This window comes from Varanus komodoensis, unplaced genomic scaffold (assembly GCF_004798865.1).
Source record: "Varanus komodoensis strain SLA01 unplaced genomic scaffold, ASM479886v1 scaffold113, whole genome shotgun sequence".
Taxonomy (NCBI): Eukaryota; Metazoa; Chordata; class Lepidosauria; order Squamata; family Varanidae; genus Varanus; species Varanus komodoensis.
Genome location: NW_025335325.1, coordinates 197,377 through 268,264, shown reverse-complemented (window position 1 = coordinate 268,264; position 70,888 = coordinate 197,377). Strand labels below are relative to the sequence as shown.

At 47.3% G+C, this 70,888-nt stretch overlaps 2 protein-coding genes across 9 annotated transcripts; both read right to left on the bottom strand.

Moving 5' to 3' along the window:
* Positions 1-9,690: 9,690 nt before the first annotated feature.
* Positions 9,691-17,110, bottom strand: LOC123018701 (extracellular calcium-sensing receptor-like). The gene is made up of 4 exons (XM_044421017.1): positions 17,052-17,110; positions 16,222-16,431; positions 15,637-15,763; positions 9,691-9,997 (listed from the first exon to the last, which is right to left on the bottom strand). The coding sequence occupies exons 1-4, from the start codon at positions 17,106-17,108 to the stop codon at positions 9,834-9,836; spliced, it is 558 nt and encodes a 185-aa protein (XP_044276952.1). The 5' UTR covers positions 17,109-17,110; the 3' UTR covers positions 9,691-9,833.
* Positions 17,111-37,248: 20,138 nt separating this feature from the next.
* On the bottom strand, positions 37,249-66,122 carry LMNB2 (lamin B2). 8 transcript variants are annotated; one of them, XR_006413801.1, is made up of 15 exons: positions 65,814-66,122; positions 61,138-61,274; positions 55,529-55,685; positions 51,284-51,409; positions 49,311-49,481; positions 47,212-47,337; positions 46,227-46,447; positions 43,683-43,959; positions 43,440-43,547; positions 42,963-43,082; positions 41,847-41,948; positions 39,140-41,241; positions 38,803-39,023; positions 38,456-38,540; positions 37,249-38,366 (listed from the first exon to the last, which is right to left on the bottom strand). XR_006413801.1 is itself a non-coding variant. In XM_044421011.1 (12 exons), exons 1-12 carry the CDS (start codon positions 66,063-66,065, stop codon positions 41,200-41,202), a joined length of 1,839 nt encoding a protein of 612 aa, XP_044276946.1. In that variant the 5' UTR covers positions 66,066-66,122; the 3' UTR covers positions 37,249-41,199. The 8 variants fall into 8 exon arrangements, 1 of the variants encoding a protein (XP_044276946.1); XR_006413800.1 differs by having other exon boundaries at positions 38,803-39,213; positions 40,123-41,241; XR_006413802.1 differs by having other exon boundaries at positions 38,803-39,213; positions 40,883-41,241.
* Positions 66,123-70,888: the final 4,766 nt, after the last annotated feature.

The window sequence follows — 70,888 nt, the reverse complement described above, 5'->3', positions numbered from 1 at the left end:
GGGACCGAGTTAGACTGGCCAGAGATTTTCCAGTTCTTCTTCCCAAATTCTACTACTTCTTCCTTAACTGATGTTATTCTTCCAAATATCCTGGTGGGAATTGAAGTGATCCTTTTGTCTATTACAAGCTACTATAAGAAGTGCAAAGGCCTTTTATTTACCTGTTCTAAGCTGTCCTCCTCCAGAACCTGAAACAAATAAGCCGTCCATTGCAGAGGAGAGAGTAAGCATGTGCAAAAACAAATGCGAGGAAGGACTGTTCCCATCAAGCCCTTGGAGAAAGGTCTAAGCCACATCCTCATGTTGCTAATCAAGTACCAGGGGCTGCCGTGGGAGTGATGGAAGGAGCCGGAAGCTGCTGAGTTACAGTGTAAGAAACCGCTGAACCCACAGAAGATAAAATTGGGGCACATACTGGAAACATCTCTGCAGACAGGGCTGATTTCATTGGGAATTCAAACCAGGCTCTATTTCTTCCCAGATTGTACCATGTCAGTGATGCCTTTGTAATCATGCTTAAGGAATTCCCTGGAAATGATATTTGAAAAGTGTCAGATTGTTTTTGTGAATGAAAGATTGTCCCCTTATCCTGTTATCATCAGAAGATGCTCATGGGACCACACTGCACGTGAGAGAACACATGATTTTTGTTAAAGATTAGCCATATTTGTGGGGTGCCACATTAACTCTTGTGGTGAAAAATATTGATTTATTCAGATGCCAACTACTGGACAAAATTTCACCAGATTATGAAATGTTTACATTTTTCTTATGAGATGGTCTCTGTTATTGAGACTGGGCCGGAGCAGAATAATGTAGCATTTGGGGGAAAAGATGCATCCCAGGAGACCAGCCCCAGAGGCCAAGATGGAGAAGACCTCCACGGCCACTGCGTACTTCCCCTTGGTGCTCAGGTAGGTGGGCACAAAGGAGACCCACACGCTGCAGAAGACCAGCATGCTGAAGGTGATGAACTTGGCTTCGTTGAAGCTGTCAGGCAGCTTCCTGGCCAGGAAAGCCACACAGAAGCTGAGAAGGGCCAGGAAGCCCATGTAAGCCAGGACAGCATAAAACATGGTGATGGAGCCTTCGTTGCATTCCAAAATGATCTCTCCAGAGAAAGAATTAAAGTCCAGATTTAGGAAAGGGGGAAAGGTCAGCAACCAGACAGCACAGATCACAACTTGGATGAGGGAACATGCCAGCACAATGGAGGTTGTCAATGATCTCCCCAAAAGCCGGCTTGCCGCGTTTCCCGGCCTGGTGGCCATAAAGACCAAGACCACCATGATGGTTTTTGCCAACACACACGAAACTGCCACAGAGAAGGTGATGCCGAAAGCAGCTTGTTGCAGAAGACAGGTGAGCTTTGTGGGCCGACCGATGAAGAGAAATGAACAGAGGAAGCAGAACAGGAGCAAGATCAGAAGTGTGTAGGTAAGTTCTTGGTTGTTTGCTTTGACAATGGGAGTGCTGTGATATTTCAGGAATGTTGCCAACACAGCAAATGTGCTGAGAGAAAGGAAAACAACCAGAGAAACTAAAAGGATTCCAAGAGTCTCTTCATGGGAAAGGAAGTGGATCTTCTTGGGGATGCACCAGTCGTGCTTCTTGTTTGGGTGATGATCTTGTGGGCATGGAGCACAGTGAGCTGCATCTGAAAGGAGCAATAACTGTGGAAATCTCTTTTTCTACCTGAATCTGCACCTTTTAATTAAGCTCTTGAAAACAGTCTCTTTTCATCAAGACCATTCCTTCGAAAACAGTCTCTTTTCATCAAGACCATTCCTTCTACAAATGAAAAAAGGGTGGCATTTTTCCCTGAAGTTGGTCACAACTAAAGTAAGCATAGGAAGCACAATTTCTCTTCATATTGTGCACTCATCTCAGATATATGTTTTCACCAAACTCCTTTAGGTCTCATGTAAACCCAGTTAGAAATGAGAACAGGATACTGTTAAAATCTGTTCCCTGCTCAGTTCCCTGGATTTGCACACAAACTATAATAAGTATATGAAGTACAATTTCTCTTCAGATTGTGCATTCATCTCAGAGAAATGTTTGTATTGAGGCTGGAAAGCAGGTTGCAGAAACCACAACCAGAGGGGCAATCTGGTTCTAGCTGCAGTAAATCCTGCAAGAGGGACCCTCCTGCTGCCCTAGGAAGAGTTTTGGCCAAACACCTTTAGGTCTCACGTACCCCCAGCCAAGGAGGAAACAAGAGCTTCAGAAGCATGAGGAAATGCAAGGTTGGAAAAGAATCTGTACATGATGGCATTCCTAGGCTACTGGGCCTCTTGCTGCACAGAACATATTTTCTGGAAATGTTGAACAGTGTAAAGCAGAGGGGCAGAGAAGTCTTCAATGAAGGGGGGATTAAACCTTCCAAAACAATGAAATCTCATTTCCTTGTGCTTTTCTTGGGCCCATACTGTCCTTACTTCATTATCTTCTGGGTTTGCGAATGGTTCTCAATGTGTGAGGTACCTGTGGAGGTGGAAAACATCCCTTCTGAGCAATGTTCACAGGTGTAGCAGCAGACCTGGTTTCCCTCTGGAACTCTTCTCCAGTGCCCTGGAGCACACCTCTCCACACACCTGGCATGGGGCACGGTCTAAAAGGGAAAGAAGGAACTGCTTCAACAGATTCAGAAGAGAGAAATGCACTGCAGAGCTACTGAACAGACATTCCTCAACATGAGTTTTGCTTTTCTTGGCAGATGGGGTCATCATTCCAGAGGAAATGAAAATTTTCGGGATGCATGCAGCTTCCTCAGCTACACTGGGACAGAGGTTCTTATTTAATCCCTTCCAAGGAAGAACCACATGCTGTATAGGTTCTGGATCAGACCCAGGTGCATCATGCCTGCTCCTGGCTATTACTGGCATTAATCCTGTAGGAAATCAGGCATGGGAAATTGTATTGGAGCTCCCTGAGAGTCCAGAGACAGAAGATAGGATTTTTGCTGAGCAGCAGTTGCCCAAGTGAACAATGACACCTCACTTCCCCGCATTGAATAGGATGTTGTTCTCAAATAAAGCCCTGCGTCTCTTCTCCAAGAGTGGGATGGTTGCCTGCTAATGCATCTGGCTCACTTCAAGCCCACCTTTGTGGCCCACATGATCGCTGCAGAGTGGATGGAGAAGTCTTGGCCTGGTGGAGCTCCGATATCAACCCATCCAACCTTCACAGGGTAGAGAGATCCATTTGGAGACCAGACCAAGTTCAGGAGATCATATCTTCTGCCTTGTTCAGTGAAAGAGACTTTTTCTCCAGCAGTGTTGTTAAACTGGATATTCCTCAGAGGATCCAGAATCTGAAAATGCAGGAATAGTCAAACAGAGGAGAGTAAATGGACATATCTTCCGAAGGATTCTGACTCCCATCAAGTTAAGGGACCTCCTCTTCCTTCCTATTCTATTGTCTTCTTTAATTGTTAGATGTAGTACCTTTTGGTGGTATCTGCTCTGGGAAGCCTGTGTACAAGCCTGGACATGTTTGCATGGTGTTTCCTTTCCTCCCTGGATCTTGACAAGGGAGCTGGGAAATGTTTGCCTCTGGCAGCCAGAAGTCCAGCTTGGGGATTCTCCTCCTGTGGGCAAGAAGGAAGACTTTGAGTAGGGCAGGCCAACTCTCCCTTGTTGTGTATCTTTATGAAATGAGAGCTTCATCTCTGGGATAGGGCCTACTTCTGTCTTGCTTCTCGAGAGACAATCACAAAAGCATCCCTATTGAGAAGCCCCACCAGTCACTGTAAAGCATTGGTTACTTTTGGATGCTGAATCAGAGAAATTGCATCCATGGAGAGAAACATGTGCGGAATGTCTCTTGTGGTTTCCCTGAGCTGGACTAGTAAGTTTCCTTGTAGACTCACCTTTCCTTCCCAGATCCATTGACTGAGAAACCCCCAGGGCTCCTTGATTAAGTTCACGAATTCAGACATTACCTGCCATGTCTGGATGTTCAGAAGAGTCTTTTCTTCCCCTCTCAGTGAATATTTCAGTCCAGGGGAGGACAGTGCATGTAGCGTGTGTGCAACAGAATAGACAGCATTGTAGATGCTGTAGCTGTGCCGGAACATGGACAAACTGAACAGGAGCTTGCTTGGAAACTTGTGCATTTCCCTCCCTGTGCACATTGAACGTGACTCTGAAGCGGATTGTCCTGATCTCCGAAACTGACACCGGAATGTTGCTTCCCACCAGTCTTGAAGAAAAACATCTCCTTGAGGGTGGAATGGATCCAAGGAAAGGAGAAATGCCTTGAATCCTGGAACATCCCTTGTCTGGACTCCCAAGTGCAGAGCTCCATGAAAGGGCTTTGAAATCATTCCTAAGCCAGAGCGTGTGCTTGCTTCAGTTTCTGAATAAGGGGTCAGGATCCAAACCTTCTGAAATGAGACCTTTGTTTTTATTTCATGAACAGCTAACTGGAACATTAATTGTTCTACTGCAGCATTGTCACCAAAGAACACCATGACTTCTGCTTTGAACCACACTTGAGGGATGTTTCCAGTCTGCAGTGCATGCATTTGTGCATTAAGAGCTGTTGAGAAGCTTTCCGTGAAGGCCACACAGAGCTCCTTCTGCTGCAACAGTTGGGTCACAGACTGGAGGAAATGCTCACCATGGTCATTGTTCTGAACAAGCAGCCCAATCCAGTTCCAGAGGAAATGCTGCAGCAGCCAGATTAGGCCCTCATACCGAGGAATTTCTTGTGGATTAATCTGGAGGAAAGATGGAAATAGCTCTTTTTCACTCTGAATACCACAGAGCAAGACATCTGAGAGCTGAAGAAGGGAAATCCTGATTGTGCTTCAGAACAATATTTGGATGGCCTTTGAAACAGGGATGCTTCTTTTGTGGATGAAGTTTTCATTCTCTAATAGCCATCACTTGAAATGCACGGAGTGTTATCCCAGGAAAAGCATCCCTCTGTCAGCTGGGATGTGTAAATATAAATAAAACTATCAGCCTCCCCCGCTCCACCCACATGCACCATGGTTCTCTACACCCAGAGACACAAGCAAATGCCCACCACTCCTGCAGACGTGTCTACAAATATCATGAGCCCTGGCAGAAGGACTACCAGTGGCAGGAAAGAAAGCTATTCACGTTGCAAGAATGTATTTTGCTATATGCATCTCGTTGTATGCAGGGGCAGAGCTTGGGGCATTAGACCGGGTCTCCAATGGCAGTAATGGGAGGAAACGGTGCCATTCTGTGTCCAAATAAAACAGGCCTGGAAAAGAAATGTTACCGAGGGTGTAGAAGGATTAGAACATGCCTCACTTCAACACTTTTCTGTTTGGCTCTAAAAGCATTGTGGAATCGAGGCAAGAAGTTGGGGTGAGCCTTGCAAGAGAAGCCCTTGGTCCACTGAGGACCTTTTCACAGTGAGGTCAACTAATTGCCCACATGAAGGCTTTAAAGGCCCAGTGCATGCCAATTGGAGATGCTGTGTGGGATTTTGATCTGCAACCGTCCCGTGAGACAGCTCATTCATTGATTAAAGGGGGAACTACAAGGGTTTTGTTGCACCTTAGCTGCTTCTGTCTCAATAAGGTGTCCCAAGAATGACTGATGCTTCTCTCAACCATTTTTCTCAGTAAGACAGAGCCATCCATTGCTAGCTGGCATGTATCACCCAAGAATCTCCCAAGATTCAGTTCTGGCCTCCACTAAGGAAGACTAGCCAGTGCTGCTAGTCTGCTCCTGTGATCCAGAACGGAAGAAAATCACCCTCTGCAGGGACAAGTCTGTTCTCAGAGATGGCCCTTCTCCCTGCAGGTCACTCGCTCCTATCTCCAGATGAACATTTACCTCTGGGATCTTGTAGGCACCTATCAAGGCTGCAGTGTCTGGTGAAGTTGTGGAGTCAACATCCTGGATGATGGAGATGAGGCGCCCCTGCTTGTCACATCTATAATTGGGAATCGTTTTCCCCCGTGTGGAAAGCAGGGCAAGGCTGTTGCGATGCACTACTCTGACCAGGTCCCTGTGCTCATACATGCGTAAGCCAAGCGTCAAGTTGGGAAGGAGGGCTGGATCCCTGTTGAGCTCAGTGATGGCGAACACAAACGCCAGAATGTGCTGGTAGTTCCTGCTGAGTGACCTGTCGTCATGAGAACAATGTCAGGACACAGGTGAAGACAAGAATGACCGAGCCATCCTGGTGGGAGCTATATTAGGAAAAAGACGAGGAGAAGCACAGAACAGGCACCATTTTTGCTTCAAGCAATGTGTCGGGTTCCCTTCCTGAGGGTGCTTTACCCGGGAGAACTCTGAATGGACACACTTTATTGAACTTAATTCATTGATTTGTCAGAGCAAACCACAGGGAAGGATGTAGGAGCCTCCCAGATCAGAGCAGAGGCGTTCCCTAGAGCATAGCAACAGGCTTCAACCTTGTTCAGACACCGGGATTTTGGGGAACCCACACTGAAGAGGGAAACACAAGAGCCTCCCTTCCTCTCCCAATCAATGTACAAACTTTTAGTAGACTGTAACCTTTACTTAGAGATCAGCCTGGATAGCCCCCCATAGTCTACCCTCCAGTAATTCACCTGAACCTTTTCCAAATACATTTCAATCCATGAGTCATCACCGCATTCCAAACTCTCTGGAAAGCACAGCCAGCTTCTGCTGAAATAAGCTGAGCAACGATCCAGAGCTTGTGAAGGGAAGGACCACGGGATAGACTGGGGGCCTTCCTTCCCATGCAGGGGTGTCAAGATCAATCCTGGCATCTCCAGCTAGGGCTTGAAGACGCCCCCTCAAATCCCCAGACTGCAGCTCCCTCTCTGTGCAGGCACAGTGAATTCGAGTGCACTGAAGCAACGAGAGGATGGGAAACTGCTTCTGACCAAGCCTGCAATGTCTAGAATTTTTTAAGTTTACCTGTATGACCAAGGAACTCCCTCAAATGAAGAATCTCCCAGGCTTTGCCCTTGGCAAGGATAGGAAATGGGGGGGGGGGCAGGCAAGAGAGAGCGAGAGATCCCACTACATTCCCATGGATGCGCTGCTATATACTGACCTATTTATTTATTTGTACCTTGTCATTTATGAGATGTCCCAGGATGGCTTACAACAATTAATAAATCACAACTAAGTACAATACCAAGCATGACACTGTTAAACCATAATATAATAATTAAATATATTTAATGAAATCTTAAAATAAGGGGCGCATAAAAATAAAATAAAATTAAAAAAAAAAAACCTTGAGAGAATTGCCTACCTAACCCAGCATGGTAATGCTGTTCAGAACAGCTCTTGTTGCAGAGCCATGAGGATTAGCACCATTTTGCCAAAAGTGCAAGGCTGAACCGCACACACTGGCATACAAGGAAGGTGACTCATTGACACCTGAACAGGAGAGGCTGAACTAGATGGACTGAGCTTCTCTCTGCAATGAAGAAGGTCCATTTCCATGTCAGAGGAATTGCCCCATCTGGTACCCTGGAGAATATTTTAGGCTAGATGACAAAAATTATGCAGGAACATTGAGTTTTAGTGTGAGTGGGGAAAGGATCTGTTTTTATGGAAGAAGAGCAGGAAGAGTATCTGCGGACAGAGCTTCTCTTTGCTTCCCCTTTCGGCCAGGTCTTCCTTGACAATGAAGCGACTCTCTTATTCTTGAACTTGCTCTTTATTTCAGAATATTTGATGTGCATTTCATAAGTGTTACTCCATACAATATGTATACTGATGCCTGACTACTAAATTTTATCTCAGCCCCATTAATTCTCAGAGCCCCTCTTTGCGCAGCAGTGATGCCTGCCCAGAGACTCCTGCGTGCAAAAGGCTCCCATCAGCAGTCTGCAATTGCCCAGCACATGCTGCTGTGGGGATCTGCAGATTTGCCCAGGATCCATCTGGGAATGCTGGGTATTGTGGGTCCAATGACATCTTTGGGTTCAAAGATGGGAGGGAGCAGGACCCACACCAGGGATTTCTTTATTCTGGGTGTGGCCTTCAGGCTGGAATCAAATGCATTCTGTGCTACCTTGACAGATCCAGTAGTCAGAAAGGGGTGAGAGCCACTCTTGGAGCTCAAGTGATCTGCAAGCAGATGAAGCAAATCTGAAAAGGGGGAGATCTCAGAGCAGAGCCCCACCTTCCCGTCCCTGCCTCGGAAGGAGCCTGCTTGGGGCAGGGCTGGCAGGACAGCCTTTTCTCTCACAGGGATTGTCAACAGGAGAACAAACCGTTGGGTCCCTCTCGCTCGGCTGCTTGCCCAGCACCCCTCAGGATGAGACACGTGAAGAAACCCCAACTCTGGCTTCCATTTAGGCCAAGGGCCCTCCTGGCAAGGCTCTGAGAATCTCATACTCAACATGCCCTCTTGAATACTGCTCCCTGATGCCCCTCCCAGAAGTGAACCCTTTGGTGTGGAAGCAAACACGCACACATGCAGCCCAGATCGCTTTGAGGGAGACCTACAATGCATTAGCACGCCATCTCATTCGAGGCGATGCATGAAACTCTTCTTTTTGTGTATAGGAATATCTGCCGAACAGTAAATTTCCACCAACAATCAGCTCTCCCGCTCTGTAACAGTCTGGTTGCTTTATAAATGGCTGGGTCACCGAACAGCTTCTCCTCAGCATCCTCTGAGTGGCCGGAGGCAGGCGCCAAAGCAGCAACAAGAGTAGGAAAGTCAGCGCTGGAAGAGGGAGGCTCTCCTTCCTCGGTTAGCCAGAAGCAGGGAAGAGCGGGCCTTGCAGCCTTGCCGGGAGCCGTGAATCTCTGGAGGAGATGTGCAGGTAGCCAGACCTCAGATGCAGCTGCAGCCCACACCAGAGAGCTTGGGGCACATTCATATTCAGCGTGCTTTCTCGGGGATTTCTTTGTTATTGACATACTGGGTGGAAACCCTTGTGGAATTCTGCAAGAACTTTCCCTAATTCTAGTACTAAGGAGGGCCCGAGAGGCCTGGAGGCAGAACAAGGGGTTTGCATCACTCTTACCTTCTGGGTGAACCTGGATAAGAAGTAATTTCAGGAAAGCTGAGGTCCTATGTATAGACCTGTCAAAACAAGAGGAAGATCAGCTGCATAAGGACACAGGCTCAGTAACAGAAATCCACGTTTGCATGTTTGGGCATTTTTATCCCCAGAGACTTAAGCAAAAAAGGCTGAATTATGGTGCTTTTTATTTCAAACATTACCAATGAAACTACCACAGAAATACTTTATTAAGTTGCAAAAATGGTTGGGAAAAGTCAAGAGTCACCAAAGCATGGTATATCACCAAGCTGCTATGGGTGGCTAGGAGAACCAGCCCAGGATTTTAGTTGTGCCAACTGTGTAAAGTCTTCAGCATAACTTGGATGGAAATAGGCCATCCCTGAGAATTTTTGCAATTATTTCTTTTTGTTCAAAATGGGTAGAAAGAGAGCTGCATCACTAATTTTTTTAATTAATTGTATAGATTTGGAATAAAGGACACAAATTTTAAACTCCCAAAATTTCACCCCTTAATCCTCTCTTGACCCATCCTGTTTTTCCATCTTGATAGCTCAGTTGTCTTCTCAGGACAATGCTTGGCATAAACTGCCAGGCTCCTTTCCAAAAGGTTTGTGTTTAACAGGATGACAACTTCCTAAAAGGACTTCCTTTGCCAAAAACTTCTTTCTCCTTGTACAAGAGTCAGGGCAAATTGCCCTTTGGAATTTCCTGATCTCACAGTTATATCACTTAAAGAGTTTTTAAAATGTATATTATGATGACTTTGCCAACTGGGAAACTTCAGAAGTATGCCCAGCAACATGGCATTTCTACTGAAAATATTCCTACATAAAATAGCAATTCTTTCCCTTGTTTACAGTCATCCCTGGGGAGGATCCCCCAATGTTGGAAGTATCTGTAGAGGTGGAGAACATCCCTGCTGCGCAACGCTCACATCCGTAGCAGCAGACAGGCTTCCCCTCTGGAACTCTTCACCAGTGCCCTGGGGAGAACACTCCACGCACCTCCCAGGTGGGATATTCCCTAGGAGTAAAAGAGACATCCAGTTTAGGGGGAACAGACTTGACAGAACTCTGAATCATTCCCCAGACATTCCTTATCTTGATCCTTGCATTCCTGTGGGGACTGAAGCAAAGTGGTGCTCTCAAAACACTCTAAGGTTGAGCAGGATGTTTGGGAGATGCATGCATCTGTGCATCTCAATGCATCTTGCCCAGCCTTGCCTGCTCCAACTGAGAGGTCCTCTCCAGGGCATCAGGCTTGTAGCTTCTTTTTTGACTTACCTGGAGACTGAAGGGACCCAGTCTGGGAGTTTTGGTGTGCAAGGGTGTCCTTGACTTGGTCTTGACCAATAGAGAGGAGCTGGTAGATTAAGTACAGATTAGGGGAGCTCTGGATGCGAGCAATCACTCCATCCTTTGCTTTGAGATCAGGGGACTGCGGACGTGCAGCAGGTCGAGCACTAGAAGCTGGGACTTCAAGAGGGCCAACTTTGGCCAACTGAAGGCCAGACTGGGGAAAGTCTCCTGGGATGGGTTGCTGGAAGGCAAGCGAGTTGCGGAGGGGTGGCTGGCACTCAAAAGGGAGGTTTTGGAGGCGCAAGCCTTGACGATACCTCTAGTCAGTAAGGTGGGGAGGCGGAGGAGAGCGCCGCCATGGATGAGAAAGGAGGTGGTTAGAGGGATTAGACGCAAGAGGAACCTCCGTAGGAAATGGGGACTGGGGCAGGTAGACAAAAGGGTATACCGGGAGAAGGAGGCCCGTTGCAGAAGGATTCTTCGCAAGGCTAAGGCTGATTACGAGCTGAGACTTGCCAAGAATATCAAGAGCAACAAAAAGGGCTTCTTGCAGCATGTAAATAGGAAGAGGAAGGGGAGACAAGTGTGGGACCACTAAATAAGGAGGAAGGAGATCCAGTGACTGATGCGAGGGAACAGGCACAGAGGCTAAATGACTATTTTGCCTCTGTGTTCTCCCCAAAGCAGGACGGGGAAATCCACATAGGAGATTAGATGAAGCTGGGGACTTAGGGGCACAGATTAGAGTCACCCTCCTAGAGTCGAGGGGCTCCTCAGGGCATTGGACATTACAAAGGCCAGGCCATGCCCGGCCCTGACAGGTTACACCCAAGAGTACTTGGAGAGTTGGCAGGGGTTCTCTCATGCCTGCTGGCCTCCATTTTTGAGGCCTCGTGGAGAATGGGTGAAGTTCCAGAGGACTGGGGGGTGGCATCAGTGGTCCCAATTTTCAAAAAGGGTAGTAGACGGGACATGGGGAATTACAGACCTGTTAGCCTTATGTCCATTGTAGGAAAAATAATGGAAAGGCTCCTAATAGAGAGAGATCTAGTGATGCTGGATAGGGAAGGGAGGCTGGCAGCCACACAACATGGCTTCCGCAAAAGCAGGTCCTGCCAGACAAACCTTGTGGGATTCTATGACAAGGTTTCGAGGTGGCTAGATGGAGGGGATGAAGTGGATGTGGTTTACCTGGATTTCAGCAAGGCCTTTGACAAAGTGCCCCATGATATCCTGGTGGAGCAACTGAGGAGTTTTGGGATACACCAAAGCACTGTCCGGGGGATTAGGGCATGGTTGACTGACCGAAAGCTGAGGGTAACCATTAGTGAGGAATCATCGAGATGGTGGCCAGTGACAAGCGGGGTCCTCCAGGGCTCAGTCCTGGGACCGATCCTGTTTAATTTTTAATCAGTGACATGCAAGAAGGGTAAACAGGCTGCTGATCAAATTTGCAGACAATACTGAAACTGGAGCAGTGGCCACAACTGAGGAGCAGGTACTCCAGATCCAAAAGGATCTGGATAGACTATGGAAGTGGGCAGGAGACAACAGGATGGCATTCAATGTGGATAAGTGCAAGGTCTTGCACCTGGGGATAGGAATATGTGTCCTAAGTACAGGTTAGGTGACAAGTGACTGGAGAGCAGCACTTGTGGAAGGGACCTCGGGGTGTTGGTTGACTGCAGGCTAAACATGAGTCAGCAGTTCATCAAGAGGGCGAACACCACCCTTGGTTGCATAGCCAGAAGTGTGGCTTCTAGATTGAGAGAGGTATTACTACCACTCTATCTGACTCTGGACTGGAGACCTGTTCTCTCCTGCAGAGGGAGGTAGGACGCGCTCCAATAAAGCAAAGCTCAGGGAGCCAAGGTTCCTTTTAGAAGCCAGGAAGCACTTCCTGATTGTTAGGACCCCGAGGATGTGGAACGGGCTTCTACGAGAGGTCGTTGAGGCCCCATCAGTGAGCGTGTTCAAAAATAGGCTAGACATGCACATGGTAGGCATGTTGTGAGCGAAGCCAGCTGGAGCCAAGGGTCAGACTAGATGGCCCGGGAGGCCCTTTCTGACTCTCTCTGCCTTCCTCTGCAGGGGAGAAAGGTGTCTACCCATCTCCATTTGACACCCCCTCACGTACCTGTATGTCACCAACATACTCCCTCTGACTCTCCTCTTGTCCGGGCTGAAGAGACCCAGTTTCCTCAGTCTCTCCTCATACCCCATCCCTGCAAACCGGCCACCAACCTTGTGGCCCTATGCTGCACTGACTCTAACCTGGCTATATCCTTTCTGTAATGAGGGGCCCAGAACTGAGCACGATACTCCAGTTGTAGGCGCACCAGAGTCGTATAGAGTGGTAGTAATACCTCATCACCCTGAAACCATGTACGTGAGCCACAATTTATAAAAACTCTGCATATGCTCTGGAAAGTCATATCCCATTTGGATACTGGCTACCCGACAGTGCTGTTGCTTTTTTCTTCTTCAGAGGACTTCCTGGGCAACCTGCCAATAAACTGCGGAAACTGAGTAGGGCATCTTCCACTGAAGCTAAACGTACATTCTCCCTGTCCTGCTCATCAGGATTCCCCCCCCAACCCCCCACATACAGCTTTTCTACTTCCAAGCAGAAAGGAGACTTCCCAGGAGCCTTTACTGTGGAAAGATGGTCCTCCAGGCTGGCCTGTTGCTACAAAAGGAGGACTTCAGTGTATGCCAGTGCTGGAGTTGCCCTAATACAACCTACAAGTTTTATATTTTGGAATGTAGAAAGCTTTGCCTGTTACCTTTCACCCCCTGCCCCAAATCTGCAGGGTTCCCCCCACCCCACCTCCATGTTGCTTCAGAAGGAAAAGAAGAGGATACCCAGAGCACCAGGATATCCAGATAAATCACCTGCTGGCTAGTCACTCTCATGCAACTAGTTTGAACATTCAAATCCTGGGCCAGCATTTCTTTGCCTCTCTGGAGTTTCCTACCTCAGAGTTTAAAAAGTAAACACTGAATCTTGTTAAATTCTGTCATTTCTTCTCTGTTACTCAAGGTCTCAATGCATCATGATGGTTTCTTGATGTCTCTGATGATTTCATGATGCTTCTATATTGCAATATTGGGCTTCCATATTGCTTTTGCATATCACCCATTCAAACTCTCCTCCCTCCCTGCAAAGTTTACATGACACCAACTCCATAAAACACTCTGCGTACGTTCTGCTCCTTGTAAGTTGACTTAAATTGGCTACTCCTCTGTGCTGTTGTAACTAAGGAATGTCTGTTTGCTGACAAGGAAGTGATGGATGCTTGAATGAATTATCCTTTTTGGATCCGGCCATTCATTGTTTGCAGGTCTGAAATGCTGATAGATTTCACAATGAAGGTGGGATCTAAGGGATCCCTTGCTTTTGCTCTGCTTCTCCCTAAACTGTATCAATTTCTTTGTCTAGTTTGGTACTGATCAAGATTAAGGAATTCCCAGGAAATGACATTTGAAATTTGTCCAAATGCTATTATGTACAATAACTTGTCCCCTTAATCCTGTTATTATCAAAGGATCCTCATGCAATAACATTACACAAGAGAACAGACCTGATATTTCTTATATAGTAGCCATCTTTGTGGGAATTTCAACAATTCCTGTGGTGAGAAAAGTTTTTTTTTCCTGTTGTTTTATTCAGGTGCCAAGTAATGAACAAAAATACACCAAATCATTAAATGTTTCAATCATGTTTTTGTTATGAGATGGCCTCTGCTATTGAGACTGGGCCTCAAGACAATGATGTAGCATTTAGGGAGAAAGATGCATCCCAGGAGGCCAGCCCCAGAGGCCAAGATGGAGAAGACCTCCACGGCCACTGCATACTTCCCCTTGGTGCTCAGGTAGGTGGGCATGAAGGAGACCCACACACTGCAGAAGACCAGCATGCTGAAGGTGATGAACCTGGCTTCGTTGAAGCTGTCGGGCAGCTTCCTGGCCAGGAAAGCCACCAGGAAGCTGAGAAGAGCCAGGAAGCCCATGTAAGCCAGGACAGTGTAAAACATGGTGATGGAGCCTTCGATGCATTCCACAATGATCTCACCAGAGAGAGAATGAAAGTCCAGATTTATGAAAGGGGGAGAGGTCAGCAACCAAACAACACAGAGCACAGCTTGGATGAGGGGACAGACCAGCACAATGGAGGTCGTCAGTGGCCTCCTCAAGAGCTGACTTGCCATGTTTCCTGGTTTGGTGGCCATGAAGACCAAGACCACTGTGATAGTTTTTGCCAAAACACAAGAAACTGCAAGAGAGAAGGTGATGCCAAAAGCTGCTTTTTGGAGAAGACAGGTGACCTTTGTGGGTTGACCGATGAAGAGGAAGGAGCAGAGGAAGCAGAGCAGGAGAGAGATGAGGAGGGCATAGCTGAGGTCTCGGTTGTTGGCTTTGACAATGGGTGTGCCATGATATTTAATGAGTGTTGCCAACACAGCAGATGTGCTGAGAAAGAGGAAAACAACAAGAGAAACTAAAAGAATTCCAAGTGTCTCTTCATGGGAAAGGAAGTGGATCTTCTTGGGGACGCACCAGTTGTGGTTTTTGTTTGGGTGCTGATCTTGTGGGCATGGAGCACAGTGAGCTGCATCTGAAAGGAGCAATAGCTGTTAAACCATCTCAACCAGGCTACAGAAAATCTTTCTCTGGGGGCAACTCCCACCCTCAAACTAAGATGTAGACATCTCTTTCCCCTGGCTTAATCTGCACTTTTTAATTCAGCTTTGAGAAGTAGGACATAAGAATAAAAAAATTAAGAATGTTCCCTCCCCACAAACTTGTTTAATGTTCCTGTTCAGTCTTTTCTTATGAAGACCAGTCTTCATCTGAAAATGAAAAGACGGAAGTGCTAAAATCTTTCCTATGCAGCATTATCTTAATTTACCCGCAAACTATAGTAAGCTATTAAGCAAAATTTCTGTTCATATTGTGCACTTATTTGAGGTTTGTTTGTGCTGAAGCTGGAGACTCAACAGCAGGAACAACTACAAAAAAGAAGCGATAACACGGGGACCCCCAAGTTTCATATTTAGGTTTCATGCAAAGGAAAGCAAGTGAGAAACATGTTCTGGATAAGGGAGTGGATGGAAGAATGGAAAAGATTTGTATATGCCCAAATTCATACGTTGCTGGCCCAGTGTTGTATTATTTACAAAGAGCATACTTTCTGGAAATGTTGAACACTTTGTGAACCAGAAAAGCACAAAGGTCCGCAATATAGAGCAGGGATAATACCTCCCAGAACAATGAATTCTCCTTTCCTTGAGGTTCACCTGGGCTACACACCCCTCTTCTTTCTTTTCCTTCTGCATTTTTGGTTCTTATTGTTTGAGATACCTGTAGAGGTGGAGAACATCCCTGCTGCGCAGCGTTCACACGTGTAGCAACAAACTGGCTTCCCCTCTGGGACTCTTGTCCAGTGTCCTGGAATGCACCTCTTCACGCACCTTGCGTCAGGCATTGCCTAATGGTGAAAGAAAGAAACACTTCAACCTATTCAGAAGAGAGAAACGCACTGAAGGGCTACTCAACAGACTTTCATTCAACTGGAGGCTTGCACTGATTAGCAGATCGGGTCACCTGCCTGAGGACAATGAAAACGGAGGCTGCTATTAAATCCCTTCTGAAGTAGAACCAGGATCGTTGGAGGCCATCCTCTGCTGGATCCAAAGCTACGCTCATCTCGCCCAATCTTGCCTATCACAGGCAATATTCTGTTTTAGACTTTTCTCAGGAATCCCGTGAAAGAACTTTTGGATTTTTGGTGAGGAAACCTTGTCCTTTGCAAGTGGACACTGACACCCCACTTCCCCACAGTCGGTGTGACTTTGGTCCCAAAAAGAAGCACACCATCTTTTCTGGAAGAGTAGAATTGTGACATGCCTCTGCCTCCATGACCCGTATGATTCACAAGAGCCCCACCTTTGTGGCCCACAAGATTGCTGCAGAGTTGATGGAGAAGTCCTGGCCTGCAGGAGCACCATGATCCACCCATCCAATCTTCATAGGATACAAAGTTCCATTTGGAGACATGCTCCAGTTCAGGATCTCATATCTCTTGTCCTTTTTGGTGAAAGAGACTTCCTCCCCAGCGCTGTTGTTAAACCGGACATTCCTCAGGGGATCAAATAGCTGAAAAGGCAGAAATTTTTGAAAAAGGACCACTGAGCTTGTGGAAGTGCCTTCCAAGGGACTCTTTCTCCCATCAAATTAAGATAACATTATTTCCTTCCTTATCTATTGTCAACTTTAATTCTTAGATGCAGTCCATTGTGGAGGCTTCTGCTCAGGTAAGCTTATGCACACGATTGGGTGTCTTTGTCCCATGTCCCCTTCCCTGGATCATGACATGCGAGCTGGAAAGTGTTTACTCTCAGCAGCCAGGAGTCCCACATACGGCTTCTCCACCTGTGGGCAAGCAGGATGATTCAGAGTGGGAAGGGCCACTCTTGCTTGCTGTCAACTTATATGAGATGGGGGAATAAGCATCTGGGGAGGGCTTTCTTGGGACTCCCTTTCCAATGAGCACTATGGCAAACCCACCCGTTTTCAGACTCTGCTAGGCTCTGCTCACTTTTGGCTGCTCATTCAGGGCAATTGTATCCATGCGGATAAATCCACATGGAACGTTTGTCATGATTGCCCTAAATGAGCCTCCTTGCCAAGCATCCTTCCCCTCCAGGTATGGTGGTTGCTGGAGAAACCACCAAGGCACCTCTGCTAAGTTCATGCAGTCTGGACGTGGACATTACCTGCCATGGCCGAATATTCAGAAGCCACTTGCCTTTCCTCATTCGTGAATATTTCATTGCTGAAGAGGCCAGGGCATGTAGTGCATGAGCCGTAGAATAGGCAGCATTGTAGATGCCGTAGCTGTGGCTGGACATGCCCAGGTTGAACTGGAATTCCACTGGATCTTTCTGCATCTCCCTCCCTGTGCACCATTTCTGTGATGGTGGAAGAGGGTTTCCTGGTCTTTGAAACTGACACTCAAATGCCTTTTCCCACCACTTATGAAGAAAGATATCACCTTGAGGGTGGAGTGGATCTAACGCCAGGAGAAAAGACTTGAATCCTGGAACATCCCTTGTGTGAGCTCTGAAGTGCAAGGCTCCATGAAGCGTCTTTAAGTTTGTTCTCAACTCAGTTTGTGTGCTTGCTTCAACTTCTGAATGGGAGGTCAGGATCCAAACCTTCCAAAATGCTATTTTAGATCTTTTCTCATGATTAAATAACCGCAAAGTGACTTGTCCTATTGCTGTGTTTTCTCCAAAGAAAACTATGACTTCTCCTTCTGTCCAAGAATGAGGAATGTATCCAGTTTCAATTTCATGGAATTGTGCAGAATCAATTGTTGAGAACCTTTCAGTGAAGGCCACACAGAGGTCCTTTTGCTGCATCAGGGGGGTCACTTCCTGGAGGAAATGCTCGCCATGGTCATTGCTCTGAACAAGCAGCCCAATCCAGTTCCAGTGGAAATGAAGCAGCAGCCAGACAAGGCCCTCATACCGAGGCACTTGTCGGGGATTACTCTAGAAGAAAGATAGAAAAAGTCTTTGAGCTGAATAAAAGAAATGCTGATCATGCTTCATAGAAATATTTGGTTGCATTTTGAAAAGGATGCTTCTTTTATGCAGAACAATTTCATCCTCTAGTAGGCAGGATTTGAACTGCATGGAGCAGAATCCCAAGAATGTTGTTGCTCTTCGTGCTGCTATGTATAAGTATAAACAAAAGCTCCCAGTTTCCCCCTGCTCCATCCCCATGTATCCCAGCAAGAGTCCCAAGGAAATGCCCACCCCTGAGACAGATGTGTCTACACACTTCAGGACTGATATGGACCATTCATTGGCAGAAGACTACCCATGGCAGGAAAGAGAGATATTCACATTCCAAGGGTGTATCTCGCTGTATACATCTGCAGAGCTTTGGGGCTTTAGGGCTGATCTTTACAGGCAGTATTAAGTGGAAATGCTTCCATTCCGTGTACACATAAAACAGGGCACAAAAAATAGGGGCAAATGCTACAGAGGCTTTGTTAGAATCAGAAAGTCTCTCACTTCATGCTTGGATCTAAAAGCATGAGGCTGAAACTCAAGGGATGGAAACAAGAACTTGGGCTGAGCCCTGCAGGGGTAGTCCCAGGTCCACTGAGGACTGTTTTACACACAGGCTAACTGACCACAGCAACATGCAAGACATCTGCCAAAGCATGGCTGCCATTACATTGCTCTCCCTCAGCATGACAATTTTGATATTGCCAGAGATTACTTCAGACTATTTATCTACTTTATTTATTATGGTAGTTACTTCCCAGTTTCTTTTGTCCAAGAAATTGAAGGTAACTTATACAATTCTTCCTCTCCTCTCCATCATATCCTTCTAACAACAATCCTCTGATGTAGGTTGGGCTGAGAGTCAGTGTTCGGTCCAACATCACCTGGGGAAGTCTTGGTCAGAATGGGGACTAGAACCCAGACTGCCAAAGTTTCAGCCCCACACTCTTAACACACTCAACCACGACCCCGCCCCAGCTCTCTTGAGGACACAGAGCCTTTGATGGCCCAGGACGTTCCTTTATGAGATGCTGCAAGGGATTTTGGCCTGCAGCCATCCCTGTGAGGCAGCTCGTGTCTTGATGCCAGGATGAGCATTTTCTAGCACCGTATTCATTTCTGTGTCCCAAGAATGCCTGATATTTCTCTCAGTTGTTCATCTCACTAAAACGGACTGATTGTTAGCCGGGATTTCTCCCCCAAGACTCTCCTGAGATTCATTCCTAGCCTCCACTAAGGTGATCTTGTGGCATTCTCTCCAGGTGAGAAGGCCCCCTCCCCTGTCATCGATATTCAAGGAAAAGCAACTGCTGCAGGGACAAATATCTTTCCAGAGAAGGTTCTTTACTTACAGGTCACTCACACCTATCTACAGATTTATTTATTTATTTTCACATACGTATATGCCTCCTATAACAGACAGAATGGCCTTACTGGGTGGCTTACACAATAAATGCACGGATGACTGAATTTACCTCTGGGATCTTGAAGATGTACATTAAGTTCGCAATGTCTGATGGAGATTTGGAGTCAAAATCCTTGATAACAGAGAGTAGTTGGTCTTGCCTGTCACATTTATAATTAGGAATTGTTCTCTCCCGTGCAAAGAGCAGGTTGAGGTTGTTCTCATGCATTACTCTGGCCAGGTCCCTGTGCTCATAGATGTGAAAGCCAAGTGTCATGTTGGGAAGGAGAAAAGGATCCTTGTTGATCTTAGCGATGGCAAACACCAAAGCCTGGATGTGCTGGTAGTTCCTGATTATCGATCTGTCATGGTGGGAACAATATCAGGACAAGGGTGAGGAGCAGCACACACTGGATGAACTTTTCTGCTTCCAGAAAAAGTATGCCAGTATCCCTTTCAAAAGGCTGACTCTCCCCTTAACTGAGACTGAACACCTTTATTGCATCAGCTACTTCACTAATTTCTGACTCAAAAACAGCCCCCTTTCCAGTCTGCCCTCCAGGGATATCTTCTTTTCTCCGCATGTAGCTAGATAGAATGGAACCTTTTCTTAGAGATCAGGCTAGCACTTCCCCTCTCCTTCCATAGTCTGCCCTTCAGGAATTTACCTGAGCCTTTCCCTAGCAAACTTCAATCCAGAAAGCGAAGTTAGCTTTCGCACAATGATCCAGACCTCATCAGGGGAAGGACCACTGGGGGCTCTGCATCCCAAGATTTGGGGTCAGGATGAATCCTGGAATCCTTGGGGAGTGGGGGCACTTGGGAAGACTCCCTCAGACCACTGGACTGTGACTCCACCTTGATGCAGGCACAGTGAATTGGAGAGCACTAAAGCAATGAGATGATGTAAAATATCTTCAGATCAAGCCTTCTATGCTAGAAATCCTAGTCCACATGGACTGAAGGAATTTTTTTCTTTTTATGATTACTGAAAAACCCTTTCAGAGTAATCCAGAGAGAGCCGGGGGGGGGGGGGAGGAAAGAGAGAGAGAATCACACTGCATTTCTGGAGAAGCCCTACTAGATAGTGACCTTGTGAGGACTGCCTACCAAACCCATCTGGGTGATGCTGTTTAAATTAACTCTTTATGCAAGGCCAGGAAAACTAGCAATATGTGTTTGTTTTCACCACAGCACCCAGGGAGAATGAGCTTTACAAACTCTCGCATCCGGGGAAGGTGAATGCCTGACACCCGTAGCAGAAGATGAACTGCATGAACTGAGGTTCTCTCTGCAAAGAAGGCTGCCTCTCCTAATTTTCTTTGGATCCATTTCCAGGTAGCTACAGAAGAGATTCCCTTTCATGGATCACTGCATGGTTTAGGACAGGAGAGCCTGAAAGAATGTTCTCCATGGGGTTGTGATGGGTTGGGCATGACTTTGTTACTAAACAACAACAAAGAGGAGTTTCACTCTGTTGTTGTCTAGAGCATATTATGCAGCACAATTACTTTTTAAAGTAGTGGGGAGATTGCTGGGTAAAGGACCTGAGTTTATTGAAGGAGCAGAGCCAAAAATGTAACTGAGAACTGAGCTTTTCTTTGTTTCCCCTTTTTGGAACCCCTTGGGAAAGTAATCAACTCTGACTTTCCTGAAATTATTCACCATTTTTGGATTTTGGAGAAGTTCTGGGCAAGGATTACTCCATGCAATAAATTTACAGCTGACTTTTAAGTTCTCAGTCCCTATTCTCAGAGCCCATCTCGGGCAACTGTAAAAACCACACAAGTGCTATTGCATGGAAAAGCCTCTCATTGTGAGCCGTCCAGAGATACAGAGTGATTGGAAGGGCTAGAAGTATCCCAAAAAATTAATAAATCTGCATCCAGTTTTGAGCACCTCCAGGTTGGAGCCCTTCAGGTGGGAAGGAGCAGGTCTCCAGCTCATCTGCTTCAATTCTATGAGGGGCTTGATGTCTGAAATCCAGAGCCTGCGTATTACCTGAAAAACATGCACAAGAAGCTAAGAAATTCTGGGCTCTGAGGACTGTTGTGGCCAAGAAGCTCAAACTGAGCCCAGAGGACTTCAACTAGAAAACTCACTCTAGTGTCCCCACTGTCTTATTTTGCTGTGCTTCTGGGTGGAAAGGAGTGCATTTTGGTGCTCTTTTGGCGGAGCCGGCAGTTAGAAAGGCTGACTCAGCCACTCTTGGAGCTCAAGCAATCTGTAATTAGTTCTTAGAGCAGAGCCTCACCTTCCCATCCAAGTATTGGATGGAGTCTGCCTGCGCAGGGATGGCAGGGCAGACTTTCCTCTTTAGGGAACTGTCAACATGAGAAATCTCACTCTCACTCTGCAGCTTGCATAGCTCCCCTCTGGATGAGGCCAGTGGAGAAACCCCAAGTCTGGCCTTCCCTTTTGGCTGAGGCCCTCCTGGCAAGACTCTGAGAGTCTCCTGCTCTATCTTCTTCCTTCTGAGCAGCATCTCCGACATGACCCCCCAGAGTGAGGCAGCTGGTGTTAAAGCAAACATGCATGCTAGATCCCTTTGAGGGAAACCTACGCTGCAATACCGAGGTACTGGACTATGGGCAATATACGGAAGTCAGCTTCCTTTGCATAGAAATATCTGCCAAGTAGTAAATTCCCACCAACGATCAGGTCTCCTGGCCTGTAATAGCCTCTTGGCTGTGGAAAAAGCCGGCTCAGAGCACAGTTGCTCCTCAGCATTGTCTCAGTGCCCTGAGGCAGGAACCAAAGCAGTGAGGCCAGCAAGATCATCAGCATCACTGCCAGAGCAACACGGACAGCAGTCACTCTATAGCCCCAGCCCACCAGGGAACTGGATCTTAAGGAGTGAGGTGCAGGTGCCAAGCGAGTGGCACAACCGCAGCCTCACAGGGAGGGGAGCAACCAACTCGTATTTGTACCAGGTGAGCTTTCTCTGGGATTTCCGTGTTATTGACCTGGACTGAAATCCCTGTGGAACTGATCAATAAGCTCTGTCATTTCCATAATTCCGGGGCAAAAAAATAACCACAGCCAGGAACCGCATCAATGGAAAACAGCACTGCATCACTCCTTTCCCTTCTGTATGCATAGGGACTTGAATTGAGTTGTCGTTTTCTGCTTTTTGACCTGCATCTTTCTGCAGCACCCCTGCCACACCATTCACAACGGAGACAAGCCTCAGACCAATGTTTAAGATATTGTAGGTTGAGGGGGAAAAAGGGGGTGTTTCCTGGTTGTAGCAGCAGGACTGGAAGAAAGGCCTGCAAATTCAGAAACCCTTGAATCATGCTGGGCCAACAGGATGGTCCACTGGCCTGGACCAATTGGATTAGTTGCTACATCCAGTCATTTGCCCAGCAGTTCAATTAAGTGGCCAGTCTCTGTATTGTTGTGGTTGGGAGATGCTGGGCCCCCAAAATGGACTGCTCAAACAACCATCAGCTAATTTATTGAATTATTTTCATTGTTATGCTGCCTAATAGCTAAGGCTGCTTGGACAGCCGACATGAGACCTCTCTAGGGGTAATCCTGCCCAGACTCTCCCAGGAATTGGACAGCGCTTGTCTCCCGATGTGAGAAAAACAGGCAGGATGCCCTTGGATGTGCGGCAGCAAGTCAGGAGTGGCTTGTAGAAGGGTTTTCATGTGTGCAGCACATTCAGAGATGCCAGGAAGTACTATGAGCATTTCGGAACACCCTCTTTGTTTCCTGCTGTAGAAGATCTCAGAAGAATGCCTGATATTTCTCTCAGGCAGTTAGCTCAGGAAAACAGACCCATGCCTAGCTGGGATTTATCACCCAACTCTCCTGAGATTCATTTCTGGCCTCTACTAAGGGGGTCACTGTCATGAAGTGGCTAAGATCCCTATGAGGTGAGGACAAATACAACGGCTCTGTCCAAAGGGGAGTTTCTAGTGCTCAGCAATTCCAGGGCCCAAGCAAGTCATTTGAATCACGCAGTCAAGGTTTAAGAGAGTAACTCACAACCCAAACTTGTTCAGGACAGAGTCCCAAGGTCACCAGAGTTGCCAAGGCCAAATCATTTACTGCAGGCTGCCGGGGGTGGCATGGGGGATCGAGAGGTCTGACATTGCCCCACCAGTCAGCACAGAGATTGTGAGGGGTGTGGAGGGCAGGGAATAAAGGGCTGAGGGTTAAAGCAGGAGAACATCTTTTGCTCCTCTCTCACTGATACTTCCTTTAGTGGAGAAGAGTTCTTTTCCTGCCTGAGTTTGGACTATAGACTAGAATTTACGGGATGTGGATAGAAGAGCAGAGCACTAGCTTTCTTATTTTCTTGTCCTTCTGTTGCAGCAAGGTATGAGGATCTTGGGAGGAAGAAGCATCTTAGGTAATTAATTGTTGGTTGCTTCTGTTGGTGTTGTTGGCAGGGGGGCAGAAAACCTAAGAAAAGTTATGGGTTTTCGGGCCCCCCTCCACCCGCTAACTGCAGGGATTTTTCCATTCTATGGGAAAAGGAGACCTGCCCTAGGACATGCAATTGATCCTGTTTGCAGATTTAATCTTGCCAGAGACTTCAGTCGCACTTCTGCCAGTTCCCCCGTTGTCTTCTTCGAAATTCCCACCTCTGACTATAAAAAGCAAGCACTGACACCTATTAAATTCTTTAACTCCGGATTGTTTTAATTATGTTTTACTCATGCTCTCCATGTGTCATAATGGTTTTCCAATGTTTCCCTGACAATGTCTCAATACCCCTGTATTTTCCTCGAGTGCTTCTATATTGTTCTTGCATCTCATTGTATTTTATCGTGTTGTAAGCCGCCCCGAGGTTTCGGCAAGGGGCGGCATAGAAATGTTATAATCATCATCATCATCATCATCATCTCACCCATTAAAAGTCCCATTCCCCTCCCTCTCATGTGTACATGACTGTGACCCCATAAAAATTCTGTGTACACTCTGTTTCCTCATAGTCATTCTTAAACTGCTACCCTTCAGCACTGTGGTAAGTTGAAGATCCCTGTTGCTGTAACTCAACTGTTGATCCCTGTTGCTGTGAATAAACTCCTGAGTGCTGGATGGTATGCATCCACTGAATCCAGGTGTACATTCCAAGTGTGTCTGGGATCCTGACCATCTCAGGACCCTGATCCACTCTGGTGCCTGGTTGGGCTGGAAGGATTGCCAAGGTGGAGCAAGACCATGATCCTGAGAGGAGTGCAGGGGCACAAGGTTGCAAGAGGTTTCGGCAAGGGGCGGCATAGAAATGTTTAATCATCATCATCATCATCATCATCATCATCATCATCATCATCTGCTAGTCTGCACACGCTCCCCAACCTGTACAGGGTCCTGTGCCCCAGAGCCATCCCTTTCAGCAAAAAGAGATGTAGAAACAGAAGTGAAACAGTGGAGAAAGAGGGGAAGTGCAGCAGTGTATACTTGGCAAGGGAGCAGAGTAATTACGTAGGCGGAGAAGGAAGCATCAATTTATTGCCCCTCATTCAGCCCATCACCCCATCAAGGCACTGGTTCAGGACCGACGGTGCCTCACCTGGATTTGATGAAAAGAGAATCGAGTTGGGTGTCATCAGCATACTGATGACTCCACAGCCCAAACCACCTGATGACCTCTCCCAGCAGTTTCACGTAGATGTTAAACAGCATGGGGAATAATATGGAACCCTGTGGCACTTCATCGCAAATCTGCCATGGTCCAGAGTCACAGTCCCTCGGCACCATCTTCTGGTAACGGCCGACCTGGTAGGAGCAGAACCACCACTATGCAGAGCCTCCTACTCCTAACCCGGCCAGTCCATCCAGAAGGATACCATGGTCGATGGTATCGAACGCCCCTGAGAGGTCCAGGAGAACCAACAGGGACGCACTCCCCCTGTCTCTCTCCCTGCACAGGTCATCATACAGGGCGACCAAGGCAGGTTCAGTACCATACCCGGGTCTGAAGCCGGACTGAAATGGGTCCAGATAATCCGTTTCATCCAAGAGTGCCTGGAGTTGTCCCACCACTACCTGCTCCAACACCTTGCCCAGGAACGGGATGTTGGCCACAGGTGTATAATTGGCGGCCACCTCCAGATCCAGGGACACCTTCTTCAGGACAGGCCTGACCACCGCCTCCTTTAGAGGGGTGGGGACCTGGCCCTCCATCAGTGAGGCGCTGATGACCTCCCAGACCAGGTACCAATCCCAGGTTTGGCTTTACTAAGTAGCCACAAAGGGCAAGGGTCAAGCAAGCAGGTGGTAGGATGTACCTGTCCAAGCACCTCGTCCACATTATCAGGCCACATCAACTGAAACTCAGCCAACAGTGCTGGACCAGACAGGGCTCTGGACACTTCCCATGATGGAACCCTATCAACTGCAGAGTCCAGCTTGTGATGAATCTGAGCGATTTTCTCCTCAAAGTTCTGGGCAAAGTTGTCACAGTGGGCGAGCGAGGGTGCCACTGGATCTGTTTTAGGGCCAGGATGTATTAGGCCATGCACCACTTGAAAAAGCTCTGCTGGACAGCATTGTGAGGAGGCAATGGAAGCAGAGAAGTATTGCTTCTTCGCTGCCCACACCGCCACAGCATAGGCCTGATAATGAGCATGTAAGCATGTTCAATCGGATTCATCCTGTCATTTCCTCCACCTGTGCTCTTATCACCTCCCAGCCACTTCCTTGACTGTAACTCAGGTGTATACCATGGTGATGAGTGGGCTCTGCCTGGCAGGAGAGGACACTTAGGAGTGATCATGTCGATTGTTCTGGTCATTTTCCCATTCCACAAATCCACCATCAACAGGAGCGCCAGCTTTATCAACTGGAAAATCCCCCAGAGCCCTCAGGAATCCATCTGAATCTATCTGACTCTGAGGGTGGACCATCTTAATGGGATCCACACCCTTACAGAGGGAAAGCCCAGGCCTGAGCTCAAACCTCATGAGGAAGTGATATGACCATGACAAGGGAGTCAGACACAAGTTTCTCACTTTGAGATAACCATCTTGCTGCCCCAGATCTCCCATTCAAAGTCTCCCCTTCCCTGCAAAAATCACATGACATGAACTCGATAAAACACTCTATGTTCTGTTCCTTGCAGTCAGACTTAAATTGGCTATCCCAAGGCACTGTTGTAATCACAGTGTATGTTTGCTGTCAAGAAAGTATTGGAGGCTTGACTTCTGGCACTCCATCTGAGTTCCTGAGATTCATTCCTTGCAGGTTTGAAATCCTGAAAGATTTGGTGATCAAGGTGGGATCCAAAAGCTCTCCTGCTGTTCCCTTCCTCCTCCATAAACAACACCAGCTACTTTTGTAGTCAACACAAATAAGAATTTGCTAGGAAAAAACATATATTTACCCAAATGCAAGGGGGTGAGGTTTGGTTCTACATAACAATGGTGTGCATCTTGCAGGCATCACATAAAGTGTTGGATAAGCAAAGACTGGAATGCAGAATAGTGAGTAGCGTATTTCTCACAGTGGGGATTTTCCATACAGAGCAAAACCGCTCAAAGCATATTGAAATATACCTGGCATCCTATAGCGTCTGATGATTGAACGTACTCGACAAACTAGGAAACGTCCATCTTCTGAAAGATGGTAGGCATGTCGTGGGTGGATCCGGCTGGTGCCAGGGGTCAGACTAGATGGCCCGGGAGACCCCTTCTGACTCGTTCTGTTTCTGTTTCTGAAGGAGCTTGTCAGTCCATCTAGTTCCTTCTTTCTTGCACAGGTGCCCCTTCTTTGTGTACCACAGAATGAGTTGTTATGTGGGGAAAAAGAAGAAAGGGGCATTGCATTCATCTCCTTGTGGGCCTCCCTACAAGCGTCTTGGCAGACCAGTGTTCCAAAGAGGATGCTGCGTGAAGTGGTCCCGCCTCAGGCTGATTCACCTACTCTCCTCCTACAGTGCTTCTACTATATTTCTCTTCAGCCCATTCATGAAAGAGCTTGGGTCAGTCCAGAGAGAAGGTCCATCGGTTAAGCCTGAAGGAGCTGCTGGGACTTCTTCCGATTTGATTAGAGCGTTGGAATTTAACCCAGGAGCTGCCTTGGAAGCATTTACATCCGGAAAGCTGGATCCTTAAACCAAGGAAAAATAGATAATAGACAAACCAATTTTAAACAGGAACAGACGAACATTAGGAAAGTCCTGCTGGGCCAGACACAAGGACCGTCCAGCCCAGCACCCGTGCGCACAGAGGCAAACCAGCTGCTCACAGAACCCCAGAGCAGGACGGCTGCAAGGCTTCTTCCTGCCCGGCAACTGATGTGTACAGGCAGGCCACCTCAGATGAGGGAGGTTCCTAAGAAATGCGTCTAGCAAGACTACGTGTCTCCCTGTGTCACCAAAACACTCTGAATGCTTCATATAGATGTATTTGACCTTGAAGAGCTAACCTTTGTTCAGCTGGTGGATCCTTCCAACCTTCCACTTCTTGACACTGCTGCTGGAATCCTCACTCAGCCCAGTGTCTCTAGCATCCCAGCAGGACAAGAGTCAAGAACTACAGTCCTTCAAGCATCTCAGGAGCTCCCCTATCTTTTCAATTCAACAGATCTGGCCATGCAACTTGTGCATCATACTAAGCGTCTCTCCTAAGTTTAAGGGGGAAGCCCAAGACACCAAGCCTTGGCAAGCAATTGGGGTCATCCTGATATCTGTGGCTTGCTTGGTGTCCATGAGGCTTAGAAGCCATCTCTCTACTTAGCCGGTGTGGCCAGATGGACTGGCTTCCGAGACTAGTTCTAGGAGTGGCTAAGTAACTTCCCCATTTTCAATGGCTGGTGTTGCAAACAGCTGAGGGACAGAGGGGTTTGAAATATAGAAGCAGAAGAAAATGTGATCTGGTGCAACAGTGCCAAGAGAGACACTGCTGCGCACTGGCCCATGTGGTCAGCCGTGAAAAGCCAGCCTCTTTGGAGGGCGGGGGCATTCCAGGTCAGGTCTGGCCCCACCGCTCTCTACAGCCATTGGCACCTCCTGGACAGAAGCAAAAGGAAGGTGTTCCCCTCCCAGCTGTTCTCTGGAGGAGAAACAAGGTCTGCCCGAGGGCTACCGAGGCTGCTCTGCGTGACATGCTGAGCCACTGCAGGGAGGTTCAGCAAGGTTGTCCGACGTTGTTCACCGAGGGTGGTGTATATGTGCTGTATAACTTAGAGCAGGACCAAATCAATACTGGCGTTTACATGGTGGGACGTACATCTAGTCAGTTCTAGGCTGTGCACAACCAAGGGTGAAATACATAAAATGTAATAAGTTTGTAATAAATGTAATAATTGATGATGATGGTGACAACGATGGAGGATACACAAATTGTAAACAGAAGTACAAAAATAAAACGTGTGACTTGGTAGAAGGCATCTTCCAAATTTCCTTTTTCCATCTCAGATTATATTCATGTTGCTCTTGCATTCCAGTTCATCGTTAGCATCATCTTAATTTATTGTTTGCAGCTGACGGTCATTACAAGGTAAACACTTAAATGTATTTGTAGATGTACGGCCCAAATCACAAAAGTAACCCATATACATTTGTTTAACGTTACACTCTCAACGGTTCTGACCCCACTGCTCAGACCAGCTGCTCTTGCTGTTATGGAGCCCAGCACAAACAGGACTGTGGTCAAGAGGGCAAGTGTCTTTGTATCTGCCAGCAGCCACCTGGTCTGAACTTCATCAGAGGGACCTTCTTGCACAGTCTGAGAAGGAGAGCAAAATTTGACCCTGGGCAACCTGTACAATGGAACAGATGAAATTTAATGTGCCATGTTTTTACACCTTGACGGGACTGTTGGATGATTCCGTTGCTTTGGTTTCGGCACCAGTGCGGTTTCCATCCTCTCATGAAGTCCTCCCACATCCCATCAGCCATGACGCCTGGAATACAATCCCGTTTAGGATGGTGGGAGCAGATTTGCAGCAGTAGCAACAGCAGCAGCAGCATCTCCTCTTTCTCAGTATCTCTGTGGTGGCACCAAGGCAACTACAATGCCAGGTCTCTATGCTCAGAGAAACAGGGTGAAGCAAGGAAACCAGAGAACAGACCGTTATTTCTCATGGCGGTTTCTAAAACCAAACATCCATGCTGAAGATCCACAGCAGGGGTCGGAGGCCACGGCAGTCCATCCTCCTCAAGGAGCCACCGTGGCTTGTCAGGCCATGTGAGCTCAACATGCAATGAATGGTGGATGGCTGTGAAGATGGGAGATCTGTAGAGGCTCCACTCAAGGCAGAACAAGTTGAGCCAGTGCTGGAAATTTGTGACTATGGACAACGGTTCTGCCCCACTGCACCACAGAGAAGCACAGAGTGAGGCACATTGTTTTCCTCCTTCCAAGCGCAAAGGAAGCCCAGGGATCAAGGGTTCCGGAGCGTTCTCTAGCCGGGAATTATCAGAAGGAAAGTAATTCCGGAGGGAACTCCTGGGATATCCATCCAGTGAGCCACTAACACAGAAAACCTGTGCTAAGAGAAACGGGCCCAGTTTTCCATAGGGTTGGGGTGCTTTCCCGTCACTTGGAGCTGGTTATTCCTGGCCAAGGTCTTATTGCCCTGCGAGGGCCAGTGCAGTCATCACTGTTTGGGTACTCTTTGAATGCTGGCATAGGAGCGAAGGCCCTGATGCTGCACGCAAATTTCATCATGATTCAAAGAGATGGCTCTGAATTATGAGCTCCCCGGACTTGAAAACTTTCTTCTCCTGAGGCCCAGATTACTCAATTTGCATGTGTCTTTCCCTGAATGATTTCTGCATGCTGTTTGATCTACTAAAGGGTGCTCATGCTTCTATGTTATTTTTGCTGCTGCCACATTACAGTTTTAGCTCAATATTCTTCTTAGGAATCATGCACAAATGTTTATCTACCTTTAAGTTCAGCTTCAAATAGTTTAGTATATTCCTTTTATGTCCCCTTGCATTTCTGTTAATTTGGTTTCCTTTATTTCCTTTTATTATTTTCAGTTTTATTTTTACTGTAAATTTAAATTCTGATTTGCTAATGAATGATGAGTTGAAGTGAAGTGCGCTGCTGTTAATGTCAGATGCTGTGAACCACACAGAGAGCCTATGGAAGTGATGGCGAACCTTTTAGAGGCTGAGTGCCCAAACTGCAACACAAAATCCATTTATTTATTGCAAAGTGCCAACACTGCAGTAATTTTTTAAAAAAAGAAGCACCCAATACAAATCTATCCCTATACCAAAAATACCTAACACTATTAGTTAACACTAAAGAATTGGATATTCCCTGAATCAACCATCTACAGCAGTGATTCACAGCTGGGGTTCCTCTTGAATTTGAGACCACCAGAGCAAGGGGGCAATGTTCTACTGACCATCAGCTTTTGGCCTGGTCTGGAAAAAGCATTAGAGTGCATTTCCTACCTAGTCGGGGCTTCTGCTAAAATCACAGCCAGTCCAAGCAAATATATTTATACCCTTGCTCGTGTAGTCATACACTCTTCACAAACAACTAAATATGATGCTGCAGATTGAAATATGCCAGGGGGACAGCATAACATTAAAAGAATCTGAGTCTCTTAATTAGAACATCTCTTTGCTACGTAAATCTTACATATCAAATTTCAATTTTTCAAAAGAAAACTCAAAGCTAAAATCTTGTCTTAATAAAAATGAATGTATTAAACCTCACAGCAGTCCAAGCAAATATATATATATATATCCTTGCCAGCGCACTGACCAACCATGTGAAAGCTCAGACAAGTTGTGGCTAATGAGTTGCGGATCAGGACATCATCGCCTGGCACCACTACTCCTTTCCAGGCATGTGTAGTTATATATTTATTTGGAATTTTTGTATGCCATCCCATTCGCATAAGCCTCAGGATGACTTCCAACATCATAAACAAACAATCATACAAATATATATAAAATCTGGCTTCATCCTGGCTAAAAATTTAAAACCAATAAATAATAACAGTTATTAAAATATTGTTTAAATAAAAAGGTCTTGGCCTGGTGCCAAAAAACAAATGACAGTGCCAGGCAGACCTCCCATAAGTGGGATGTGTATGGCCCCTATGTGCGCTGTTATCTGATAGGTCCACCACCACTGGCAGTGGCAGGTGAGCCAAATAAACAAGCAAACAAACATATTCATGAACCAGGCTTCTCATGAGCTATGCTATTCCCCTAGTCTGAGAAAAGTCTGGGAGGAGACTTGGGGTGGTTTATTGCACAGCATCCCTCATCCAGCTTCTTGGGGTGACTTTCAGACCCCAGATTCACTTGTCTACGCAAAAGGAGACAGACAAGCTAGTCCTTCCAGAACATTACTAAATGCCTGATAGTAAAACATGCTCCCAAATTTTACCCACATTTCGTTTTTCTTAATGCAAAAAACATCTGAAGCATAAAATATTTGCATAATATGAGGTCAGTGAAAATGAGGTCAGTGAAAGGCAGTCTTAAATGCGTACATAACACAGGACTTAAAAGCACAATTCCCCCCCCCCCCCCGCTCCCGTGTCTAAGCACTGGTGCCAACATAGCGAATGGGGTGCAAGTGAGCGTGAAGCATTAGTACTCTTAAACATCAAAAATATCCATTTAACGTCTCTACAATTGTCTTAATACTCTATTTGGTGATGAGTAATACTTATAATATCTTTTAGAACATTTTTCTTTAAGTTAAATTACTAGTGTTTCATCTCACTTAAACGCCATTTAATCAAATATGGTTAGCTCCATATAAAAGCCCAGGTGTTTACAGTCTAACATATATCATCAACAACAGTAGCTTATTAGGAATACAGTAAAAGATATCCATTTAACAATCATACCTTTTAAACAGGATTTCATTAAGCTAAATTGCTACTATTTCACCAGCAGTAACTGCTTAGCCTTTCTACATCACATGCAAGCATATCAAGCTATATAAATCACCATTTTTTTATTTTTTGGAATAGAAATTTCCCTTATCTTCCCTTTGCACCCCTGCCAAGCTTACTTTTTCTTTTTCTTTACCCTTCTACCAGACCTTTCTGGTTTTTTTCCCCATTAAACCACCGTTATGTCTGTAATGGAGTCTTCAGCTGCAGCCACATAAACATAACCTCTTTTAAGTGGTCAGCTAAATTGTCCTTCTGTAAGATGACATGCAGATCCCATGGAAGCTTACTTCGTAATGTCTACAATAGATCATGTGTCTTGAGTTGTGGCCAAGCTGTCTTCTCCTTCTCCATTATAACATGCAGATCAGTTGCACTTATTTTCTTTCCAGTTTCAGATTTTCCTTCTGCTTGTTGGATATTTTGCATATTCTGTTCAGGTGAGAGTTGCTTATCTAAAGCCTGATCAATAGAAGTGACTAATTTATCAAAACCACTTTTTTGTTCAATTAAAAAACAATCAATTTGCTCTAAAACAATCTTCTGTCGTACTATAATCACCTGCTGGGATAGTTGCACAGCTGATAAAGAAGCCTGTATTTTGAGAAATGCCTTCCGTATTTCTTCCATAGTAGCAGTAGATTAGCAAAGCTTGGCAGGTGTCCAAGGATCCCAGGAACAAAGAGAAAAATGGTTGCCAATTCTTGGCAGTAGTACAACACAGATGAATAAAAGATTCTCTATTACTCAGTTCCACAGCACAATTATTCGCCCTTGGAGAGATAAAAGAAGATAAATCTTTTCCTTACTTACAAAAAGTTCTGTCTTTCTCTCCGTTATGCAATTTGCCACTTTTCAGCACTGTGGGGGGGGGGGGAGGTTTCATTCCCCCTCCATCTGAAGGGTTTAATTAACAAGAAATACAGCTTATTCCACAGGTATCATTGCAGAGAAAAGAAACAAAAATACGTTCCAATAGATCTGATGTGTTCACAAAAGCTGAAACAAAACTAAAAAAAGGTAGTATGTCGAGAATTTGAGAGGGCAGCTCTCCCTCCGGTACTACCCGGCTGAGAAGGCTTGATTTCCCCCACTAAATGTGGAATTGCCATTCCACATCATCTGGGGGATTTGCCAAGTAATCTATCTCCTACAGAGCTTAGATTGAGCCCCACGGCCCACCACCGGGCAGTTACCAGCGTGATAACGGAGGTTCGTTAATCACGTCTGTATCATTCCGAAGCCATACTTCTTTTCCGCATTAGTACTCTTACTGTTGTTGTTAGTTGTGAAGTCACGTCCGACCCATCGCGACCCCATGGAGAACCTTTCTGTTCTCAACCATCCGCTGGAGTCCACCCAAGCTCAGGCCGACTGCTTCAGTGCCTCCATCCAGCCACCTCATTCTCTGCCATCTCCTCCTTCTTTTGCCATCTATTGTTCCCAGCATTAGGCTCTTCTCCAGGGAGTCCTTCCTTCTCACTAGGTGGCCAAAGTATTTGAGTTTCATCTTCAGGATCTGGCCTTTAAAGAGCACTCAGGGTTGATCTCCTCTAGGATTGACCGGTTTGATCGCCTTGCGGTCCAAGGGATTCGCAGGACTCTCCTCCATTCAAAGGCATCGATCCTTCGGTGCTCAGCCTTCCTTATGGTTCAGCTTTCACAGCCATACATTGCAACTGGGAAGACCATAGCCTTGACTATGTGCACTTTTGTTGGCAGGGTGATGTCTCTGCTCTTTACTATGCTGTCTAGATTAGCCATAGCTTTCCTCCCCAGGAGCAAGTGTCTTTAATTTCTTGGATGCAGTGACCATCTGCAGTGATCTTGGAGCCCAGAAAAATAAAATCTGTCACTACCTCCATTCCTTCCCCATCTATTTGCCAGGAAGTGAGAGGACTGGATGCCATGATCTTAGTTTTCTTAATGTTGAGTCTCAAGCCAACTTTTGCACTCTCCTCTTTCACCCCCATCAAGAGGCTCTTTAGTTCCTCTTCACTTTCTGCCATGAGAGTGGTATCATCTGCATATCAGAGGTTGTTATTTCTCCCGGCAATCTCAATTCCAACTTGTGATTCATCTAGCCCCGCCTTTCTCATGATGTGCTCTGAATATAAGTTAAACAGGCTGGGCGACAGTATACAGCCTTGCCAAACTCAATCAAAGGCTTTAGCAGTCAATGAAGCAGAAGCAGGTGTTTTTCTGGAACTCCTTAGCTTTCTCCATGATCCAGCGTATGTTGGCAATTTGATCTCTAGTTCCTCTCCCTCTTTGAAACCCTGCCTGTACTTCTGGTAGTTCTCGGTCCACATACTGCTGGAGCCTAGCTTGCAGGATTTGGAGCATAACTTTGCTAGCATGTGAACTGAGTGCAATGGTGTGGTAGTTTGAACATTCTTTGGCATTGCCTTTTAGAACTGGAATGTAAACTGACCTTTTCCAATCCTGTGACCACTGTTTTTTCCAAATTTGCTGGCATATTGAGCGCAGCACTTTTACTGCATCATCTTTTAAGATTTTGAATAGCTCAGCTGGAATACTGTCACCTCCACTGGCTTTGTTGTTGCTCAGACTTCCTAAGGCCCATTTGACTTCACATTCCAAGATGTCTGGCTCGAGATCAGTAACCATCCCATTGTGGTTATCATGGTTCAGCTCTATCTTTTATAGTTGTTCTGTGTAATCTTCCCACCTCTTCTTAATCTCTTCTGCCTGTTAGGTTCCTGCCATTTTGGTCCTTTATCATGCCCATCTTTGCCTGAAATGTTCCCTTCATATCTCCAATTCTCTTGAAGAGCTCTCCAGTCCTCCCTATTCCATTGTTTTTTTCTTTCTTTGCACTGTTCATTGAAGAACGCATTCCTCTCCTAGCTAGGAATTCTGCATTCAATTGGGCGCACCTTTCTCTTTCTCCCTTGGCCTTTCGCTCCCCTTCTTTCCTTGGCTATTTGTAAAGCTTTCTCGGATAGCCATTTTGCTTTCTTGCATTTTTCTTTGGGATGGTTTTAGTTGCTACCTCTTGTACAATGTTGCGAACCTCTGTCCAGTTCTTCAGGCACTCTATCAGATCTAATTCCTTAAATCTATTTGTCACCTCTACTGTATATTCATCAGGAATGTGATTTAGGTCATCCCAGAGTGGCCTAGTGCTTTTCCCTTTCTTCAATTTAAGCCTGAATTTTGCAACAAGAATCTCATGATCTGAGCCACAGCCAGCTCCTGGCCTTGCTTTGAGCAGGGGTCCTCAAACTATTTCACCAGGGGGCCAGTTGAAAGGTGCTGGTGCTGGTTGCGGGCCGGAAAGATTGTGCCAACCAAGAGCACAGGCTTGGGGAGGCAGGGTGAGGCGAGGCCCAGGCATGTGATGTAGTGGCTTGCTCAATTGGAGATTTTCTCCTAGCAAGTCCAAAAATATCTCATGAGCAAACCGCCACCTCCCTGCACGGGGGGTGAGGCAGGCCACGGTGGGCGAGGGGGGACAGTTGCACGGGCACATGCATGGCACATGGCCAGCACATTGAAAACCTCTGAGGCAGGCCAGATAAATGGCCATGAACCTTGGTTCCCTGAGCTTGGTTCCCCTGGAGCGCGTCCTGCCTTCCTCTGCAGGGGAGAGCAGGTCTCTCCCCACCTCCATGTGACACCCCCTCACATACCTGCATGTCGCCAACAGATCCCCTCTGAGTCTCCTCTTCTCCAGGCTGAAGAGACCCAGTTCCCTCAGTCTCGCCTCATACCGCTTCCCCTGCAAACCGGCCACCCACCTGGTGGCCCTGCGCTGCACTGACTCCAACGTGGCTGTGTCCTTTCTGCAATGAGGGGCCCAGAATTGCGCACAATACTCCAGTTGCGGGTGCACCAGAGTCATATAGAGTGGTAGTAATACCCCTCTTGATCTAGAAGGCACACTTCTGGCCATGCAACCAAGGGTGGCGTTCACCCTCTTGGCCACCGCATCACACGGCTGGCTCATGTTCAGCCTGCAGGCAACCAGCACCCCGAGGTCCCTTTCACAAGTGCTGCTCTCCAGCCACTTGTCCCCTAACCTGCACTTCTGACCCCCATTCCTCTGCCCCAAGTGCAAGACCATGGATCCTCAAACTACAGCCCAGGGGTCAGATCCAGCCCGCCATGGCCATTTATCCAGCCCACTTCAGAAGCTTTCAACACGCCGGCTGCACGCCACACACATGGCCACGCACCTGCCTCCCACCTCGCCTGCCACCACCCACCTCACCCCCCCCCATGCAGCGAGGTGGTGGCTTGCTCATGAGATCATTTTGGACTCACTAGGAGAAAACAATCGCCAAGCAAGCAAGCCACCGCCTCCCCACACTGCACGCCTGCTGCTGCATCGTGGTGCATGCCCACCCCCACCTTGCCTCACCCCACCCCAAAGCCTCAGTACCCACACGCCCCACCTCTACTCCGGCCCACATGCCCTGCTGGTAAAAAAGTTTGAGGACCCGTGCAAGACCTTGCACTTATCCACACTGAATACCATCCTGTTGTCTCCTGCCCAATTCCTAGTCTGTCCAGGTCCTTCCAAAATAAAGTTAGCCATCACAGAACAAGAGGGAAAGTCCTCTTATGGATCAGTAGCAGGTGAAAGCACAAAGCAGATAACAAAGTGGAGTTTGTATGTTACACAACATGGGGAGGGGGGGCCTCGTTGACCGACAATAAGGACTGGAGAACTTTCTTATCAATCCCTCCTTTTCACCCCAGTAAACGTGGTCTCATCCAAGTGGCATTGTGCAGTTCGTAAGAAATGGAGCTACCACATATGCTAGAAATACCAGCCTTATTTGCCTCCCGGAAATCTATTTTCCTCACACTTGGACACCCGCTGGCCCATCATGTGCAACCCACTTAAAGAACCTTTTAAAGTTCTTTAACCTTTTAATATTTTAAAGTTTTTTAAAATTTTTAATTCAGATCTTATTTATCCTCAGTTGCATTTTATCTTGTTATTGTTAATGTAATTATTGGATATTTATTACTCCGTAAGCCATAATAGAGATGTTTTGTATTGAATGGGTTAGAAATGTCCAAATAAAGGAAGGAAGGAAGGAAGGACGGAAGGAGGTGTGTCCTCAGAAGTCTGGAATTCTGCACAGCGCTTACCCACATGTAACACGTGAGTCTTGCTAAAAATGCAAAACATTTATTGGAGTCTTGTACAAAATGTTTCCAGTCCAAAATGTATATTACAAATAATTGAAAAAGACATTTGGCATGCATATCCATCATAAAGCGAAGGGACAGTGAAATGGGGAAGTCTGTCAATTAGTTTTCTCCCAACTGACTCTGCCTGTTGCACCAAAACTTTGCGAGACCTAGCCCCCTAGCCCCTCCTGGTTGCATATTGCTCAGAAATGCCACTGCTCCATTTCTAAACTCCAAAAGTAACGCAAGCAACAACTCACAGCTACAAAAATAGAGTTCTAAGGAGGGAACGTATCTGTATAAAGTTCCTGGTCCTTTTGTGTTTCAGACCGCTTATTGCTTGTGAGAACTTGGTGGCTCAGCAGGTCATCAGACATTTGTGTTTCTCTGGAGTGCCACCATGCAGGGAGCATGTTTCAATTGGGGACTGTGTGGGGGTCCCCAGGAAGACCCTTGCTCAAAATGAGGGTGGAACAGCCTGGTGGGCATCACCCAAGTCCAGCAGCCAGTCAAGACCTAGGCAGAAAAGATGCTGCCGGAACCCCACCACTGTGGAGATTGGAGGGGACCTCAGAAGCCTCCCAAATGTGATTTTTTTTAGCAGTTTCTTCTCTATACTTAAGCACCTCAAAGCAGCACTGACATTTTTCTATGATCGTACATAAATATGGGCTTAAAAGAAGTGCTTTGTTATTTCCGAGTGTGAAGGTAGGCGTGCTTAATTGTGTTTCTTCAGTCATGGCTAGCCATCTATCAGCAGTTACAGCCCTCTCCCAGTGAATCGTTCCCCCCAGCTGCTCAGGGCTCAGTGAAAATGGTTTGGGGGCAGGCAAAGAAACGGGGAGACTGAGGCAGGGAGAGAAGGAGCTGGTGAATAACCTACAACATGTGGTCCAGCTATCAGCTCCTAAGAGATTTAATGGGAGTAGAAAGGAAATGAAGAGTTTCCGTGCAGCATGATGTAACTGGGAGTTTCACGCAAGAGCAAGAAACGATTCGACAGCTTTCCCCCTGGTAAAAGGTTCACATAAGCAAGATCAGTCTTCCCAATGCTGGAAGTTCTGTTTGGAAGGTGAGGGCAGCTGTTTAATTCTGATTTTCTGTAGGAGAGGGAACGGGAAGTGTCAGTTTGGCATTTTAAAGACACTCAGCACTTTTAAGACATGGCCCAGAATGAGAAGCGACCAACCTGCATCAGAAACAAGCAAGTCCATGAGGAACCGGGCGGAAGGAAGGTCAGACAGCTGGATGAGGAACTGAAGATGCAGAACAAACTGCCAGAAACAAACATTTGGGATTCTCAGCTTGAGCAATTAACAAAAGTTGAGGCTCGGCGGCAGAATGACTCCCAGCTGGTCTGCAATCCAGCTTGGCCTCTGGGGTATGTCCCTACCCCAAAGCAGGAACACAGACCCCATAGGGGGAGGGTCTCATGGGGAAAAGGAAAGTAACTTAAGCCATTCTAGTTCTCATCACTGCTCAGCCAGGAAGCCCGGAAAAATCCAAGAGGAATGTCAAGGGGCAGGTGACACTCACCTTCATTGCAGAAGTCAGTGGGGCTGGGGGCTCCCTGGAACGAGCTCTGGACAAGGAAAGGCAAAATTCAAAGCGCGTCCAAGCAACGGTCCATGGCAGAATTCCGGATCAGCAACTGTGAGCCCTACAGGTATCCACCAAAGGAGATGGTTCCAGGCTCAGATTTCACGGAACACCCAAGACCCCACTCTTCTGCCTCGAGGGAACAGGGATGGCTCAGGCTGCATTTGTGGACATTCACATCTTTGAGATCACAGGGAAGGGATCTGACCAGCCAGTATGGCCAGATCACAGGATGCTGCCGGGTTTGCGAGGGGGGGCAGAGGCCAGGAAGCACCTTGGAAAAGCATGTTCCCTCCTCAGCAAGGATGTTCAGGGGCAGCAAGCAGTCTTGGTCCGATGCCCTAGAAGCTGACCAAATAAGCACAACCTACAGCACGTTCAGCCCAACAGTCCAAACTGAAAGAACATGTGGGGGAGAAAATATGGGAAAAGAAAATCCATATGCTTCACCCCATCATCCCCCCCCCTTTTTTTTTTTTTTGAGGGCTTTTCCGCAAGTGGCTCAACAGATTCAAACTTCTAAAACATTTTTACATCAACAATGATCATGAATGGCATCAATGTGTCTGGAATATTAGCACCACTGACTCTGTAATATGAAGGTTGACTTTTCCTTCCCAGTCCCTTGACTTGCATCCAGCTTGTGGGGAAAGTCAGGAAACATCCCCTCCCCACTGGTGACAATTTGAGACAATGTTCTCCCTCTGACCAGAATGTGTGACCATGGCAAGAAACAAGAAATGTCCTCAAGCTGAAGCCGAGGACGACCACGGAGGCTTGGAATCAAAACAGGAGCTGAAGGCCTGCTCATTGCCAAAATCTGGAGGTTTGTTAGAATTCGGATCATCTTTTAAGATCGAGTTTTTAAGCTGGTTAGGGAACTAGTGGGTTGTTTTGCCAAAGCCATCTCTTAGGATCTATGCAAATAAGCACGCATGCCACTGATAATCAAGGCGTGCCTTGCAACTTAGGGAAAGCCCAATTACCAGAACAAGCTTGAAGCAGGGCCTTGTAGCAGGACGCTGCTCAAAGGAGGCAGCTCGGACATCTGAGAGTCACAGGGTGGAAGATTCTCCAGCAATCATTGCCTACTGGTGTGAACAGACTTCATGTGTATTACAAACAGCCCTTCCACACAGCTTGGGACTGACTCTTGACTTTAAAAAAAAGGATCCTGTGAGCTTCATGGCCAACCCTTGAGAGGAAGATGCAAAAACCAACTCTTAACAATCACACCAAAGAATCTGTAAATCTTACATGTTTCCAACTTTGGAGGGCAAGAGCACGCAGGATGCACTGGTGTGTGGGCCCAGATTCTCATGACAAGTTTTGACAAAAAGTGTTTTAGTCTTACAGCTAACATCTGCTCCATAATCCCCAAAATCCAGTTTCCTTTGCTTTGAGCAGGGCGAGTAAAGCCATGGTAAGCTTGGCTTTGCAAACAGCTGGAAGGCTGGAGGTCAGGATCCCCATCACCACCCCCCTGGTGCTCCCAAATCCATGCTTTTCTAAGGAGCTGCAAAGCAGCCGCTCTCCTTTCCATCTGCACAAAGCAGCTTCCCAGGACTCTACCGGCATGTTGCTCCCCAGCACACCATTTCCAGCCCAGCAGTCTCTGGGGCACAGCCGGACACCAGTGGCATGTGGAGGGAGCTCAGCATCAAGTCTATCCAAGCACAATTAGTCCCACCGAGGGGCTTCAGCATGCCCAATTATCTGAGGGGCAGGGGCCGCTTCCCTACCAGGCCGCTTCTCTGCCAAGGAACAAGGTGGCTGGAAGGGAAAAGCTAAGGAGAAAGGCAGGCTGGACAACTGGGCCCTGCAGCATCTTCCCGAGCCCTTTCAGAGGCTTCTTGGAACAGAGGGAGGCTGGGGGGGGGGGGGCGGTCTCCTTTCCTAGAGAAGCTGGGAGGATGCCCAACAAGGATGCTGTGGGTTTCTGGCATTAGCAGGGCTCTTTCCCACCTCCAACCTTTGGTTGAACCAATGCAACGGGACACGCACTGTAGAAACTCACGATGTGTTCCAGAGCTTCCACACAGGGGGGAGGCATCTAAGGCATACTTTCCTCCCCAAGGCAACATGTTGTTCTGGAGCCCTCAACACCACATTGGCCTTTGGTTTCCAGGGCCAGCAGCCTCCCTAAGCAGCAGGCGAACCCTCCAAACCAGGCTGAGGAGGTTCTCTCTTTAAAAAGTGTACCAAAGCATGATTTCCATTTTCAAAAAGAAGAGGGAAAAGGAGGGATCAGAGCAGATGTATAAAAATAGTTTTCAGAGCTCCTGGGCAAAGGAGGGAGCGAAGGAGGTGGAAGGTTGGGCAGTGGGCTTCAGCTCACATGACAGCACAGCCTCGGGAGGTTGTCCTGGGGTCCCCCTAAAGGAAGAAGAAAAAGAGAGACTGAGGAAGTAGCACAGAGTGATAGAACTGGAGGGGCCAGAGGGCCACTGAGTCCCACTCCCTGCTCCGTGCAAGTTAAACCATCCCTCTCAGGTGGCTGTCTACATTGCATCTTGAGAGAGAGCCCACCACCTCCCTAGGCCCTGGGTTCCATTGCTGGACTGCTCCAACAGCCAGGAAATTTTCCTGGTATCTCCCCAAAATTGGCCATCCTGTAATTTGAGTCCATCAATCCATTTCCAGTACTCAGAGAGGGCTGAGAAGGCACTCATCTCTTCTCCAGGCCCGGGATCATCCGTGCTGCCTGCCTCAGAACCCTCTCCAGCTTGCCTGCATCTTTATTCAAAAGGATCTGAGCAGTTCAGGTTTGCTCTGGATCCAAGTAAGACACCCCGACAAATGTTGGGTGACTTGTATAAAGGTTTTGGACAGGCTCTTCACCACTGGCATCCTTTCCATCGTTCCATTTTCAAATGTTTGGTTATGCACTACCCCCAGGATCTCTCTCTTTTCAGAGATCAGCTCCCCCTTACAAGGTGCTTCCTTCTCTCCCCCAAGGTGAGCCACCCTCCTTGAGCTACCTGCTGGTGGAAAAGGTCTTCCTCGCCAAACTCAGCCTCATCGTCCTCCTCATTCTCCTGCAGCAGAGTGGAGGACTGGGTCAAACTTCTCACTGCAACTTCCTAAATGGTACGGGGAGATGAAGCGCCACTTGAGACAAACGTCCATCACATCTGGCAGACGTTTCAAGGCACTTCCCTGTTATTTCTTTGCACCAAACACCAGAGAGTCTCAAAGCTTCGAAGGAGTCAGCGAACGATCTTCAAAAAGGCACAACAGGGCAAAGAGTGACATGCTACAAGTCAGAGTTTTCAGGAGGAAGGAAAACACACCCAGCTATGAATAGGGGGCAGATTTCAAGTATTAAAGACGACTTCGCAGGCTGCCCCAAAAGAGCTAGATAAGCACGGGTGGGACTGTCTCCCTTCCAATGCCAACAAAGCTGCATTTCCCTCTCTCTGGCTCCTGTGGGAACCCTCCATGTTCTGCACACCTCTGTACGCCGCCGGCATCAACAAGCCCGAGCAGAGCCTGTGTAACCCATCTGCAGCAGAGCAAAGGAGCTGTGCTCCTTTCTACCTCCACACTGATACAAAAGTCAGTGTCCAGGCACGGGCAGCTGGAGATCAGGTCTGGACACCGGGACCCAGACAACCGGCACGATAGACAGGCCCAGTCCAAATTGGAGTCAGGCAGTCCGGAAATCACGGTGGGAACAGAAGTGCAAGGGAGGCTGATCCGAACAGAGCAGAGCAGTCAATGCCGGTCAGGAGAGGAAAGCCAGGGAGACAAGCCGAGGGGAAGTGGATCCCCAGGATTGGAGCAGAAGCTGGAGCAGGTGAAGCTGGGCACGGCCCAGGCAAGGCGATGGGCAGAGCCCCCAGGAGGCACACAGCACCCCAACCACACCAGAGACCCTTGTTACTCTGGCCACCTCTGAAGGAAAGAGCCGGTTCTGCTATAGCCCTTCCCTCAGAGCTCCCAGGTGGTGCTCGTAACATCCCAGGTGGCTGTGATTGACTGGGCCAGTCCTGCAACCCCCAAGGGCTGCTCTTCTGGTCTCGGGCTGCCCCAGAACCTCCCAGTCCTACTGAACCCGTGCCTGCCTCTCTGCATCCCACAACACCAGAGCATACCTCTCCATCCGAGTTCACCAAGTAAGTGCAGATACTGGTACCCGTGCCCCAGCTGCTCTGGTTCTTCCACACGAGGACCGAGGGAGGGCTGTGGGTCACTCCAGCGTCAGCAGCCCAGATCTGGGAAATGAGATTAGCACACTTGCCCCAAGCAGTCTTGTGGGGGGCATACTTCTCTGGCATGCTCAACAAAGGCTGGTCTCCTGCCCTGGCAGGTAAAAGCCCCATCCAGCTCACCCTACAGTGAGAATCCGTCACTTAATATGGAATGACAGATCCTTTCCCGGCACAGGAAGGGGCGAGGCCAGTGCAGAGTTTTCCACAGGGATTGTGGATCTCTGACCACCAGTGCCTAGTTGTCCAAGTGGGGATCGCAAAGCATATTTGAGTGGGATGCCAACTGAGTAGTAACCTTGGCGAGACCTCAGCAGACCGCCCAGTCAATTACATGCCCCAAAAGAAAGAGCCATGACTTACCGTGACAGTTTGCCCAGCTCGGAGAACATACTTGGGGGTGAATTTGTAAGCGATTTCCTCACTATCCCCCATTTTCCTCTTCAGTCTCCAATTCCCGAGAGACTGATCCTGGAACAAGACGTGGGGTCCAATAAGCACCCAAGGAACAAGCACAAAGGGAAACCACTGGCCACACTGGCTACCACGAGTCCAGCCGGCAAAGGTCCAATGGGACTCCACCATCTCCAGAGAAGACAAACCTACCTTGTCAGAATGGTTCTTCAGCTGGACATACTTTCCTTCAGGATCCACCTCTTCGATGCTGATGCTGCCTTTGGCTGAGGCCTGCTGGCTCATTTGGAAGCTGCTGCCTGCACTGCTGCTGCTGGTCCCGATCCCGCTGGAAATGCTGCCGGAGAGCTCCTCCGCATCGACACGCTTCCGTTTCCCCCGGGACAAGCGAGGGACTGAGGCGCCACTGGAGGAGGAGGTGGCCCGCGAGACAGTGATGTGGGGTGGAGGGCTTGGAGACAGTTTCAGCCTGGCAGGGAAAGGCAGGCTTTGAGTGGCAGGAGAAGAGGACAGATGGCACTGACCCGGTGGGAGGAGTGAGAGTTGCTTCCCAAGAGGAGCAACCCCATCCCATGCTGTCTGCAGCGGTGCTGAGCCAACCATCAGTCCAGGCTCCTAGGGCAAGTCCTTCAACCTTCCAGAAAACCAGAGTTATGTTTTTCGAACCCATGAGAGCCAATATACATCGATACAACATGGGGAATACCTTACCAAAGGCAATGATACAAGATGGGGAGTACACAGCTCAACAGAACTGAACAAGAAAAAGATCTCGGAGTAATTGTGGACAATTGGCTGAACGTGAGCCAACAATGCGATGCAGCCGCCAAAAGGGCAAATGCTTTTTTGGGATACATGAACAGAAGTATGACTTCCAAATCACGAGAAGGAGTAGTTCCTCTGTATTCCTCACCAGTCAGACCTCACCTGGATCCTGTGTCCAGTTCTGGGCAGCAAGATTGAAGAAAGATGCAGGGAAATTAGAAAGGGCAACAAAAACGATCCAGGGGTTGGAAACACTGCCCTGCAAGGACAGACTTAGGGAACTGGGCATGTTCAGTCTTGAGAAGAGAAGACTGAGGGGGACATGAGATCCCCCTAGGATCACAAAGACTGTCACAAAGAGGAAGATCTCTTCTTCCTCAAGAACTCTTCTTGCTGATCCCAGAGTGTAGGACACAGAATAATCAACTCAAGTTGCAGCAACCCAGATTCAGGCTGGACATCAGGAAAAGCTTCCTCATGGTCAGAGCAATACGACAGCAGAACCAGCTGCCCAGAGTGGTGGTGGGCTCTCCCACAATAGTCATTCAAAAGGAAACTGGACAGCCCGCAGATGTAATGTGTAATGTGGTGTCCCACAGCAGCAGGGGGTTGGACTCAATGGCCTACATGGCCCCTTCCCACTCTACCATCCCATGATTCTATGATCTAGGCCAGTGGTGCCGAACCTGTGGCATGTGTGCCGCAGCGGGCATGCAGAGCCCTCTCCGTCAGCACACAAATCAAGTCGCCACAGCATCGCCCCAGCAGCTGAGCATCAGGTAACACCACACATAGGGGCCATGTGCATGCTCAGAAAGGAGCAGCGGTGCGAGGCGATGATGTCACGGGCCATGACTCATTAGCTGCGAATTGTCTTGAGCTTTCGCATGGCTGGTCAGTGCACTGCCAAGGATAGACCTTGGTTCACAAACTTAATCCATTCCAGGACTCTGGTCGTGGCCCAACTTGGTCATGAGCCACGTTAAAGTTCCCCATAAGGGTCAATGTAAATAAGATGAATCCATTCTGCAAATATTTTTTTAAATCAGAAAAATGTGAAGCAAAGTGACAAAGAACAACAAAGATCCCAGCCATCTCCCTCCCAACTCTAAGCACAGCCATCCCCCCACCCCACCAGAACGACTACAATCGCGCCCATCATCCCTGCGCACGCCTGTCATCCTGGCACGCTGGGGGGAGATGGCCGCGATCACGGGTGCACTGGTGGGGAGAGACGGGCATGAAGGCAGGTGTGCTCGGTGGGGGGGTGGAGATGGGCATGATCGTGCTGGACGGGGGGAGATGGCTAAGACCACAGTTGCGCTGATGCAGGAAAGTTGGGCGCAATCACGGGCATGCTCATGCAGGAAAGACAGCCATGATCTTGGCCATCTCCCCCTCCCCATTCGGGGGGGGGGTGGAAAGATGGCAGCGATAGCAGTTGCCACCCAATGTGGAGTTCATGACCTGAGTCAAAATTTTCATGAAAATTTTGTTTGCGACCCGATTTGGTCGTGAACTGAGGCGTTCATGAGCCGAGGTACCACTGTATATATATTTGCTTGGACTGGCTGTGAGCTGTTTTTTCTAAATTAAAACCTCAATATTCAGATTTTATTGCAGTGTTGGCACTTTGCGATAAATAAGTGGGTTTTGGGTTGCAATTTGGACACTTGGTCTCTAAAAGGTTCGCCATCACTGATCTAGAGGGTTGGCCCTGATGACCTTCACGGCCCTTCCAATTCTACTCTTCCATGATTCTATGATCCAGGGGGATAAAAAGGACTGTGCCCCAACCCAGCAGCAATTGCCTTTGTGTTTATTCCAACGCAGGTGATTCTAACAAGGGAAGCTATGCCTAGAACATGCAGCAAAACTGCTTAGGGCTGTCTCCAGGGGTGGCCTTGGGCCCTCCCAGGAGTCACCACTGCTTTGCCTGACCAGGTAGCCCGCCATATTGGTGTCCCTTACCTCTCTTCTTCTCCTTCCAACAGCTTCCGGTAAGCGTTGATCTCCATGTCCAGGGCCAGCTTGACATCCAGCAGTTCCTGGTACTCCAGCAGCTGTTGTTGCATCCGGTCCTGCATCTCCGTCATCTCCCGCTCCTTCACCTCCAGCATCTTCCGCAGCTTCTCCCGCTCACTCCCCATCAGCTCCTCCAGGTCCCGGATCCGCTCTTCAGCAGCGTTGGTCTACAGGAGAGATTGCCAAACGGGATCCTAGCCAATGGCTGGGGGGGCAGAAGGGCTTGAAAATAGTGTGGGAGCTGTATAACATGGGGGTGTGGCAGATGACACCTGGGAGGTGGCCGCCCCATCACCATCCAATCTCAAGTTAAAGCTCCACGCAGAGCCCCTCCGGCCAGCACCCCAGCCAGAGGTTTGCCTTCTTTGTGCAGACCCAGGCTGGCTAGAGAAAGCCTGCAAGCTGCCACGCCTGGTCCCCTGCCGGGGTACTGGCTCGCCAGCCCCATATCTTCTCCAGTCAGCAGCACAAACAGAGCATTGTGGGGCGGGGGGGGGATCCTGTTATTTACGATCTGTGCTCAGGCTGAAGAGCAGAGATCCCCTTCCCTGCTGGCCTCCATGGGGCCCTCCCTGAAGGTTCTGTGAGCACTTCCACCACTGGTGTCTTGCAGGAAAAGCTGCTGGGGCCCCAGGACCAAGCCAACCTGTTCTTGCAGGGGACCAAGGACTTGCAGGACAGTGCAGAAACACCCAGTGGATTATACCAGCATTGGGAAACATTGCCACAGCCCAGGGAATGGGTCCCGGCAGACAGAATATTCCCACCTGAGGCTCCGGGGCAGTTGCCAGTAAGCAATCCTGAGCAAGGTGGCCCCAGATGGGCGGACTTGGCAGAAGCCACCCTCTTCTGGCAAGAGTGGCCAGAGCGTGTGCCGCAACTGTGGAGCCGGAGGCAGGCACAGAAAACAGCAGTGAGAAAGAGGAGGCACCTGTTTCTGCAGGCCGGAGAGCTGGTAGCTGAGGGACTCGATCCTCATGCGGGCCTCCTTCAGCTCCTCCTGAGCAGCACTGGCAGCCTTGCTGTTTTGGTCGGAGGAGAGCCGGGCATTCTCCAGCTGGGAAAAAATCACAAAAGGTGAACACTGGAAAGGGCCCATAAGGCCATTCCATCTGACCTCCTTCTTAATGCCAAATTCCCAAGTTGAAGCATCCCCGGCTGTCTAACCGTATCTTGAATAGCTCCAAGGCACCGGCTCTGTTGTCATGCTGGTGTTTTCCCCTCATCTTCTAGCGTCCTGTAACTCAGATCCATTATTCTAGATCCTGCTCTCTCAGATGGTCAAGAAGACATCCCAGCCCTCCTCTCTGTACCTTTTCAAGTCCCTGAAGAGTGCTATCATACTTCTCCTCAGCCTTCTCAAGGCTGCCCTCAGTTGATCCTCCTCTGGTTGGTTTGCACCATTCCTAAATGGTGGTGCCCAAACTGGTCACAGTACAGAAGGTGAGGCATAACCTGAGCTAGCACCTCTTGTGATTTGGAAGTGATACTTCTATTAATGCCATGCTAAAGAGGACTTGCCTTTCTGTTGCTGTATCATGTGACTGATGTATATTCAGCTTGAGATCTACAATACCCTTGAAGACAGTCCGGATACTTCCAATGGGTTCAGAACAGAGCTGCCAAGGTATTAACAGGGACTGGCAGGTGTTCACATTTAACGCCGGCCCCCGATCATCTACACTGGCTACTGACTGAAGTCCAGGCCCAATTCAAGGTACTTGTGATGACCTATGAAGCGCTAAATGGCTTGAGTCTTGGATACCTGAAGGAGCACCTTCTCCCCTATATGCCCTCCCACCCCTTGAAATCTGAGTCACAGGCCCTCCTCCAGGAGACCTCCTTGAAAGAGCTCAAGAGGGTGACTCCCTGGAGCAGGGCCTTCTCTGCGGTGGCAACCTGATTGTGGAAAACACTCCCGAGAGGTCTGCCTGGTGCCAACACTTCTATCCTTTAGGCATCAGGCAAAACCCTTTTTATTCTCCCAGTATTTTAATTATTAATTTGTTTTAGTGGTGGGCTTCTATTTCAACTTTGGATGCTGGGCAATTGTTAATTATTTTTATTTGCTTGGACTAATTTGCTGCAAACCTGTAAAATTTGCTGTAAAAATAAATAAATAAACCTGAGACTTCTAAGTATGGGACAGTAAAGAAGTTTTAAATCAACCAATACATAAAGTTTCTTCTCACTTGCAGTGTTGTTGAGCCAAGTATCTCTGAGCTTGTAACTATGCACTTGGTTTCTTTTTCCTAGATGCAGAATTTGGTAGCTGCCCCTATTAAATTCCATCCTGTTGCTTCCAGCCCAGTGCTCCACCCTGTCAAGAGAGCTTCCATTTTCCTTTCTGTCCTCTGGGATTCCCACCCAAGTTAGTGTCATCATCGAACTTGATAATCTGTTCACCCAGCTCATTCATAAAAATGTTGAAGAGCACTGGCTCCAGAATTGAACCCTGCAGTACCCTACTAATTACCTTTCCTCAGTTAGAAAAGATGCCATCGAGAAGCCCCTTTTGGGTGCAATCCAAAGACATTCATCTCTCATCCAAAGGTGCCCACTTGGGTATTTACAAATACTTGATCTTAATTTCTATTATTATTGAAGTATTCATGTCAATCATATTATTATATTTAATTATACAGCCATATTAGTCCTTTATAATTCAATACGTCCGTCATGGGTTGTAATGGACATATTAAACGCATCCGTCTAGCTGACAAAATTTCTATTTTATTCTATATTCATATTATTGATTTATAATTCAACACGTCCGTCATGGGTTGCAAGGGATGTCCTAAATGCGTCCATCTCGCTGATGATCTTAACTGGGGTTTATTTTTGGGGTTGGGCTTATATTCTCAGTATCCTGAAAAATCATGCTAGGGCTGATTTTCTGGTTAGGGCTTCTTTTCAGGAAAGCATGGTCTTCCTTTCCCTGGAATTAGCCCTTTCAGCCTGCAAAGGACTTCTCTTTGACCACGCCACCCCAGCAAGAAGCCCCTGTCTGTCCCTCCCTCCCTCCCTCACCTTGGCTTGATAGGTCTGCTCAAGTTCCTGCTTGTAGAGGTGGACCTGCTCATCATGCTGCTTGCGCAGGTCCTCCAGGGCCTGGGCAATCTTGGATTCATACTCCTGCTGGCGGCTGCTGTCCACCTCCACCAACTGGCGCTCGTGCCACTTGCGCGTCTCCCGTACTTCCTGTGGGAGGAGAGCCCAGCTCAGGTGATTCCAGATCAAGAAGCATTATGGAGTGTGACGTCCCTGCAGCTGACAGGCAGCTTTCAGCGGCAGCAAAACAGGTGAGAGGAAGCTTCAAAGAATATTGCCTTCCCTCTTGCAGGGAAAGAAATGCTGCTGAGAGGGACGCTGCCCTGGAAGGTTCATAGAAAGCCTGAATAGCCCCCCTGATTTCTGAGGCTGGTCAAGCACCACACGTGAGCACAGCCTCTTTGCAAGCTCCCAGAAGTCCTGCTTGCAGCACCCATCACCCCTGCACCACATCCTCCCCTGCAGAGTTTGTTGCCGTATGTGGGGCAGGGGTGATGGGTGCTGTGGGCAGGGGAGGACTACTGTGCTGAATGGATGGTGGCTGCCAGGAACTAAGCCTGCCTTTCTGGCATGTGCCACGGCCCACGTGATATGGCTGAGTTTATCAGAGGGACTCTGTTTCTTGCATCTCAGCTGGATACAAGAAGCTCTTGTGGCTTGGCTCCTTGCAGGGAATACCAAATAAGTCAAGAGCCCTCTTCAGAGTTTCTGTCTAGGAGGATAAAAGGGTCTTGTAGTACAGGAGAGAAAAGAGAAGGACAAGTCTCCCTCCTGGCAATGGAAGGTAAGTTCGAGTCCCAAGAGACAAAGGAAGCCCTGTTGCTTCTGTCCTTCAAAGCCCTGGCAGGCAGGCAGAACAGCTGGCTGGCAGAATGTAGGACTCCCTCCCGGGCCTGTTTGGGCACCAAACCAAACAGCTGCTGTGCTGTTGCCTGCCTAGAAGAGTCAATAAAAGCTCAGCACACATTGTATCCCTCCCTTTCCCCAAGACACACAACCCCAGAAGAGCTGTGATGGAACAAAGGACACCGAGTTCTCTCTGTGCATGCCGCCATTATCACACAGCTCTTAGATCTCACCTTGTTTTCCCTTGGGAGAATCCATTTTTCCCGAACAGACAGTCCGAACACTTCAATTGGTGCAAAATAGAGCTGCCAGGTTGCTGACGGGGACGGGGCGTTATGCTCACATGACTCCAGTCCTCCGTCAGCTTCACTGGCTTCCCATTGAAGCCCGCGCCCAATTCAAGGTGTTGATTATGACCTATAAAGCCCTAAACGGCTTGGGTCCTGGCTACCTGAACGAGTGCTTACGTCCGTATATGCCCGACCGCCCTTTGAGATCTGCGGGAGAGTCCCTTCTCCGGGAACCCTCCACGAAAGAAATTAGGAGAGTAAGTACTCGGAGGAGGGCTTTCTCTGCGGTGGCACCCAACCTATGGAATTCACTCCCCAAAGAGGTCCGCCTGGCACCGTCGTTACTGGTTTTTCAGCGCCAGGTAAAGACCTTTTTACTTAAACATCATTTGAATTGTTAAAACATATGATCTGGCCAGGGCAACTTCTTCTTCCTTCTCTTTCTCCTCCTATATTTTTATTTACTTAAGTTATACTGATAATTTTAATCTTATATTTGTAAACCAATGTATTTTTTGTACTTTGTATTTAATGGTAATTTATTATGTGCTATTGTATTTCATTGTATTTTATCGTGTTGTAAGCCGCCCCGAGGTTTCGGCAAGGGGCGGCATAGAAATGTTATAATAATAATAATAATAATTTTTTCCTTCAGCAAAGCCACCCAATGACAATGGCCAAGTGGGGAGTAGAAGCCAGATTTCCCAGGTCCCCAGTCTAGGAGAGGGCACCTGGGGTTCAGCCTCTGTGCTCCCCCTCGGTTAAACCAACCGCCATTAGAAAGCCCACCCTGCAAGTGAGGACAGCCCCTCCTACCTCCTCAAAAATGCTCTTCCTGAAGTCCAGCTCCTCCTGCAGGCTCTGGCAGCGGTTCTCCAGGTCCACCCGCATGAGGGTCTCCTTCTCCAGCTGCTTTTTGGCCACGGTATGGGCATCTTCTGACTGGGAGAGGGGAAAAGGCAGATTGTGCAGGGAGGCAAGGCAGGTGCCACAGTGTGGATTGCCCTGTCCCTCTCGAAGTCCTCCCAAGCCCCAGCTGTCTGGGCACCCCTCATGCCCAGCTTTTATGGGCCCATGTAAAGAGGGGAGATCAACAATGGTGCTCCCCGGAGAAAGAACCCAAGCGTCTCCAAAAAGGCACCGCCCATCTCAGATCAATATAGAAGTCAACACAATACTGGCTAGATAATGGGAGATGACTCTTCTTTCTTTTTAAATGTGCCAGATAGCCTGGCAAACGGCACCTGCCATTTATTTATTTTAAGATCTCTTCTTGCTGATGCCAGAGTGGAGGACACGGAATAATAATTTCAAGTTGTGATGACCCAGATTCAGGCTGGACAACAGGAAAAGCTTCCTCACGGTCAGAGAAATACAACAGTGGGACCAGCTGCCTGGAGAGGTGGGGGGCACTCCCACACTGGGGACATTCAAGGAGAAACTGGACAGCCCTCGGAGTGGGATGGTGTAATGTGGTGTCCTGCAACAGCAGGGGGTTGGACTTGATGGCCTTCACGGCCCCTTCCCACTCCACTATTCCATGATCCTGGGGGATTGGACTTGATGGCCTTCATGGCCCCTTCCAACTCTTCTATTCTATGACTGAATAAATGTATTTATTTAGAACATTTGTATCCCATCCTATACAAACCAATTGTCTCAGGACAGTTTACAATATAATATAAACAAACAAGAAATATAAACAATATACAACTGTGTTTCCCTAAAAATAAGACCTGTCCTGAAAATAAGACCTAGTACTACTTTTGGTACTTGCTAAAATATAAGACCTACCCCAAAAATAAGACCTAGCTGTGTTTATTTCCAGGGCCAGTGGGGAACATAAAGAGCCTTCTTAAACTGTATTTTTTAACTTAACTTTAACTTAATGCACTGTGTGGAGAAAACATGCTTATGCAGCTCTGCTCCCTCAGTGGGTACATTTGGTATTGTGAGAAGCAGAAAATTACTGTGACTAACAGACTAGAAAGGTTAAGGCTATAGATCACTTAATGATTAATAATAAAACTAGTGCTAACACAAAATAATACACTACAAGATGTAATCGGTAGATGTGGCATTAAACTTTTGAACTTAGAATCCAAAGTATGGCTGCGTAATTAGCTAATGCATATTAATGGGACCTCCTAGTAGAGGGTTATTAACATGAACATGGGACATATGAGCAGAAGGGGGAAACATACCAAGGAGTAGTATGATGAAGGCGGAGAAGAATGGGAACTCTTAGTACCCCAGCCAATGGGAGGAAGGCGGCAGGGACTTTGCACGAGAAGCAGGGAATAAAAGACTGTGTAAACTGCTCCTCCGGTACACCACCTTTGGGGTGAGTGTCTGGTCTGGCCAGAGTATTAAACTGTTGCTGCTTAGTACTACATGTCTCGTCTTGTCCAGGAAACTTTGTTCCTTACAGTATCACTCTGCCTGTGACAGGATCCGGTGCTACAGAGGAAGCATCGGCTTATGCAGCTCTGCTCCCTCCACAGATTCACGTACAACAGTATTCATGCTGTTGTACACGATTAAGTGTGGATTGTTGTACTCATTAAAAAATAAAATAAAAAAGCAAGACTTACCCCGAAAATAAGATCTAGTGTGTTTTTGTGAGCTTAAAAAATAAGTAAGACAGTGTCTTATTTTCAGGGAAACACAGTATAACAAGATAATGGGGCTGCTCTGATCGTTCCTTCCAAGCACCAGGGTAGGGCAAGGAGCCACCACGGGACAAGGTCTCTCATAGGGGTGGAGCTGTGAAGGGCTGAGAAAAAGCACCTGGGCAGTGGCGGATGTCAAGGCTGACACTGCGGCAGATGGCCCCCAAACTAACAAATATCCACATGCAAAACAACCACAAGCCTGGAGGAATGTTGCCCGTGGGGTCGTGATGGGTCAGACACAACTTGGCAACTAGCAACAATGCAACTGTTCCTCCAAGTACCACACAACACACAGCTGTGTGTTTTTTCAGAAGAGCTCATAAGACAGTGAGTGGAAAACTGAAAAAAAGGAGCACGGACTATGACTGATTCGGGATCATCACTACTGAAGTATTTCAGTTCTTTCTTCGGATTATGACAATTTTTATAAACGCCAAACTCTGCTGAGTGAGTTTTCTACCAGCTGGGCTGCTGAAGTTAAGGGAACGAAAGAACCAGGCAGCTGCCACACATCATGAGAGGACTACCTGTGTGGACTCGCAAGCAATAGTATTCTTACTGTTGTTTATGCAGACTTGTACATTCACATAAATCATGATCCCCATCAAGTTGAGAGCATAACTACCATGTTTCCCCAAAAATAAGACGGGGTCTTATATTAATTTTTGCTCCAAAAGATGCACTAGGGCTTATTTTTAGGTGATGTCTTATTTTTTCATACACAACAATTTACATTTATTCATGTAACAAATCTACATTTATTCAAATACAGTCACACCATCTTCTTCTGGAACATCATCATAACTCTCCAAACCCCGAATTGTGTTGCAAGGGACATCCTAAATGCATCCATCTGGCTGACAATCTTTCTATTTAATTCTATATCCATATTATTCTTTTATAACTCATTGCGTCCATTGTGTGTTGCAACGGACATCCTAAATGTGTCCATCTGGCTGATGATCTTAACAGGGGCTTATATTTGGGGTAGGGCTTATATTATGAGCATCCTGAAAAATCACGCTAGGCTTATTTTCCTGTTAGGTCATATTTTCGGAGAAACAGGGTAGGTGCTTTGTGTGTGTGACCCCACTGGAGACATGGGTGCCTCCTCAGAAGATACCTTCGGAGTCCTCTTGTAACGCCAACACACCAATTTCAGATAGAATTGAAAGTACATTCTGTTTTCTATGTAACATAAACTAGGAAGCTACAATTCTCTTGCAGACAGGCTGAATAAAGGAATTTGCAGGTTTCTGTTTTTGTGTTCCTCCAGAAGTCATGGGATTGAAGTAACCTTAGAAATCTCCAACTGTGCATTCAAGGCATCTGGCTGTGCTATGTTCAGGCTGCATTTCCAATGCATTTCTGCACTCAAGAAATCTGAAGTAAAAAACATGGCATATATTCTTCCAGCTTACTGACTGAAAAAAGACCAATATGGTGGAACTACCTCTCTTCACTTGGCATCCCCCAGCTCCCAGCATCCCTCAACCGGCAAAGTCCACAGCTGCATCAGTTGGGAATGTGAGTCCCACACATCTGGCAGCCCTGCTGTTGTGATGCTGCTTTAAAATCCAACCAACTGGACTTAAACTTTATTTATTTGCATCTATTTATAGGCCGCCGATAACTGCCGTGGCCTTCCTGGGTGGCTTGCAATGCAAAACATACTAACAGGGTCAAAACATATTAAGAACCAATTAAAACATAATGAATTATACATCTAGAATCAGTTTAAAAGGGTCACAGCATTCAGGCTAAATGTTAAAAATTTTCCTAAAAAATATCTCTCTGCCTGGAGCTGAAAGGAAAATTGGGATGACGCCAGGCAAATTTCCCTAGGGGGAGAGTTCCAGAGATGGGGGGCAGCAGCGGAAAAGGCCCTGCACCTAGTTGCCACCCCCTCATCTCCCTGAGGGGTGGGTCTCATAGAAGGGCCTCCAGGGCTGATCTAAGGAGGCAGGAAGTATATATAGGTGCAGGCGGTCCTTTAGATAGCCAGACCCAAGCCACTGAGGGCTTTCTATGTCAATAGAAGCACCTTGGATTGGGCCCGGGCCACAACCAAGAGCCAGTGAAGTTCTTTCAGCACTGGTGTTATTGGGTCACTCTGGCAGGACCAGTTACCAACTGAAAAGTCCGTTTCTGTCCTAATTCCAATGGCCGGACCATCTTCAAGGGCAGTCCCACTATCTTCAGTTTCCCACTGTCTAGGTAGGGTTAGGGAGCTGGAAAATGCTCCACAGTTGGAAAAAGGCACTCCTGGACACCGAGTCCACCTGATATTCCAGGGACAGACCAGGATTCAAGGAACACCCCCAGACTGCCAATCCAGCTAACTTGATCCAGTGGGCTCCAGCAGGATCTTCACCCACACACATACCTTAGCCAGTTGTCCCCGCAGGTCGGCCACTTCGGCCTCCAGGTTCTGCTTCTCGCTCAGGGTGGTGGTGAGTTCGGCTTCACTCCGATGGAAGAGGACCTCCAGCTCCTTGATGCGGCCTTGAGAGGTGGACCACTCACCATCTTTCTTTTTATAGCTAGGTAAACAAAAGGACGCAATCTCAGCACAGGCCTCCATGCCTCCTGAGTGACAGCGAATGGCTTCAGGGTCTGTTGTGTGGAGCTCGGATTGGTCCCTGTTGCCACTGGCACTCTTAGCAGAAGAACTTGAGAAAAGCCCTAAAGCTGAATCAGACCCAGGGTCTATCTAGTCCAGACAGTGGCCAACCACAGGAACCTCCGTCCAGGACATTAATGCAACAGCACCCTCATGCCCAAATTCCCCAGCAACCATATAACCATATATTGTATTTATTGGATATTTATCATACTATAAGTCGTCTAGAGACGATTCGTATAGGATGGGCTACAAATATTCTAATAAATAAATACACAGGCACAAGGTCTCTGACACTGGAGGTGGCATGCAGCTATAAAGACTTAGTCATATATGGTCTTCCATTCCAAGCCCGTTTGAAGGCCAGGAGACTGACCTTACATAATTAGAACAATAAACATTGACCTCTCGTAAAGCAGTGAACTGAGGATCTTATAGCATTTCCAATCTCTGAACAGGTGCTGTATAGATGCCGTCTTCAAATGGATATTTACTTGGACATCTGATCTACTTTTGTTGAGGTTTACATGTAATTGCTAGATGGTTTTCTTGCTATGCATTTCATATGTATCGATGGATATGCAGAAATCTAGATGCATATACAGAAAAACCTTGGATTGTAAGCATAATTCGTTCTGGAAACATGCTTGTAATCCAAAGCACTTGTATATCGAAGCAAATTTCAAAGCACTTGTATATCAAAGGCACAGTGTAAATATGGTTAATCCATTCTGTAACTTATTTTTTTAATCACAAACATTTGAAGCAGGCGAGCTCGGGGGGAGACGCGGGTGCTCGGGTGGGTGCAATCACAGGATCACTCAGGGTGGGGGAGGCCTTGCTCTACTCACACCCGCAACAAGAGAGAGAAGAACCAGTGCTCAGTTGTGACCTGACGCTCAGCAGGCAAAGCGCACATAATGCTTGTACTGCAAGACATTGCTCGTTTATCAAGTTAAAATTTAGAAAAATTTGTTCCTCTTCTTGCAAAACACTCCCAGACCGAGTTGCTCGCAATCCAAGGTTTTACTGTATAATTCATTCTTTTTTCTCTTCTATTTTACAGCACAAAAAAAAATCTAATTACAAAATTACTAATAAAAATTATTAAAAACAAAAACACTGAGGACAGTATTTATTATTTATTTAAAATATGTTTACTCTGTCCTACACAGAAATCATCCCAGGACAGCTGACAATACTAAGAACAATAAATAAACAACAAATTTAACTATTGCTTATTGTAAGCCATCCCAAGACGTTCTGTAGGGGACAGGATAGAAAAGCTTTTAATAAATACAGTGGTACCTTAGCTCACAAACTTAATCCGTGCCAGGACCCTGGTTGTGAGCCAAACTGGTTGTGAGCCAAGTTAAATTTCCCCATAAGGTTCAATGTAAATAAGATTAATCCGTTCTGTAACTATTTTTTTAATCAGAAAAATGTGAAGCAAAGTGACAACGAACAACAAGGATCATGGCATTCCACCCCAGCCCCAAGCGCAGCCATCTCCCCACGCCCCCAGCACGACCGTGATCGCGCCCGTCATCCCAGCATGCTGGGGGTGGAGACAGGTGTGATCACAGGTGTACTCGGGGGGGGGGAGATGGACAAGTTCCCAGTTGCACTCGTGCAGGAAAGACAGATGCAATATACGCTTTAAGCGACATTTTAATTGTTAACAGTATTTGCTTATTTTATCTGGCCAGGGCGACTTATTTTATATTGTTATTTATTTTATATTGTTATTTTTATATTGTTATTTTTGTATTTTATTTCATGTTGTGAGCCGCCCCGAGGCTTCGGCGAATGGGGCGGCATAGAAATGTTTTGATTAATTAATTAATTAATCAATCTCAGCCATCTCTCTTCAGTCCACAGCACAATCACGGGCATCTTCCCACTCGGGGGGGGGGGGGGGGGAGACAGCCGCAATCATGGTTTCCACCTAATGCGGAGTTCATGACCCAAGTCAAAATTTTTATGAAATTTTTGTTTGCGACCCAATTTGATCATGAACTGAGGCGTTCGTGAGCTGAGGTACCACTGTAAGTAAAACTATAAAGATCTTTGAATATTCGGATACAATTCCTTCCCAGTACGTGGCAGCAGTTTCAAGGACTGGTAAGAAAGAAGCTGAGCACAAACTCCCTTTAGCCAAATTTCACGGATTTCAAACTTGCTGTTCAGCCGAGCCCTCCAGTCTTTCTCCCGTGAAGGGATAGTCACCACCATATGTGAGTGGCGGATCCCCAGCTGCTTCCCAGGGCAGTGAGCAGAAACTAACAGGTCTAAAGGGTCCTTCCACCATGGTTTAATGGGGGAATGGCTGCTTGCACAGACTGGCACTTCCACAGGCTGGGTGCCAGCTGTACACACAGGCACCAGGAAGTCTCTCAAAGCCAGCAGGGGAAGGGGCCTCCATCCATTCCATACTGCAAGACATCTGCAGCTCACGAACCCAAGGGAGTAAAGTCCTCTACCAGCTTTACTGGCTTCCAATTGAAATCCGGGCCCAATTCAAGGTGCTGGTACTAACCTATAAAGCACTGAACGGCTTGGGACCAGGATACCTGAAGGAACATCTCCTTCCCTAAAAGCCCTTGTGCCCCTTAAGGTCAGCAGGAGAGAATCTGCTCCAGGAACCCTCCTGAAGGAGGTAAAGACGGTCTCCACCCAGAGGAGGGCCTTTTCTGCAGTGGCGCCCAGACTCTGGAATGTGTTCCCCAGAGAGGTTTGCCTGGCATCAACTTCATACGCTTTTCAGTGCCAGGTGAAAATCTTTTTATTTGCCTGTCATTTTAATAACCAGGAATTTTAATCAGTCTTTAATTATCCAAAGTAGTGTTTTGGTTTTGTTTCAATTTTGATCTTGATTTGGATTTTGTTCTCAATGGCAGTATCTTTCTGTTTGCTTCATGTACATTTTTAATTATTGTTCATTGTTGTTTTGACTATGGGCTGATTTTTTGGTTCTTGTCAGCCATTCTGAGATGGCCCACATATAGAACAGGATATAAATATTTGAAATAAAGAAATAAAAGAAGGACTTTACATTACAGCAGCAACCAAAGCAAGAGTGAGAGCCAATGTGGTGCAGGGCTGGGACTGGGGGGGGGGGTTGGTCTGGGTTTTCATCCCCACCCAACCATGGGGCCAATGGGATGACTTGAGGTCAGTCACACCCCCCCCGCCCTACCTTGCAGGGTAGTCGTTGTAATAAAATTGAAAGAAGGAGGAGGATGTAAGCCACTCTGAGTTCTTTGTAAGAAAAATATGAGACATAAATCTCACAAATAAATAAATAGGCACACAGTAGTTTAACACATGTAGTACGCAAGAGACTAACAGAAAAGCTCCTTCCTCTCTGCCCTGCCCTGACTTGGTCTATGCACCAGCTAGTGCAAGGCACAGACTGAGATATTTGGCATTTCTCCTCCTATATTGCTTTTGAGCCCTGGTATGCTAAAAATGTGGATCTGCTGAAAGCAGTTTTTTATACAGTCACAACAGCAAGCCATTCAGTGCTCAAGTAACTAAATAAATCCTCATTTAGGGCTTTTAAATGAACAGAGATTAACATCAACAAAGCTGCAGACTTCCACCCCAGCAACAAAATACCATCACAACCCAGTATATTGCAATTTCAGCTCTAAAACGCTGAGCAGCTTTTCTTAGCCATTTCATACCATATTCAAGTACAACCCCCTAGATCAGGGGTCCTCAAACTTTTTCAACAGGGGGTCAGTTGAAAGGTGGTGGCTACACGTGTGGGCCAGTGAGGAGAGGCCAGGGAGCACGGCCCAAGGTGGCGCTGGATGTGCGTGGCGGCAGCTCACTCGCTGGGAGATCTCCCAGTGAGTCCAAAACCATCTCCGAGCGAGCAAGCCACCTCCTCAAGCCCACGCTGCACGGCGGCAGCGAGCGTGCGTGCGTGCATGGGGGAGGCAGGCGGTGGCTTGCTTGCTTGGAGATGGTTTTAAACTCACTGGGAGATCTCCCATCGAGTCCAAAACCACCTCTGAGTGAACAAGCCACCACCTCCCACCCACGCGGCAAGCATGCGTGTGGGCGGGGGGCAGCGGCGGCACCGGCCGGGTGAATGGGCATGGCAGGGCAGGGCAGGGCAGATCCGTCCCACAGGCTATAGTTTGAGGACCCATGGGAAGAGTAGAGTTGGAAGGGGTCATGAAGGCCTTCAAGTCCTACCCCTGTTGTTGCAGGACACCACGTTATGCCATCCCACTCAGGTGGCTGTCCAGTTTCTTTTTGAATGTCTCTAATGTTGAAAGTTTAGTGTTTGAATGTTGCCAGAAGTTGGAACCCAAGTGTACTGAGCTCATATTATTCCGATACTTTGAAAGAGAACCTTGCCAAGAGCCACATTACCAAATAAAAACAGCTTCTACCGGGTATTTGCAAGTTGGAACAGATGACCAGACAGAGGGAGGAGGCTCAACTTCTCCTGCTCCAGGCATCCCACACAAATTGGGGACAAAGAATTTCATGGGAAAGGACCGTTCTTCCTGTCCAGGTTAAGATTTAATTGGTAATGGGTGAGTATGTAAGTCACTGGACTGGACGATCTTGTTAAGGAAAGTTGAAGCCAGTAGAAAAAGAAAGGGAAGTTCAATTATGGGATCAGCTGAATCCACAAAGGAAGCTACAGACTTGCACCTAGAAGGGCTGAGCAGGACTGTCACAGGCAGGACATTTTGGAGGGCGTTAATTCATAGAGTTACCGTAAGTCCAAGATAACCTGTGATAGCACATAACAGCAACAAAGCATGTAAGGGCTGACAGGCTGCCTGGAACCTACTCACACGCCCCCATGTAACTCCACCTCTGCTCTTAGGTGACAATGAAAACTTCTAAGAAGCCTAAAAGCAGTAGAAGAAGGGTAAGTTTTCATTTTTAGCCCTCCCCTCACTTGCTCTGAAAAATGGTCCAGATCGATGGAAAGTTTTAAACTGTTTTTTGTTTGAAATCCCTTCTCCCAGATCAAAGAAGGTGGGGAAACACAGGCCAGCAGGGATCACCTAGACTAATAGTCCATCCCCAGCCCCTGCTGTAAAAAATTCAGCTGCTAGGAATCATGTTACCCATATATGTGCATAGCATGTAGTTAAGGCCCAACATCCCTGCCTTGAAGAAAAAGGACTGAGATGACAGATACAAGGCCAAGTCTGCTAGCCTGCTTTTTCCTCTCTCACGATCCGGAACGTTGAAGGCCATTATATCAGAGCTGGCCCTCAAGGACAGAGCACGTCAGGCAGAGTGAGGGCCAAGCTGGTCTTGGGAAACACCGAAAAGACTTTTACAGCCCTGCTTGACTGAGACGGGTTCCCTCAGCATGGGACAGTTTCTCTTACCTCTTACAGAGCTCATCAAGTTCCGCCCGCAGTTTTCCGATTTCGATCTGGAGCTTTGCCCGCTCTCTGGCTGTTTCATCGAGAACTCTCCGGGCATCAGCCAGCTCCGACTCATAGAGGGCCTTGATGCCAGTCACCTGCAATGAGAAAAGAATCAGGTGCCAAAAGCGGCCTCTGGGGAGCTGGACATGCCAAAGACACCAGAAGTGAAACAGTTCTTAAAGCTGGTAGGAGGCCGCTATCATTTAGCCTTCCTCTGTCTCATCACTCGACACAGAAGCAGAAGACACAACAGGAAAAAGGTGAAGCTTCTTAAGTTCTCATGCAGCAGCAGTGGGCCTTTCCAGCCTCCTCATCAATGCCTCATTCTTTCTGCCAGACAAAAAAGGCCTCAAAACTGTGTGAAAGGTAGGATGCTCTCGATACAGATGTGCTGAACAATTTGTTCACAATTATTGCTGAAAATAGAAGGAAACCCACATGTCTTCAGGTCTGGTGCATGTTGTGAAGGCACTTTGCATATGCTACTTTTTTTTAGAAAGTCTGTGGCCCTTTAATAACAATGCTTGGCATTTACACATAAATCTTTGGGCAACTTAGGAAAAGCATGTCACACAATAGCTTGATAAATGTTCTAACAACCCTGAAAGGCAGGGTTAGGGTTAAGTTCTCATGGCACAATTCAAGGCTAGCCAATGAAATGGAAAGCGTCCCTAGCTCTTAGGCAGGTTACACAGAAGAAGAGTAGAACATGCACAGACATGAACAGAAAATTAGATTGCAAGAGCCACAAAAGTGAAACCCTTGGAAATGGTTCATCTTCTAGCTAAAACATGCCACTTCACTAAAACCAGGAAGAAAGGAAGCCAAGGCCATGAGAGATCCTAACAAAAGGGAAGTTAAGCAAGGTCATCTGTTGTCCAAGGCAGAGCAACAGGACACAAAACATCAGAGCTAAAAATGTTAAGTATATTACAGAATATTGAGGAAAGATCTGTAATTTGTCTTGAAAGGTATCTGTACTTGCAAGGTTTGGGACAATTTGGGTGAATAGCCTATAATATGGATACTCAAAACATAGAAACAGAGCGAGTCAGAAGGGGCCTCCAGAGCTAAGTGTTTTAAAGTTGTAAGCCATCCTGGGATGTCTTCTAAAAGATGGGGTATAAATATTGCTAATAAATAATAAGTAAATCTCCCACAAAGAATTCTAAGCAACCTAGATGTCATAGATTAAGAAGATCAGAAGATTCTATTATGGCTGGTAAGTACTTAAAAGACTTGGAATACCAGAGAGAGGGGAAAGTAAAAACGAAATGAACAGATCAACACATTGAAGGGAGATGTGTCCTAATGCTTGGTTGTAGCAAGCCACAGTTAAGAGCACAAATACGGAACAAGATCGATCTTCCTTAGTCTGATCAAGCAGTTATTCTTGTGCTTTACGACTGCATTGGCCAATCTCTAGATATATAAATAGAATAGTCTATGTTCACTGTAAGATGCACAAGACTGTGAAGCAAATGTTCTTATCGACTTTATTCCCTTCCTACAGTTAATTTTCTTCTTCGGATTCTTTCAAGTCAGACACCTGAAGAAGTCCCCTCAGCCGGAGTGAATCAAGCAAGGTTGAACATTATGCCCTGTTTATCACACATTAATTCTCATTTTTGAGCAGGCTACTCAATGGAATGTCCAAAACACTGTTCAGGGACCCGGAAGCCATGAAGACTGCTGAGAAGCCTTCCTGACAACATCTGGAAATACCCTTCCTGACAACATTCCCCAAATGCTCAGAGATCCTGGGACCACAAGGAGGGTGCCACTACCTCTTTGATTATAGTCTAATTCCCAGCAATATGGGTGCGTAATGGCCACTTGGAGTTGCAAGTGCACTGTGTCCTAGCACACACACTTTGGGCTTTTGAAATGTCTACTTACAAAATTATAACTTTAGCAAAAGACCACCCTGTTATCAGGCAGGGTCTGCAGTGTGCAGAAGTGTTTTGTTATACACGGATTATTTTTATTTTATTTATTTATTTAAAACATTTTTTATCCCATCCTTCCCAATAAAACATCTCAGGACGGCTTACAAACATTAAAAACAACAACCATATTAAAAGTACAATCAGCAATAATGGTAAAACAATAAATAGCAAAAAATAAATAAATCACATTCATAAAGAAAAATGCGTAAAATAAAAATGCGACTGTTAACTTAAACATCTAAAATCCTTAATTCTTAAAATGATGGTTAAATAAAAAGGTCAAGGATATAGTCAGCTATACAGAGATGCAGGGGCCCATTACAAAGCCAGCCTTCCCAAAGACAAGGTTGGGAAATCGCTCAGAAATTATGTTGTGTCCAAGCTCAGGCAGGATTCCCTCATTTCAGTTCACAGCACAAAGCATGTTTCTTCTTCACTTGCAAAGCGCAGTAAAAATGAAACGCAGAAACCACGTGGGACATGAAAGCGACAGCCCAGGCTTTTCCAGAAAGGTATTTGGTGTATGAATGCCCTCATCAGAGGAAGACATACCACCCCCATGATCCACCACCTCCCATCCCTTGCATATAGGTCTGGCCCCTCCAGGGCAGCTCTTACCCTCCATCTGGGCACTGGAGGCTTTGCCTGAGTCTCATCTGAAACGGCAAGGAGGCCGAGGGGCTTCAAGACCCACTAAATTTGCAGGGTGATCATTGAACTTGCTGCTTCCGCCGCCAAAGCTTCATCGAGTGAGCACGTCTGCTGGCCATTATCGCCGTTTGCTACTCTTTTCCCCTCATCATGAGAACCCCCATCATGAGAACCCCCATCATGAGGACCCCTCATCACAAGGACTCCCTCATCAGCCACGCACTTGTCCTCATCCTACCTCACATGGGTCCTCATCCTACCTCACATGGGTCCTCATCCTCAGAGAAGCCCCCATCCTTTCCCACCTCCCCCATTTCCCCAACAGGGAATAACTGGCCTGCCTTGAAGGTGGTGCAAGAGCTGCCCCCACCCCCCCCGCGCGCGCGCGCACACACACACGAGAATACACAAAGAGCCCCAAGGGAGGCCAGTGCACACACAGGACTCGCTCCAGGGAGAAGGCACTGGGGAGAGTTCTGTTCCCGAATGCAGCCAGACCTTTTAATTTGTTCAACATTTTAAAGTTGAAATAATTTTAATCTGCTTTTATTAATATTAATATTCTCAGTCGCATTTTATCTTGTTACAAGTCAATTGTATAGGACGGAATGAACATATTCTAAAGAAACAAACTAACAGCAAGGGTAAACCAAAGTAGCGCCTCAAAAGTTGCACCCCGGTACATGCGTTTTATACCCTAGGTAAGCAATTAGGTCACCTAATACACACCTAATGCATCAATACAAAAATTGATGCACCCCCTCCCCTGCTGCTAGCTTCAAAGTGTCCTTTCTTCTGTCAAGGAGCAGACATTTCAAATATTTTTATCCCATCCTATACAATCCAATTGTCTCACGTGGCTTACAATGTCATCTAAATAAACAATCAATACAAACAATCAATAACAACAAGGTATTTCCCACGTCTATTTCTGATCTGCTCCAGATTCACATATGTCCTCACTCCCTGCACATTTCCAACTTTCACTGTGGTGATAACCAGTTTCCACTGCCCCTTTGATTACTGTATTGTATGGCACCAGGTGAAATCATTTTTATTGGTCAGGCGTTTTAAGGCTGAAATTATTTTAATCTGCTTTTATTAACTTGGATATCCCCAGCAGCATTTCATCTTATTGTATTCTTTGATTGTCTGCATTGTTTCTTTATATTTAAAATTTTTTTTTCTATTTGTGTGTGTGTGTGTGTGTGTACACATATATAATATTTATGTAAAAGAGCAACTGTGGAATGCATTCCTCAGAGAGGTCCGCCTGGCATGGACTTTATATTCTTTTTGGTGCCAGGTGAAAACCTTTTTCTTTACCCATTATTTTAAGGATTGAGGAATTTTAACTTGGTTTTCATATATTTATAGTCGCATGTTGGCTTTTGTTATTATTATTATTACTATTATATTTCTATGCCGCCCCTTGCCGAAACCTCGGGGCGGCTTACAACATGATAAAATACATTGAAATACAATAGTACATCATAAATTACCATTAAATATAAAAATACAAAAAAAGACATTGATTTACAAATACAAAATTAAAATTTTATTCTACGTTGTTTCTTTATTGTTCTTATTATCGTAAGCCGTTCTGGGACTCTTATTTTAAAGAAACAAATCTATTGCAAGCCATCCCGAGACAACTGAATTGCACAGGACGGGGTAAAAAAATATTCTAAATAAATAATCGATACTGCATTGGAAGTCAGGCCGGCTTGTCAGCTGTGGGTCACGCGAAGCCCCTTTTGTTCTTACCCCTTCTGGGACAGGGTCGCTGTGGGGTCTTCCTGGGTCGCCTCCCTCTGGCCAACTCTTCCCGGGGCCTCCCCCTGGCCCCCCACTTTGGGGTGCTGCCATTGGCAACGGGGCAACCACAGCCCCGCGAGGTGGGGCCCTCGGGGCACAGCCGACGACCCGGCCGCCCTGCTCCCACCCCCGAGGGAGGCCCTTCCGGAAGACCACCGAGCCCATCATCCCCCACCACACAACGCCCCGGCGGGGTCGGCCGCCCCGCCCGCTCACCTCGCGCGTGACCACCTCCTCCTTCTCCGATACGCGCAGCAGCAGCCGGTCGTTCTCGAGCTCCAGCGCACGCACGCGCTCGATGTAGTGGGCCAGGCGGTCGTTGAGGTGCCGCAGCTCCTCCTTCTCCTGCAGGCGGGACAGGCGCGTCGGCGACAGCGGAGTCCCCGCCGAGGAGGAGGAGGCGGCCGCACCCGAGCGCGGGGGGCCCGGCGGGACGGCGGGAGGCGGAGCGGCGGCGGCGGAGGACATGGCGGCGGCGGCTGCGGCTCCTCATTCAAACCTGAGGGGAGGGGTGGCACAAAATGGCGGCGGCGCGAGCCCAGCCGCGGCGAGGAGGCGGCGGCGCTCGCGCGGGGCACCACGGGAGGCGGAGTCCCGCGCGCGGCCAATCCGGGCCCGTCGCGGGGCACCCTGGGGAATGTAGGCGCACCGCCGCCTTGCCCGTAGTCCGCCGGAGCCGCCATTTTGGGGCCTCCAGACGTTGTCTTGTCCAGAGAAGATGGTTCTTTCGGTCAAGGGGGCTGCAGATTGGGACATGACGTACAGCCAGCGCGGCTTCCCCTCTTCCGATGGAGGTCTCCAGGGGGAATTCGCCGTTCTACAAGGACATCTCTCACAGTACACTATAAATGCATTCACACGACCAAAGCTATTCTCCAAGCATCCTTGCAAGCCTTGAATCAAGCTCTGCTGACAGCTCTGCTGGTTTTTTTCCTCCACTGTCCCCATGCCTTTTTTGTGTCCATATATGCCCACCCACCCGCCCGGCCGACCCCTGAGATCAGCGGGAGAGGCCCTGCTCCGGGAACCCTCTGTGATTGATATTAAACGGCTTGGGTCCTGGCTACCTGAACGAGCGCTTACGTCCGTATATGCCCGACCGCCCTTTGAGATCTGCGGGAGAGTCCCTTCTCCGGGAACCCTCCACGAAAGAAATTAGGAGAGTAAATACTCGGAGGAGGGCTTTCTCTGCGGTGGCGCCCAACCTATGGAATTCACTCCCCAAAGAGGTCCGCCTGGCACCGTCGTTACTGGTTTTTCAGCGCCAGGTAAAGACCTTTTTACTTAAACATCATTTGAATTGTTAAAACATATGATCTGGCCAGGGCAACTTCTTCTTCCTTCTCTTTCTCCTCCTATATTTTTATTTACTTAAGTTATACTGATAATGTTAATCTTATATTTGTAAACCAATGTATTTTTTTTGTACTTTGTATTTAATGGTAATTTATTATGTGCTATTGTATTTCATTGTATTTTATCGTGTTGTAAGCCGCCCCGAGGTTTCGGCAAGGGGCGGCATAGAAATGTTATAATAATAATAATAATAATAATAATAATTAGGAGGGTGAGTACCCAGAGGTACCCAGAGGAGGGCCTTCTCTGCGGTGGCGCCCCACCTATGGAATGCGCTCCCCAGAGAGGTCCGCCTGGCGCCGTCGTTATTTGTTTTTTGGCGCCAGGTGAAGACCTTTTTATTCAAACGCTATTTTAATTGTTCATACTATTTATTTATTTTATTTTTCGGGCCAGGTTGACTCATATTGTTTTATACTGTTCTGATTTATTTATTATTGTGAGCCGCCCCGAGTCTTCGGTGAATGGGGCGGCATGGAAGCCTTCTAAATAAATACATAATAAATGAAATTTGGATAAATCCTGTCAGAAAAACATTGCTTCTGTGTGCTTTTGCATTGTGGAATCAGTCCTGTACTCTTTCTCAAAAGCACCAGCTTTCCAAGCTAAGTCCCTGTTTAAAATGGCATTCCTCCCCCGCTCCTTTCTCTCACCTTTAGCTGTAAGCTACAGTAGACAGGCCATTTAATCCAGATATACATTATATACCTTCACAATGATTAAATCATCATTGTTGGAATTCCGTTTACCAGGAAGTGTCTTTTGCTAGCCCAGAGGGCTCCTTGTGCCCTGGCCATTCAGAACGGTGCGGTGCGGATGCATTACTTAGGTTCTGAGTCTAGATGAGCTTATTACTCCATTCATCGTTTCCCAGTAGCTCAAATTTACATGTCTAAGCAGACCCAGAGATGGGTTCAAGTTACTCAACTAAAGTGTCAATGCACTGCCATTAGAAATATTGTAATCTCATTGTTACTGTATGATTGACTGACATTCCTTTATCTATTCTGTATGAGATGACCTCAGAATCTTATTGTAATCTCTGCCTTCTGTCACCTATTGCTCTGTACCTGTGTACGTGACTGGGAAGGTATAAAATACCTTGTAGTTGTATTTCAAACCTTGCAGCGAGTTTACCTCTGCCTGCCTGGTAATGCATTATCGTGAGTTTACCGTGGGAACCTGGGCCAAACAATAAAGCCACAGATGGTCTGAATGCTTGATCTTTCCCACTAACCCGAGTTTTATATCCACCTCACGAATTGAAACTCCGGGATTTTCTGACACTTGTTTGACGTTTCTTTTTAGATTGGGCTGCCTGGCCTGGCCTCCCCCATCCCCATTTGCAGGTTTTTCCTTCCTAGTTCCTGGGGTGGGGGTCAGCCCCAGGCTGTTCTAATGATCCACTGGTTTTCTCTGTTCATTCATAATGTAAATTAACAATTAACTGAGTTAATAGCTTAGCTGAATTATTAATTATTAATTATTAACTGAGAATATAATAACACCAGATTAATTAATGGCTTGTCTAGATTGTAAGCCATCCTGGCACAAATGGATTGTATAGGATGGGAGAAAAGTAAATGAATGAATCCACCCAAAATGATCCATTGAAACCTGCTAGAATTCTGTAATTCCGGATGGTTTTATTTGCCACCTGTCACTCAAGCCTTCAGTGTGTCCTGATGTTTTCCAGATGTTGGGAATTCTCAGGATCACAGATGTTCCCAGACTCAGAAAACAGCTGGAGCAAGCAGGAGCCTGAGACAGAACTTAGCGCCAAAACCAATTTTATTCGAGTGCACTTCTGAATGCGTGGAGATGGAGGGGAATTGGGTGTCCCCAATCAGGATTGCACAAGTGGTATAGAAAACACACATTCTATACCCCACGTCACAAGCATGATGTCCAGATCCATGGTGGATCCATTCACATACTGTTAATCTTTTCCTTTTGCAAGTTTACAGAAAGGATCCTTTATTCTTCCCATGTGTCTCATCCCGAAGTTTCTGCGCCAATTCATCATGCTTCTTGCTGCTTTGATTCTCAACCCGGGTTCAGGTCCCCCCCCCATCCGCTTCCTTTGGAGATCCCACTGACTTGTCCCAGGAGGCCACCAGGATCGTCCCCTTTGCCTCCCCGCTCCCGCCTGGACAGGGGCTACGGGGCTTTTCCTATGGGGCCTTGTGAGAGAGGGAAGATTTCCGTTACTAAGCAGAAAGGTGATACCTGAGGCAAGGATGAACTGCCAAAAGCCAGAGTGAGGAGCCATTTGTAAATAGGAAGTAGAAGGAAGTAGACAGAGTTGAATTAGTTGCTACTGTAAGCAAACAAAGGTGGGCTAATAGTATGTAGTATAGCTAAGTTTGAGCACAAGAGAAAGAGTAGCATAGTATTTCTCACATCAAGGTTCTGAATGTGAGAAATGAAATATGACTGTTACTAAGTGGTAAGGGGAAAACCAAAGAAAGGGTGAAATACAGGGCTAGGGTAGGATCATCGAAGGCCCTTAAGGCCAAAAGGCCTGAGGATAGAACCATGCAAATAGTCGTACTAAAAGTAATAGTGTTTGTTACATCAAAGTCCTGAAAAATACCAGAGAGGGTAAAATTGGGGGGCAGTGGTAAAACTGTTACCTTCAGTGGAGGAGAGCAGGAAATTGATTGCCTTTTACAACTGGCCGTAATGAGCCTGGAGGAAAAGCTGTTCTTCCTAGCTCATCCTCCCACAATATTTAAGAAGCAAGTTGGCGTCGAGTAAGAAGCTGCAAGGCCGCTCCGGCCTGTTGAACTTTTAGAAGGTACTGCGTACGCTTAATAGGTTCATGAATAGTAACGGGCACCCCTCTCCTAGGTAATGGGCTCATTAGCATGAACATGGGGTGTATGAGCAGGAGGGGGAACATATCGAGGAGTAGTATGATGTAGGTGGACGGAGAAGATTGCAACTTCTTCGTAGAAGCCAATGGGAGAAAAGAAGAAGGGTCTGTGAGCCGGGAAAAGGGAATAAAAAGCAACCTCTTGTGTGTAAACGGCACCCTGCCTGTGTGGCGGGGCCCGCTCTTGCAAGAACGAATTCAACTGGACCGCTTGGTACTTCGCCTCCGTATCGTCACTACCGGGATTTACTCCTTACAACTGGGGGCTCGTCCGGGATGGGGGCTCGTCCCAGGTGAGTATTTCTCCAGCCCGCACCAGGGAGACTCGTCCTGCCGATTGCAGCGGCCTAGGTCAGGTGGAGGGATCACCTGGGTGCTGCCCCATTGACATTTTGGACATAATACGGGGACAAAGAGAAGCGGCTGGGACGGGGCTCTGTTGGTGGGATGGACCGACGGATAGGAGCCAGCACCGTGGTCGTCAGGCACGGACCAAGGTAAGAAGCGAGCGGGACTCCCAGGACTACCTGGGTGGTGAACTGTGGGGAGGAAACCTCCGGGGAAGGAGGACGAACCCCCTGTGTGAGGCTTGAGAGAGTGATTGAGACGTACAAAGGAGTACGGAGCGAGTGTGGAGTCCGGATCCGCGGTTCCTATCCTCCGCGAGGAGGACGGCCGGAGAAGGACGAAGCAGTGTCTCAATTGACTGCTTGGAAGCCTCGGGAAAGAAAAGGGTCATCGGCGAGCACAGAGTCTGCGGGGACGAACCACTGCTGGCTGATTGGAGGTCTGGGAGGCCTCGGGAAGAGTGACCATGGGAAACTCTAAGGCGAAACTAAGGAAGGAGGAGGAAGGGAAAGGTGGGGGGGAGGAAACCCCGCAGAAAATTGCCCCTCCTAGTCCACTGGGACGGTTGTTGTCTCATTGGGATGATCTGCCATACAATCCTGGGAAGGCCAGGGAGAAAATGGTGAAATACTGTTGTTTTGTTTGGACTGAGGAGAGCATAAGGCCTCCAGCCATCTTCTGGCCCAAGTTTGGATCAGATGAAGGACGG

What these genes read in the sequence shown, in the direction of transcription:
- LOC123018701 (XM_044421017.1), bottom strand. Translation starts at nt 17,108, where the DNA reads ATGAAATATTCACGAATGAGGAAAGGCAAGTGGCTTCTGAATATTCGG. An exon ending in TGAATATTCGGCCATGGCAG is followed by an intron (nt 16,432 to 17,051) that starts GTAATGTCCACG and finishes CTGCCTTTTCAG; the next exon opens with CTATTTGATCCCCTGAGGAA. An exon ending in GATGTTCTCCACCTCTACAG is followed by an intron (nt 9,998 to 15,636) that starts GTATCTCAAACA and finishes TTTTACTCCTAG; the next exon opens with GGAATATCCCACCTGGGAGG.
- LMNB2 (XM_044421011.1), bottom strand. Translation starts at nt 66,065, where the DNA reads ATGTCCTCCGCCGCCGCCGCTCCGCCTCCCGCCGTCCCGCCGGGCCCC. An exon ending in AGCAGACCTATCAAGCCAAG is followed by an intron (nt 47,338 to 49,310) that starts GTGAGGGAGGGA and finishes ATTTTTTCCCAG; the next exon opens with CTGGAGAATGCCCGGCTCTC. An exon ending in TTGGAAGGAGAAGAAGAGAG is followed by an intron (nt 43,960 to 46,226) that starts GTAAGGGACACC and finishes TTTCCCTGCCAG; the next exon opens with GCTGAAACTGTCTCCAAGCC.